The 72089-nt window shown below is 40.6% G+C and overlaps 1 protein-coding gene across 1 annotated transcript; it reads right to left on the bottom strand.

The window, feature by feature from the left end:
• Window positions 1-26485: 26485 nt before the first annotated feature.
• LOC114265142 (glucan endo-1,3-beta-glucosidase 4) lies at window positions 26486-30368 on the bottom strand. Its single transcript, XM_028205875.2, has 3 exons — window positions 30112-30368; window positions 28672-28920; window positions 26486-26797 (listed from the first exon to the last, which is right to left on the bottom strand). Exons 1-3 carry the CDS (start codon window positions 30176-30178, stop codon window positions 26763-26765), a joined length of 351 nt encoding a protein of 116 aa, XP_028061676.2. The 5' UTR covers window positions 30179-30368; the 3' UTR covers window positions 26486-26762.
• Between the last annotated feature and the right edge of the window lie 41721 nt (window positions 30369-72089).

Genomic DNA, 72089 nt, shown 5'->3' with positions numbered 1-72089 from the left:
GTTTCACAACCCGTCCAAAATGGATACGGGTGTTGTTTCACAACCCGTCCCAAGCCCAATCTCAAACACATGCAAAACTAAGCCCAACACAGCTTAACCCAAAGCTCAAGACTAGGTCGAAGTCCAAGTCTAAGACTAAACCCAGCACATGCACAAGTACAAGTCTAGGCCCAATCCAAACCAATACTAAGTCCAAATCTAAACCCAACTTTATTAATGTCCACTTTATGAGACAATTCTCATTCACAACTCAATGGTTTCGGCTCATTATTTTTGTATTGCAATCTTCTTACTTGAGAGAATACAAAACCACTTAGATCCACCTCAACCGACGGTTGGGTCCCACTTTAATTTTGAATTAAAGTTGCTGAAAACTCATTATTTTCCAACATTCACAACCTAAGAATTGTTTAAATGAATGTTTAGAATTAGTTCTACCACACACAAACACTTGTAAAAGTAGAGAGATGCTATATATATATATATATTTAATATTAATAAGATTTTTGAATATTTACGATAGTTGATAAATTATATATATTTAAACGGTTTGGTTTGGTTCCAAATAGATTTCTAATTTTAAAATTATGGACCGAACTATGAAGTACGATTTGCCTATTTTAATAACCAAGATCAAACTATGTTATGAGAAAACCACATTGAATTGAACGATTTAGTCTAGATCGAATCGGTTTGCGGTTATTTTGATTTTTTTGCTCAGCCCTAATTTCTATGATAAGTCTAAGTAAATCCATTTCTATGATAAGTCTTAAGCCACTTTTTTAGGATTATTTACATGGAGACCCCTTAAACTGTTGAAAAATATCACTTTAATTTCCTAAATTATAAAAGCGTACATGGATCTCTTAACTATTGAAAAGCATCACGTTGCCCTCTAAACTATGTAAGCGTACAAATAGACCCCCTTTCACTTTGATCCCTTCCGTTAGAGGGTCAAATTTGTATATTTTTGTAGTTGAGGAAATCCATTTGTATACTTTCATAGCTTAGTGGATAAAATGATATTTCTCAATAGTTTATGGGGTTTTCGTGTAAATAACTCTTTTTTAAGGTAAAATTATACTCACGTTTCTTGAAGATTGGAAAAATACAATTAATTTCACTTTTTTTTTTATATAATTACAATGATTTTTTTTTTACTAAGGTTAAAGTGACTGAAACTAATGCAAGTGATGGATAAATACTGAATTAAACAATGAAAAATGTATATTTAATTATAAAGAGATGGCAATAATATTTTATTATTTATACTACTAACGAATTATTGATGAAAATTTGCCTACTTGTTATGTAAATTAAAATAATTTATGAAAAAATTATAATTTTTTCAAAAGTGTGGCACTAATTATATTTTTTCAAATTTAAAAACAGATGAGTGTTATTTTTATTTTTAAAATGGCAATACATTAGTTTAGTTGATGAGTGAAGGATTGATCACGTTGATAAAACTGCCATTATCCAACCTGTGAAAAACGTGAGGAATATCTACTGCCCTTTTGTTTCTTATGCAATCTAATTTGATGATAAATAATGATGAAGACGATCATGATCCTTATCTTGTATTAATGCTCCATGCTCTCTCCATTTTTTTTTTTTTTTTTTTTTTGGATAAATTACACTTTTTACACTTATTATTTAATTCAAATTTTATCGTAGTTTTTATTATTTTAATTTGAACAACATGACTCGTACATTTTAAGTTTAATTTCAATTTTGTCATTTTGTCTTCGTTAATTTTTTTCTATACACACATCTTAAGAGACTGGTATGTTCTAAAATCATTACCTTTCACCTCCATCTTGAATGGAAGTAGGGCTGTTAAACCAAACAACCTACTCAAGCTCAACTCGTATTCAACCTCAGTTAAGACTGATTGTTGTGCAAACAAACCAAACTTAAATACATTTTGAAACTTATCAAGTTATCTAACTAAGTTTGAACAACATTTTAGAACAACATTACTCTGCTCAATAAGTTTATATGTACTACAAAAAATTAAGCTACTCAAGCTTAACTCGTGTTCAGTTCGTTAAAAATTCATTTGAGATCAGCTTATTATGTGAACAAGTTAAACTTAAATATATTTTGAAACTCGTTAACTTTTCAAATCAAGGTTGATGAACTTATTACTCAGCTTGACTCACTCTTTTACATAACTAAATGGAAGGATCAAATTAAAACTAAACTCAAAGTATAAGAGCCAAATTATTCAATTTAAATAGTAAGGACCAGGTGAAATTTGAGTTAAATTATAGGGGTGAAAAGCGTAATTTAACTTTTCTGTGCGCGTGCGCGTTCTATATTTAGAAGGAGTGATTATTGGTAATATTAAAGTTTTTGTTTATATCATTTATCACTTGACACTTGTTATCTTCTAAAATTTTAATAAAAATTAATGAATTTCACAATGATAATCTCAATGTAGGTATATATATAAAATGCCTAAAATATATTTTTTTATTGAGTTTAATGATTAAAATACCTATTTTTCCTTCAATATTGCAAATGGTTTAGTTTGAAAATACCTATTTATTCTTACATGACTCAAACTTTAAGCCTTTTTTTTTTTAATCTTTTTATTTTATAAATTAGAATAATTTAATAATTGTAATTAAATAATTTTATCATAATTATTTTATAATATAAATTCTCATAATCATACCTATTATATTTTTATTTGATGACAAAATAGATGGTTATGAACAGGGGCAAAGCCGAAGAAGGCCCAGGGGGTCATGCCCTTCCCCCCCTCAATTTTGATTTTTTTTTTCTTTTTTTGTGGTCATATACAAAATGTTTTTTTTTTTTTTGTTTTTTAGCATTTGTTTTTGGTTAATGATTTATTGTATTATTCACAATAAGTAATTATTTGATACTTTGGGAGCACTATATGGTATTATTTATGTAGTAGTCTAAACCAATAGTGTAGTGGGAAATCTTATATAAGATTTCCAGGTAGTTGAAAAACTATTTAGTGTGATTTATGATTTTTCATACTTTGAGTATCACATAGACAACGCCATATGGTACTCTAAGACTATGTAATAATTCCATTCAAAACACATCATTTATAAACGATATCATCTCTTTAATATTTTCTATCAAATAAAATTTAAATAGATTTTATAATAATTTGTGCTACAAATGATATGTTTTTATTTTCTAAAATTAGGATTTTTGATCCATAATTTTTTGTGCTAAAATTACAAACTTACATCACCATCCCACACCGAGTTATTATACACTATTTTAGAATTTTGATTTGTTCCTATTAATAATAATTTTTAATTTCTTATGTTTAAATTTAGCTCATCAAATTATTATTATCTTAATGTTGATCATGATTTTTTTTTTAAATAAGAAATTATAATTATGTTGGTTTTTTTTACTTTCAAAGGTTAATTATGTAATTTAAAGCGTGCCAGTAAGGATCAATAAGTCCTTCCAGAATTTTAATTGCCAACCAATTATCAGACGATTGTGTTGAAGTTCTTTCAGCCTCAATAAAGAGGACTCTTACTGGTGGCTTGTTTAGGAAAAACTTATAAATGATCACAAGTACAAAATAGTTCAAAAAATGAATTCCATTAAGTAAATAAGAACTTACAATGAAATGACCCAACATTGAAAAGGTTTATAGCAACGACTACTTGGAACTACTCCTAGGAAATGAAGTATAATACAAGAATTAAAGAACTGGAAATATAAAGAACTGGAAATGTAATGAATGGAAAGAAAAATATGAAGTAAACAACTGGTTTTTAGATCTAAGTCTGGGTCCTCTTCTTGTGGCCTTCTCTACTATTTATACTTTCTAAAGGTAATCGTCGAAGTGGGCTTCTAACCGTTGAAATGCCCTTCCACGACCATTGGTTATGGCCTTGAACAATCTGATCCCACGACACCTTCCTTGCAGTTGGGCTTCCCTCTTGAATTTGAATTCGAATTGTGAGTACATGTCACCTCGCGCCTTCTAACTGCTTCCATGCTGCGCAAATCTATTATTACCAATATGAACTACCACATGTATGTTGTTAATTGGAGACTCGCCTTAACTCCCCAAATTACCCTTTACGAGCCACGTGTTAAGCTGCGATTGGCCTGTATAAAATATACAGCTAACATTACCCCCCGTACTAATATACCCAATACTTGGTGATATTAGTGGATCAGTGCACTTTGTACACGTCCTAGGACATGCATGGACTTGGTTTATCTTAGAAGTATAACCATCTTCTTAGAAATAAAGCACTGAACTTCATTAAATTCTTCCTTACGCTTTGAACATTTCCTCCACTATCTATCAATACGAAGGGACTAATACATCTTCAATGGCCAATCAAGCCCTCTCCTACATTGATTGAGCAAACGATGAGGTATTTGACAATGATGACCGACCTCGAAGGAATCTTCATGCATTTATTGGCCACACTTATCCGCCCTTATTTATACAAGTTATGCAAGCTTTTGCACCATACGAACCTCTAGACCAAGCATTTGCACAAATGGATCTTGAAAGCTCTTCATCTGCTCCAAAACTTTCCGCCTGGGATGAAGCTACTTCATCTTCTTCTGGAAATATTGGCTGGGATACTTGGCCCACACCAACTCAACCTCAAACAAGGGAACGAATCTACCATCGATTTCCTGAGTTTGATGACCTCATTGCAATCGATTCCTCTATGCACAGCTCTGTAGTGTATCCTTATGTCCCTTTCAATCGTCTTTGCTGCCTTGAAGACAACTTGCTTTCAGCACGGTATACCTCTACCTTGCCCACCAGAATGGTGCGAAGGACCCTACATCCCATTGAAGCTTTAGGAATTAGACCCTCACTCTTAGCCAAAAAAGCAAAACTTTGTTCCTCTAATTGGCTAGAGTGTATAAATGAACCCTAGTTTCCACCTTCATTTGGAAGGGATCCAACTGCTCCTTTTCTGCCTCCCAATCCTATTTGGATTTGGGAATTGAAGCTGACCCTCTTCGAGAGCCAACATTTTGCTCCCTACCAGGCTTCAATTCCTCCAACTGCTTATCAACAGTACAGAGCCCAAAACTTGCTTACTGCTTTCTTTCACTTATTCTTTGAAGTCCTTCGAGATGACATTCCTCACAAAAGTCTTTTATGGGTTTGTGACATTATCTCTCGAAGCCACATCCTCAACCCTGTAGCCTAAGTAGAGCTTCACATTTTCCTGGATCAACTCCCTCTCCTACTCAACTGGCACAAAAATGCTTCTGCCAGTAGTGAGTCCCTGGAGGAGTTCTCTGTTGCTCGCATTCAAACTCAGTATAAGGCAAAGAATCTTCTTGAAGAGTATGAGAACTTCAAGAATCATGACTCAGAGTATAGAGAAGATGCCAATGGAAAAGATACCAATATGGGTGATATGCACGAGAGAGAGAAAATAGATGAGGTGGAGAGAGCTCTCAAGCAAATAGAATTCAAAATGAAGGCCCAACAACTCTTCTTCCAAATAAGGGCTCATCAATTAGATAAACCAAATTTAGATAGCATAGAAGAAAGGCTAGAAAAGGAATATGTATTCATTGAATTTTGCTAGACAAAGTTTCGTGATCTTATGACTTTGTCCATCCCATACTTTCATGAAATTGAAAATGTAACCAAGTAGGTTTTCCCAATGTAAATATTTATTTAATAAAACTAGGTTTTCCTTATTTCAATTTACATGATCTGGCTTTATATTCTAATTGTATGATCGATTGTATAGTTAATATGATTTTATTCCTTACTATGCCTATGTAATCTGTGAATAACAGCTTCGAAGCAACCAATTTGCCTTGATGCCTGGTTTTAAAGGTTTCAAAGCATGGAGTTTCTTTTTTAGACAACATTTTTCTTGGGTTGTCATATCCCAAATATATGGTCAATCCAATCTGTGCAAACAATGAGTTTTGACTTAACCAATCTTGCCTCGAAGCCTGGTTTAAATGTTTCGAAGCATATAATGTTTTTGCAAAATGATAACATTGTCTTCGAAGGGACTCACTTTAGTAAATAGGTGTATGGGTAAGTCTTCAGGTCTTTGAAATTTCCACATTACCTGACCAAGTACTGGCTTTGCAATGCTTACTCATTCTGAAGTCCAAAAAGTTAAGCAAGAACCATATTCTATTCACAGAATACTATAAAAACTCCTTCGAAGGAAATTGCCTTTTATGGAAAGCCTAAAAGCATATCCTCAAGATTTTTGAAGTAAACAAATCACAGCTATGTTTGAGTTTGAGGTATAAGACTAGCTTCGAAGCCAACTACCTATTTTCGGAGCCAAGCCAAGTATTTGAAGACTGGCTTCGAAGCCAACTACCTATTTTCGAAGCCAAGCCGAGTATTTGAATACTGGCTTCGAAGCCAACTCCTTGTTTTCGAAGTCAAGCTAAGCATTTTTGAAATGTGTTTCCCTCCTTCATGATGTATCTACATCTTGTTTTAAAAGTGACTCTCTTTCTTGTGTTTTCAAGAATTTTAAAATAAAAACCTTAATCACACACATGGGTCAAATCCAGGTTTATTTGACCCATTATACTAAATAGGTAATTTTGGACAGAAAGGTTTAAAACTCCATCTTCTCGCGCTTTATCTACACCCTTGTCCAAAATTTCCCTTCCACTCCTATTACTCCCGACTGCAACTTCTTACCCTTCTCATACTTACTCTTCTCATTCGCCTTTCAACCGTTCATTGATGGCTTCTTCTTCTTCAAAAGTGCCAGTCGTCGAGCGTGTAAGCCTGTCTGTGGCATTGAGGAGGTGTATCAACGAAGAGTGTGACAAATACAAAGTTGGTGAATGAAGTGCCACCGATGGACTTATCTTCGTCTCTCGTCACCATGCTCAAGGGGAGTTCATCCTTGGACCTATCTTCAGGGAAGTCCCTGCTCAGCTTCCTACTTTGTATCCTCATTTAGAGGATCACTTCCTCCTTTATAAGGATAGACTTGGCCGGGACAACTGGAGGATGAAACGACCTCATCGCGGCTGGCCCACACTGAGGCCAGAATGGGAGGATTAGTATGACCGAGTTTTTCCTGCCAGAACATGGAACCTCCAAGAACTCTGCCTTCTCGATGATCTTCAACTATCCAAGTTCCCTATTCCTAAAGACCCTTTCCTAATACCTAATGCACTTTGTTTTTGGAATCCTGCTTTTAATTTTTTCCAATTTCGTGTGGCAAGATGGCCCGTACTGTCCTTGATATGTGCCATCTCTTAGGGATACCACCCATTGGCACCCCTTTTGGTTCAAATTATCCTGACCTTAAGGTTCCTTTCTCTATTCCCCCTTTGAACTCTTCATTTAATGATTTTGTGAGCTCTGAAAATAAGAAGGATGGCCCTGTAATAGACTGAGAGTTTTTTCTTTTCTTCTATACTGGCTTTGTAAATTCCTTTTCCGTACCTCATCTTAGAGGATTATGCCAGAGTTTGCTCCTCTTGCCAAGGCTTTTGCTTTGAAGAGTAAGATAGCCTTGGCTCCTTATATTTTGGGGCATGTTTATAGAGTTTGCTCTTAATTCTGTGAGAAACCCATGGATGTTAACCAATGAGGCCTATTCCGTGTACTCTAACTATGGCTTTTTCCATACTTCCCAGCCTTTCACTCCAAATGTTTAAAATTCTGGGTGCAAGACCCTACCACTTATGGGGTGAAGTTTGCCAGAACCTCCCTCTATCCATCTAGTTTTGCCTTCTATTTTCCTTTTTTTTCACCAAATCCGAGCTTCCCCTCTTTCCATATTCTTTTGTCCCTTTGAAGCTAACACGGGGCAAGCATAGCTGAGAACCTTTCTAGCTGACAAGATATGCTCCAGACCCCAACAAAAAGATATGTGGGCCCCCATTCTAACCTTAAGGGAGCTTTTTGTAGGCACCTTGAATCCTCGAGCATACAAATGCATATCTGAAGCCTACTGCCCTGCCCAATTTGCTAGACAATTTGGGCTTACTTAGGGGATTCTTGTCCCTCTCTGCAGCCATTCTAATCCAAATCTGGCAACCAGAGAGCTGAAAGTACAAAAAACCAAGTTGGATGAAGCAATCTCCAAGCTGATACAAGATTTGATTGAATTTGAATTTTCTCCCTTCATCCCACAAGGCCATACACTAATGAGATATCAAAATTGGTAGACAACCAACATGGAAGTGCACTTGGTCATCTCCCCGATTTGATATGCTGGTAGGGCTAGATAAGCCTTCTCAAGCCAAGCCCAAGGAGACTAGGGTCACTATCACCCCCTCCACTGCTCCTACTATCCCAATTCCTACTCCTGCTGCTCCATCTCCTCCTCCTAGAGTCATTAGGGCTACTACGAAGAAAGGTACGCACCCTGTCCCCTTCACTCTTTTCCTTTTATGATGTCTTGTCTGTTTGCTCATAACTTCAATATTTGATACAGGAGCTTCACAGGAGGCTTCTCCTCAAAGGACTCATGCCTTGAACATTCTCAAGGGTAAGCAGCAAGAACAGAAGAAAAGAAAACTTTCGCTTGACCCTGAAGAAGAGGTATTTAAGGGTCATTTAGAGGAGGAAGAGGAAGAAACAAAAAAAGAAACACCATCAAAAAGGTAGAAGAAGAGGACATTCGCTCCTATTGAGCTTATTGTGGACTCCACTCATAAGGCAGCTGCTAAAACAGTGGAGAAGGCACAATCCAAGGAGATTATTGTCTTTCATAGGTCAAAGAAGATGAGGCAACAACAACTGTTAAAGGAAGAAGCTGCTACCGTTGATGCACTACAAAAGGAAGCTGCGAGAAAAAGTAAGATTGCTGAGCATTATACCCTTCGCAGCTCTCCAATCATTACCTTTGTAACCACTAAGGCTGGTAATTACCCTTAGTCCCTTTTAACTACTCTCTTTTCCAAGACTCAGCATATATTTAACATCTTTCTGATTTTTGGAATGCAGTAGCAGCCAGCCTACACCTTCCCATCTCATCACTACCTTCTTCTACTTCGTCTGGGAATGAGGGGCCTTTTTTTACTTTTACAGAGCTGAGGGCAGCTTTAAAAGAAAAAGGGAAAGTCAATCTTGAAGTGTCAATGAGTGCAGAGCCTATCCAGTCAATATTTCCACTTTCTAGCTCTTCACTCCTTATGCCTTCTACCATTTTTTCCTTGAGGCCATGCATCCCATCTTCCCTTTCTCCTGGCCTTTCTAATTCCTTGAACCTGCCCCTGATCTCCATTATCTTACCTTCGCAGCCCTCTTCTAGAGTCCTAGCTACCCTTTTATCACCTGCGAGAGCCCTAGTTATCACTTTATCTCTAGTGGTGGCTGGTACTTCCAGAGAAAATACTGGCAACTCACCAATTCCCTCTCCACCATCCAGCTCTAGTCGCTCTTCTCTAGACTTGTTGGTAGCCAGGACCATGGATACTGTTGGGGAATCCTCCACTCCTTCTATTTCCATGCTTTCCTCTCTTCATTCAACCAGTGACTCATTTGTTCTGCCAATGTCAGAGGAAAAGATGGACATCTTCGAGGCTTAGCTGGCTAGTTTATTTGACATTTCTTCACCAGCTCAAGCAACAGACAATGAGGATGAGCCATTGATTCTTGCTGACTCCCTTTTGGAGATTGTTGAGAGCTCTTCCATTGCTACTGAAGCCTCTTTGCCTCAGGTGGACTTGGGTACCTGCTTGGATTTGCTGAAATCATTCTTTAGGATTCCATTTGAAGCCTTACAAAAGCCTATTATAAAAAATGGTTTCCTCAAATGCTACAAAATCTTCGAGCAATCCAACATGGCCTTTCCAAGCCACTTATCCCAAGCAGCAGCTACCAGAGATTTCTATATCAATATATGCCACATGGCGAAGGCTGCAAAAGAGAAATTGTTGCAGGACAAAGAATTTGTCTCCCAAATACATGCTGAGGTGTTTGACTTGAAGGAACAACACTTCTATGTCTCTCAACTTCGAAACCAACTCTTACAAAGGAAGGCCCAATTGGAAGAGAAGCTAGCAACAGTCAATCTAGCCTTGGATTAAAATGTTGAAAGATTGTAGACCACCAACCAGGGGCTAGCTGACAGAAAACAGGAAATGGCTACGGCTATACAGTTGTTCCCATCCCTTAAGAGTAGAGAGTCAATTATAAGGGAAGAATTAAAACATTGTATTGATTTTTGGTCCAATTTATGACTTCATGTACTTAAATCCTTGTGAAATGAAAATTCTTATTGTACATGCTCCCAAGTGTTCAATGCTTCTTTATTATTTTTGCTTAGCACTTACAACACTCATTGTGTTTCCCACATAATTGGATAATAAAGCTTCAAATATCTACCATTGATCTTCTTGGAGTGCACATAACCACTTAGATTTCTCAGATGGTAGGCTCCCCCAGGCAGGACTCTATGAATTTCGCATGGTCCTTCCCAATTAGGTGACCATTTGCCAAATTTATGGCTTTTAATTCCTATTGGCAGTATTGTCTTCCATACCAAATCTCCTTCATCAAAGCTAATGTGCTTGACTTTCTTATTATAGCTTCTGGCTACCCTTTTCTTTTGGAAAATAATATTATTTAATGCCAAAACTTTAGCTTCATCTACATTCTCTAACTCTAAGAATATGCTTTGATGATATTGCTCAGTAGTTAGCTGGTCTTGGCATTTTACTCTCAAGGATTTGATATTAATTTCTACAAGCAACATTGCATCATGTCCATATACTAAGGCATAAGGAGTGATTCCTATACTTGACCTTGGAGAAGTCTTATAAGGCCATAACACATCTAACAACAATTTATGCCAATCCCTAGGATTGTCTTCCACAACTCTTTGTATTAATTTTTCCAAGGATTTGTTAGATGATTCAGCTTGACCATTTGATTGTGCATAACAAGGGGTAGAATTAATAAGACTAATTTCAAATTCTGCTACAAAAAATCTTACCATCTTCCCATCAAACACAGTCCCATTATCCACAGTTATGGTCTATGGGATACCAAACATATGGATTAACTCTTTGATAAATCCAATAACTTCAGTCTAATCCACAGTCTTATAAGGCTTAGTTTCGACCCATATAGTGAAGTATTCTGTGGCCACTAGAATGAAACAATGATGCTTCGAAGAGAGTGGATATATTTTTCCTATCATATCCATTGTCCATCTTCTAAATGGCCATGGCTTCACAACTGCATACAATTCAGTTATTGGCACATGTCCTATCATGCCATGCTTTTGGCATGCTTGACATCCTTTGCATACTGTATGCAATCCTTAAGAGTGGTTGGCCAATAATAGGAATGTCTTCGAAGCAACCATCTCATCTTCACACCAAGTTGAGGGGCACCACAAATGCCTTCATGTACCTCAGTTATAACAGTCAATGCCTCTTTTGGCCCAAGACATTTCAATAACAACCCATCTGCTCCCTTTTTGTAAAGAGCATTCTCATAAACTATAAATCACATTGACTGCAATTTAATCTTTTTGTTGGCCTTCGAAGAAGGACCCGTCAAATATTGGATGATTAGATATCTCCAATCATGCTCTTTTAAGTTATTTTGGTTAACTTCTACCACGATACCCCTTTTAGCCAATGGTGGTATTAACTTTTGATATGTTGCTTGACTTATGTCTACTTGGGTGTCATCCCTTCTTTTGAAGTTCGAAGCCCTCTGAGCTACATCATTGGCTTTGTGATTCATGAATCTTGAGATATAAGTCACATTGGCTATCTGAAACTAAGAAAGTAAACACAATGTAGCAACATAATACGGTAACATGCTAGCACTTTGACATTTAAAAATTTATTTTACTTGGTTGATTACCAATTGAAGATCTCCCAATATATTAACAACATGAGCATGTAATCCAATAAGTATCTCAAGTCCCATCACCAAAGCTTCATACTCAACTTGGTTGTTTAAGCAAGTAGCTTCATCAATTCTGAAACCATGTGTGGTTTCTATCCCTTATGGTGACTTAATCACAACACCAATCCCGACTAGACCATTCGCTTTTGATCCATCGAACCACATTTGCCATGGCTCAACATTGACCATACCAAGATCCATTATTTCTTAGCTTTCTGTTTGACATGGATGATCTCCCAAAAAGTTAGCCAAAATCTGTCCTTTTACTGCTTTTTGGGAAACATATTCTAGATGAAACTCTAATAAAGCTAATATCCATTTGTCAATTCTTCCTCTTAGCATAGGTCTAGATAATATATATTTAACAAAGTCTGTGGTTGCAATTACCAAGACAACAGTAGGCAAAAGATAATATCTTAATTTCATTACTACAAAGTACAATGCTAGGCATAGCTTTTCTACAGCTAAGTATTTACATTCACAAGAATTTAAAAACCTACTAAGGTAATAAACTGTTTGTTCCTTGCCTTCTTCATTGTCCTGAGCTAGAAAAACTCCTAATGAATCTTCTGTTGCAACAATGTATAGCTTCAAGGGTTTATTTTTCCTTGGTGGTATCAACACAAGAGGCTTGGCCAAGTAGGCTTTGATTCCTTTGAATGCAGCTTGATGCTCAACTGTCCATACAAATTCTTCTTTACTTTTTAGCTTTAACAAAAAAGAAAATACTTTAGTTTTCTTTGCAGTGTTAGAAATAAACCTTCGAAGGAAATTAACCCAACCAAGGAATTTTTGTGATTCTTTCTTACTTGATGGAGGTTTGGCCTCAATAATAGCTTTGGCTTTATTCTGATCAATCTGTATTCCCTTCTTGTGTACTATATGCCCCAGGAAGTTTCCAGTTGATACACCAAAAGAACATTTGAGAGGGTTAAGTTTCAACTTGAACTCTCTTATTCTGTCGAAGGCTGCTGTAAAATGAACCAGGTGCTTCTCCATGAACTGGGATTTCAAAACAATATCATCAATGTAACACTCTAAGTATCCTCCAATGAGATCATGGAAGATAGTGTTCATTGCCCTCTGATATGCTGCTCTAGGACTTTTCAATCCAAATGGCATCTTGACCCATTCAAAGGTGCCAATGTTTCCAGGACACCTGAAAGCTGTCTTGTGGACATCCTCCTCTGCTATGCAGATCTGGTTATAACCAAAATGCCCATCCATCATGGACAACACCTTGTGTCCTGCTGAACTATCCACCAATAAATCAATTATAGGTATGGGGTACTCATCTTTTGGAGTTGCTAAATTTAAGTTTCTAAAAATCAATGCATACCCTTATTTTGCCATTCTTTTTTACCACATGCACAATATTAGACAACCATTCAACATACATGGCTGTTCTAATGAAGCCTGTTTTAAGGAGCCTAGCAATCTCCTCTTTTACCTTTTGAACCACTTCAGGGCTCATTCGTCTTGGTTTCTGCTTGTGTGGCTTGAAATTAGGCTTTATTGGGAGCCTATGTTCCATTAATGATTTGTCCAACCCAGGTAGTTCATTATAAGACCAAGCAAAATAATCCCTGTATTATTTCAAGACAACCAATAACTGGTTCCTGTCAATAGGATCTAACTAAGCACTAACATAGATAGGTTGTTGTGCTGAACCTTCATCAATGTTGACTTCTTCCAAGGGATCTTGCACTTGGGCACTCACTGATGTTTCTCCTTTGATTTCTTCTATCTTCGAAGCTACCCTTTCATCTAGCTCTACTTTTATCCTTTCTGGTTCAACATCCCTACGCTCTTCCTCATAGACAAAATCTGTCTATAAAACCTCTTCTTCCTGTATCTCCTGAACTTTTATTTCAATGTCCAATGCACAGCACCTTCCAAGAGCCAAAAGTTTGGACTTTTGTTACTCCTGATTACAACCAATCATTATGTCTTCTCTCTCTTTTTCCTACACCTTCTGGACTACTGACTCTACATCCAATGTTGAAAATTTGATTAAAGCCAATGGTCTGGCTTCTTAGTCTTGACCTTTTTGCCTACAACTAGGCATCATTGTTATCTTTGGTGATGAACTCTTCATCAGTGCTCTCCTATACTAGATGCTTCAGGTGTGCTACTTCCTCATCAGCCGTCACTTCGGCTATTCCATAAGATTTCCTCAGCACATTGAGTGGTACCACCCATTTAATGTATAGCTTGGCCTCTGCAAATTCTCCATAAGCAATAAAGGGCTATGGGTCTGCATTGATATCCTCTGTTTCTCTATTGCACAATGCTATCATTATCTTCTAATGTAGAGAGGAAGGCACACATTTGTTTGTGTGGATCCAGTCCTTGCCAAGCAAAGCATTATACTTGGCATTGTTGTCTATAACAAAGAATGCTGTTATGCAATCTTTGTTTCCTACAGTTAGAATGGTAGGTTGAATTCCTTGAGCCATCTACATATGCCCCGCAAAACAAGCAATGGTTGTGCTTGTTGGGATCAACCTGGGATTTTTTTCCCCCAACTTCTTCAAAGAAGACCTCAAAAGCAGGTTCACTGTTACCCCATTGTCCACTAACACTTTATTCATTTGTATCCCATCAAAGTAAGCCTTGATGTACAGGGGCTTAACATGCTGGATCATGGATATCGTAGGGTATTCAAAGGGATATGAGAGGTTGATGCTTACCTCCTTACTTTCTTCATCAGTTTCCATGGGCTTGGCTACCTCAGATTCATCTTGAACCATGCGGGCTTATGAATACCCACTAAAAACTGGAATAGGGTCATTCTCCTAGCCTTCTTGGTTCTCCTCCTCAGCTTGGAATTCCTGAGGTAGCACATAAACCATATTAACTGGTATTGGTGGAAATGAGCCAAATTGTACCGCTGGTTGTGATTGTTCTTCTTCCATATTGGTTTGCTTTAATGCTTGGCAGGCATCTTCCATATTGTATTCTGGCACCTCAGTGCTAGTAGGTTCCTTCGAAGCAGTTTGTTTATGATCTGTTTCTGTTGGCCTTTCAACCAAGAAGGTCTATTCTGCCATGAAAGCTTTGAACATTTCATCTTTAGCCAATTCCTTCTCTTGGCCTAGTTTAACCTCTCCATCTGTCTCATCATCATTCTCCATCAAGTCCTTTTCAAGACCTGCTAGGCTGGATCTTTCTTTGGCTTTTAGTTCAGCATGAACCTTGCCCAATTGTTCTCTACTAGCACCCTCTTTGATCTTAGGACCAGGTCTTGAACCTTCTCCTTCTTCTATCTGGCCTTTTAACTATGCCAAAGAAGTACTTTCGCCACTTTCTTTCAGGTCCCTTTGATACTGGGTGTACCTTCACTGGATCTTCCTCCTTTGGGACTTGGAAATTACAGGAACCATATCTGGTTTCCTTATTTTTGGGTTTTTGAGCAAAACCCAATTATTTGGAGCCACCAAAGGAGGCTTGATCATCCTTCCTTTGCCCCCGAATGTCCTGCTTTGGGCAAGTATTACTTTAGGATTGTTCTACATGACAAACTAATCTAGAACCCCAGGGACCCATGAACCCACTGCTCTAGCTGCTGGGCTTGCTACTCCTGTCTTCAAAATCGGCTTCGAAGCAGTTCTTGGAGGCCAATCACTAGGCTTGGTTCCCTGTCTTGAGCAAAGTTCAGGCTTTCCTTCAAGCTGATTGCCTACCCTGTAATAGTCAGGTAGCCTGATTTCATGCAGGGGTCTCTTTCCCTTTGATTGCATCCCGGTGTCTAGCGGGCCAACCAATGATGAATGCTATCTAGGACCAGTTGGATATTGTATTCTGGTGTAGGTGCTGGCTGGTTTTTGATCTTTCTACATATTCTTGTAATACTGTTTCCCATCAATTGGAAGCCCCTTCAACCATTTGTAACTCATCATGCGCCTGGGACACATCCTCTGCACTATAGCTACTTTGAGGGAGTCATTATCAAACGCGTCTTCATTGGAGCCACCCATTTGGCTTGCAGAGCTTTACCCACCAGCTGGTGAGCTTCTTGTGTCCTTCTTAAAGGCAGCCTGGTTAGCAACATGCATCTGCACATTAACTTCCTCCAATTCCTTCAAAGAGAGATTTTGGAAATCTGGGATGCCAACATTGGTTGCTGCCTCTCTAATTTATGGAAATGGATTGGTATCAATTCCCATGGCTTTCTTAGTCTTGGTTGGAAACTTTAGCCTTTCCTTCCTAATTTTCTTTTGGATCCTGTCTCAAAAAATAATGTAGTTTTTAGTTGAGTGTGACCAAAAATTATGTCATTTGCAGTATAATTTCCCTTTAAGTTCTTTAGGAGTAGGTATCTTAATTCCTTTTGATTAACTTCAAGAAATGTGTTGCAAGCAAATGATCAAAAATATCATTTGCTTTTGTTATGTCAAAAGAATACTTCCTATGAAGGTCTTTCTTTTTAAACTGTTGGTCGATTGTAATGTCTTTCTAAATCAATGCCTCACAGGTCATAGGTTTTTTCCTATGATCTCTACTACATTGATTTCATAGTTAGGGTCCCTATAATAGGTCTTATAGGATGCATTGTTTCAATCATATTCTTCTTCAAGCAAGGTTTCATATTTGGAAACTGTATAGGTTAATTTTACTAAGTCTCGAAACTCAGTTGCATCAAACTTCTTTCGAAGCCTAAATTCCAGCCCATTTTGAGCCAATCTTACAAATTCAGGCTTAGGTAGTATGACCCTACATTGGTTTCGTGCCCTTTTAAATCTGGTAATAAATTGAGCGGCCTTCTCATTAGGCCTTTGGCTCAATCTTGCCAAGTCTACCATAGAAACCTCAGGCTCTATTTGGAAAAATTGGGAATAAAATACCTCCTCCATTTGTTGCGAAGTTTGGATAGAGCCAGGTGTAAGGTTTATATAACAGACGAAGACAGCCCCAATTAGAGAGTTTGGAAAAAGTCTCAGTTTCATGTAATCATTATTAACGAACTCACCACATTAGCCTGTAAACCTAGCAATGTGTTCCACCGTTGACTAGTTTCCATTCCCATAAAAAATGGCAAAATCTGGTATTCTAAACCCCCTTGGATATTCATGTACCCTATCCACCCATTCTGGGTAAGCCTTTCTATACACCGGAGTTTGGACCCCCCGAGCCATAGGTCCACACATCTCTCTAACAATATCAGTAATTCGGTTCTAGGGAACCATATTTTGTGCTGGTTAGACCACTACTGGCAGAAAAAACATAGGATTTGGAGGAACTCCATGTGCCTGAGGGCCTTTTGGTCCATACATAGGTATATTCAGGACTAGCTGTCCTTGTTGTACTGGTTGTTGTTGAAGGTATGCTTGACCTCTTGGAATCTGTCCTGGGAAAGGCCCTACGAAAGATGTTACAGGAGGAGGAACAAGTGTTATTTCTCTTCCAACTACAGGAAATCCTTCCAACCCCCCAGGTGCAAATTCAAACACAAGATTAGTGAAACTCTGTGTGCCAGGTATGGCTTCAAACGTAGGATTTTAAAACATCCTCATGTCATTCCCTTGTACTGGCCCAGATCTACCAATTTGTATGGTTTTGCTGGTTGGCAATGGTACATTTTGATTTGCTAGTGGTCTCGAAGGAGCTACATACCATGACTGAGGCACAAGTGATGGCCTCTCATAATTTTGATTGCTAGTCTGACCATTAGTTTGTCCATTATTTTACATAGGCTGTTTATTTCGAGTCAATCTATGCTGAAGGGAATTCACGTTTTCTTCAGCCTATCTTATGACAGTTAGTTGATGAGAGTTCATTCGATCTAAAAAAGATGTTTCCCATCTTTCCATTGTATACATTAGTTGCTGCTCCATAACGTCTACTAAACCTTCCCATAGATTCATTAGTTGTATAAAAGGAACAACTAAAGGTCCAGTTTCATGGCCCTGTCCAGTATGTTGGACATGTGTTGCATATTCTGAAGTGCTAGTCTGTACGACCATTTGTGAAGGATCTGATGGGATAGGTGCATATATAGGATGTAATATTACATTATCCTCTAGGTTAGGTACTTCTACCTCTCCTTCCACACCATTTTCCAAGCATTCATTTTCTCATCTTGCTCTACGTCTAACCATTTTTAATAGTCCCACTAGGTGTGCCAAAAATACATGTTAGCTTTTTTAGTTTTTGAAGGTTAATTATGTAATTTAAAGCGTGCCAACAAGGATTAATAAGGTCTTATAGAATTTTAATTGTTAACTAATTATCAGACGATTGTGTTGAAATTCTTTCAGCCTCAATAAAGAGGACTCTTACTGGTGGCTTGTTTAGGAGAAACGTATAAATGATCACAAGTACAAAATAGTTCAGAAACTAAATTTCATTAAATAAATAAGAACTTACTATGAAATGACCCAGCCTTGAAAAGGTTTACAGCAAAGACTACTTGGAGCTACTACTAGGAAATAAAGTGCAGTACAGGAATTAAAGAACTGGAAATGGAACGACTGGAGAGAAAAATATAAATCTGTTTGGTAACGTTTACGTTTTCAGTTTATATTTACAAAATTTTTATAAACTGGTTTTTGTTCATTTTTTGTTTATTTTTAGAAAAACATAAACTACAAACGTGTTTGGTAATTGACAAAATGTTTAAAAAAAATTAAAATATAAAAAAGAGTGAAAAATGGCAAGTGGCGGCAGAAGACGGTGATGGAAAGTGGTGACGGTGGGTGGTGGGTAGCGGGAGGGTGGTGGTGGTGGATAGGGTGGGTGACGGTGGCGGGTGGTGGGTGGTAGCAAGTGGGTGGTGGCGGTGGTGGCGGCAAGTGGGTGGTGGATAGTGAGTGGTGGCGGATGGGTAGTGGTGGTGGTGGTGGTGGTGGGTGGGTGACGGTGGCGGGTGGTGGGTGGTAGCAAGTGGGTGGTGGTGGTGGTGGCGGGTGGTGGTGGCAGGTGGGTGGCAGATGGCGGATGGTGGCGGGTGGTGATGGTGGGTGGGTGGGTGACGGTGGTCGGTGGTAGTGAGTGGGTGGTGGTGGTGGTGGTGGTGGTGGTGGCCGGTGGTGGATGGCGGATGGCGGGGGGTGGTAGGTTGTGGCGGGTAGGTGGCGGGTAGTGGTGGTAGCGGGTGAGTGGGTGACGGTGGCGGGTAGCGGGTGGTAACGAGTGGGTGGTGGTGGTGGTTGCAGGTGGGTGGCGGATGGTGAGTGGTGACGGGTAGGTGGTGGGTGGTGGTGGTGGTGGTGGTGGCGGCGGGTAGGTGGCAGGTGGTGGTGGGTGGGTGACGATGGTGGGTAGTGGGTGGTGGTGGCGGGTGGGTGACAGGTGGCTGGTGGCAGGTGGTGATGGGTGGCTGGTGGTGGCGGGTAGTGGATGGTGGTAAGCGGTGGTGGTGGGCGGTGGATGGTAGTGGCGCGTGGTGGGTAGTCGGTGGTGGCGGGTGGATGGCAGGTGGGTGGTGGTGGTGCTTGGTGGTGGCGGCAAAGGGTGGGTGGTGGCGGCAAGTGGGTGGCAGGTGGGTGTTGGGTGGTGGTGACTGGTGGGTGGCAGGTGGGTGGTGATGGTTGTGGTGGGTGGTGGTGGCAGGTGGGTGGTGAGTGGTGGGTGGTGGGTGGTGGTAGTGGTAGAAGACGGTGGTGGAAAATGGTGGCGAGTGGTGGCTAGTTTTGGGTGGTAAAAAAAAAAAAAAAAAACTGAAAACTGAAAACGAAAACACATTTTTTTAGTTTACATTTTTTGGCCAAATTTATAAACTGAGACCACTGATTTATAAATCAAAAATATTACCAAACAAGTTTTTATTTGAGTTTTTAAAATTTTTGTAAATATAAACAGAAAACTGAAAACGTAAGTGTTACCAAACGGCACGTAAACAACTGGTTTATGAATCTGAGTCTGGGTCCTCTTCTTGTGGCCGTTTTTGCTATTTATACTTTCTGAATGTAATCGTCGAAGTGGGCTTCTAATCATCGAAATGCCTTTCCACGATCATTGGTTATGGCCCTGAACAATCTGCTCTCATGACGCCTTCCTTGCAGTTAGGATTCCCTCTTGAATTTGAATTCGAATTCGAATTATGAGTACACGTCATCTTGCACCTTCTAACTGCTTCCATGTTGTGCAGATCCATTATTACCAATATGAACTGTCACGTGTACGCTGCTGATTGAAGACTTGCCTTAACTCCCCAAATTACTCTTTACAAGCCACGTGTTAAACTACGATTGGTCTATACAAAATATATAGCCAATAAATTAAGTATCCCCTCTAATTTAATTTCCTGACTCCGCCAATGGTTATGAATATAAAATTAATCCACTTTTTTCATGATATATATATATATATATATATATGGATCTAAAATTTATTATTATTATTATATTATTTTATTAAGGTGTTAAGTGCCTTTCTGTTGTGTAATTGACCATTTGGCCCTTTTCAGTCGTACTTCCGGAGTTTAGTCCTACTTCGGGAATCGAAGAGAATGAAGGAAGCAAGTAATTTTATATATGGTCATGATATTAGTGTTTTTAAGATTTGATTTATATAAAATATTATAATAAAATTTAATGAATTGCAATTATAATAATAATAATTAAATAAAAACTTTATAGAGAAACTTTTAAAGTGGAAAAAAAATATTTCAATTAATACACAGGGAATAAGACTTATAAGTAGGTAGAGAAATTCAAACCACCGACTTCTTAGTAATGTAGATGAGATCTGAGTAATCGAGTTAACCTTGTTAATTGTCAAGATATTAGTTTAAAAATTACAGTAATATTTAAGTAAATTTTCAATAGAATATTTTTTTGCTCCTAATCATTTTTCTAAAATCATTTTTCTTTTCAAATAAGTTGAAATAAATTTAAATTATTTTCCATAAGTTACATTTTTTTTTTTTTTTTTTTGGGGGCCATAAGTTACTTCAAATATGGTAAAAGTCACCGCTTTTAAAAGGTTATTTGAGGAGTGTTTGATATTAAGTCATAATCAATTAAATCTGTTTGATAATTATATTTGATATTACTTAAAAATATAAATGCCTCTTAAAATGTAGGTAAAAAACTTAAGAAAATTTTCAATTCTATAAAACTTTCTTAATTCTAAATGAATTTATAAATATTAAATATAAATATCGATATACACTATTACAACTTACTATCACCACCGCCGCCGCCGCTACTACTACTAGCACAACCACCACCATCGCTACTGCTACTATACTACCACCACTATCATGTCACCGTCATCACTACCACCATTGCTACCACCATCACCACCACCACCACCACTACTACCATCTTCATCATCATTATCATTGTTGTCATAAGCACTACCATCATTTTATTGTCTCTATCATCGCTACCACCAACACCATGCCGTCACCACCAACAACAACAATGCTACCACTACCAACACCACCATCATATCATCACCACTACTACTACTATTACCACCATCGCAATATAAAAATTAAAATATACAATTTAAAAATAATAAATTTTAAATTTGATCTTATGCATATCAAATAATTTATTTTTAATTCAGTTTTTAAATTTTTGTCAAATAATTTTCCAATTTAAAAAATTTAACATTCAATTTTTAATACTTAATTTTCAATATTTAATTTTCAATTTTGAGCTTTAACAAAAACGGCCTAAGAAACAGTCTCAGTGCATTGACCGCAACAGATTACTTCTTAGGCCAACAGAATTTGTGTCCGTGGGCCACAGCCAGCCAAACTTGACCTTAACACAAAATCGGACAATGGCCCTACCGTTGAGATTCATTTGAAAAAAAATCGGTTATTTACGCACAGGTCTTTTTATGGACTGGTGCGCTATTTAATTTTACAAATATTTGTATATATTAAAAAGTATGACAAGTGTTAGTGATAATTTTCTAAAGAGAGATTTATTTATACATTCTTTTTAGCGGTGTTTTATTCTAGTAAGTCTACAAACTATTCTTGTAGCCTAATTAATCTCATATATTTATAGTTTTATTTCATGAGGTCCTTTTTTTCCTAATTTAGATTTTTTGTTGGACTATCATACCATTGTTTTACTTTATTCATATGTATTACACACAAAATAAGATATACATGTTTTTCATATTTTGCTCGTTTGATATATACGTTTCCATTTTTTGCTCTTTTTGTTTTAACAATTTTGCATCATCACCGTGTGCTGGGGATTCAGTGGGATACGATTCTGAGATCGTATTCATCTCTTCATCGGATGTCGAATCAAATTTGATCCAGTCGAAATCGATGGTGGCGCGACAGTCACAATCGGCGAAGGTAGAGACGGTGATGAATGGGATACGATTATGAGATCGTATTCATCTTTTCATCGAATGTCAAATCAAGTTTGATCCAGTTGAAATCGATGGTGGTGCAACAATCACAGTCGGTGATAAGCTTCAGCGATATTGTTTTGTTTCCATTTCTATTTCTATTTATGTTTCTAGTTTTAGTCTGTGTGGACTTCTATGAAAGTTTGAGAGATGGATGTTGGAATTATGAGGAGTAAGGTCTTTGGCATAGTAATGGGGCTTTCTTTGTAGGGAGGGGAGGTGGGTTTGGTTTGATTTGAATTGATAGAATTCTAGGAATTGTTGAAGATGGAGATAAAGATGAAGATGATGAAGAAGAAGATGTGGGTGATGATTTTTTATTTTTTGATATGTTGAGATTTTTTGGTTTTCTGATTTTGTTGCTGCTATTGGTTTTGATTTTTTATTGTTGGATTTCAATTTAGTAATAATTTTTTGAGATTTGTAATGTGTCTCATATACAAATGATATGAATGTTCATATCATTAATTAGTGTTAATATTCATATTAATTTGAAATAGAAAATTGTTATTGTGTTTTCGAACGATGTTGATATTTACACACCTTTATAATCTTGAATGGTGAATATGTTTTCACTGTGTTCATTACCACTGTGACAAGGTGATGTTAAGATTTACATCAGTATTGGCGCGACAATCACAATCGGTGACGAGCTTTAGCGATGTTGTTTTGTTGCCATTTATATTTCTATTCATGTTTCTAGTTTTACTTTGTGTGGACTTTTTTGAAAGTTTGAGAGATGAGTGTTGGAATTATGAGGAGTAAAGTCTCTGATATAGTAATCGGGCTTTCTTTATAGAGAGGGGAGGTGGGTTTGGTTTGATTTGGATTGGTAGAATTCTAGGAATTGTTGAAGATGAAGATAAAGATAAAGATGATGAAGATGGAGATGAAAATGTGTGCGATGATTTTTTATTTTTTGAGATATTGAGATATTGAGATTTTTTAGATTTCTGATTTTGTTGCTGCTATTGATTTTGATTTTTTATTGTTGGATTTCAATTTAGTAATAATTTTTTGAGATTGGTAATGTGTCTCATATACAAATGATGTGAATGTTCATATTATTAATTAGTGTTAATATTCACATTAATTTGAAATAGAAAATTGTCATTGTGTTGTCGATCGGTATTCATATTTACACACCTACATAATCTTGAATGGTGAATATGCTTTCACTGTGTTCATTACCATTGTGACAATGTGATGTTAAGGTTCACATCAATATTGCATTAAATCACACAATCACAAGTCTCAATTTTTATTTTGGATACAAACATAATGTAAATGTTTGCACTGGAACATACAAATTTGAAGGTTCGCATGAATTTTGGAATATAAATAAAACCATGGTTTCAATATGTTAATTACCATCATGGAATGGTGATATTAAAAATCACATCAAAATTGCATTGCCCAAAAATCACATTAAGCCAATGATTATGTGTACACAATTGTAAACCAGCTGAAGTAATGTGAATGTTCACATTGATTTTATAATCTCCAAAAATATGACAATATCAACATTGCAATAACCACAAACCATCATTTCTATGTGTGCACAAGCATGAAGTATACGTTTATGCACAATCAAATTATTAATGTGAGTGTTAACATCACGAATAAAATATCAAACAAATTAGTTTAGTCACATGAAACTAATAGTCATGTGTAGATAATTATAAAGCAACAGAAACCAATGTGAATATTAGCATTGGCATTGTAATTGCAAATATTATGATAACATACCAGTGTACCTTATTAGGCACAACCAAAATAACTAATTCTGGTTCTTTTGTTTAATCAATATACATTCCAATATTTTTACAAAATTGTAAAGGATGTAAAGTTCACATCCATTGGTAGTGGATACATTGATTTTGTACGTAAATCATGGATTTTGTATCAGAGAAAACTTTAATATTCACATCAATAATAGTTTTTGGCATGCTTGTATGCTTTCAACCCGCGTACGATGACATCATCAAACTTTATACATTTGGCATGGTCGATCTTAGCGTTCATCAATAGATCAAATAATATTCAAAATGGAGTTTGCCTCAAGCAGTTCAACTGAGCCTCTGAGAACTTGGTGCTCATCATCAGTTTAATTAAGCCTATAATATTTGATCGGTGGTAGTTAACACAACGCATGTCGATGTGGGTGCTCCTCTCTATCGGCACGTTATCGTCTTTGACATGGTAATCCTCTCTATTCCTCTTTGTGCGGAATTTAAGACAATATCTGCTACATAGATATGCACATTAGTAAGTGTCTATATGAACATTCAAATTGTTAACATCACAAAACAATTAAACTTAAACCAGTAATTAAGGTTCACATCAAAATCGAACTACAATTAGTAGACACTTTATTAGTTAAAGGTTAGCTTGATGTGAATGTTCACAATATATCATACAAATGGGTAGATCCACAACAATCATGTAACAAATTTATTCACAGCATGGGCCACTAAGACATCACCAACATATCATTAATTTCAAAGTACATCATATTGATAAGAACATAATTTCTCAACACAAAGGAAACATTTGCATACTATCTCAACGGTAACATTCACATAACCATATTGACCAAACCCATGTAAGAATTATTTTAGCAATAAGAATAATTTGAATGTTCACACTGATATTCACATGAGCCATATTGTGAATAATGTTAAACTTTAGAAAAATCTAATTAAGCCATAATTATAGCAACACAAAACCATTATGTTTAAAATAAAAATGGCTTGTATAGTGTCAACATGCACAGAAATACATTGAACAATATGAATATTCACACAAATTACTGAGAGTATAAAAATGAGAATAAACCTCATAATCAAATAAAATACCATATATGATATGAATGTTCACATCCATTAACAAGGGGGTGGTCAATTTAAGCCGATTGTGAATGTTCACATCAGAATAACATACGACAACAATAATAACAACAACAACAACTAAAACAAGTGAGTTGGTCCACAATAGTATTTTCCATTGTATGTTTACTACCATTAATAACAACAACAATTGTTACTATAATTTTTTTCATGAAAAAAAATCATATAATTGGGGGTGAGGGGTTCACATTCAATCATGAATAGTATTAATAACAATAATTGTAAGATTACGGGGATAACAACAATAATATGAGCTTCCACACATTATATGAATAGAATCAAGGGATGTGTAAAAATCCACATCGGTGCAAATTCAAGAAGAGTTTTAGGGTTTGTATAGAAAATAGGTGATGATTACTTACGTTTAGTGACCATTTCGATGGTTTGGTTACTACAGATGGTCGGCAATGGTGATTCCGGCGAAGATGGAGACGACAATGGTGATTTCGACGAAGAACGGCGCAAAGACAATGAACATCACGATGAGACAATGAGAGGGAAAATAGGGGATTGATGACTAGGGTTTAGGGTTTTGAAAGGTTGAGAGATCTTCTCCACGATTTTCTGAAAGAAAGAAAGAGAGATTGTTATTTGGTTCAAAGATGATGAATGTGGGTTTTGGCTTAAGGGGTTTTTGGTCTTTATATAATGAGTAGGACCTAATGGAATAATCTAAAACATTTTGGGTTGTATAGAATAGAACTCTTAGAAATGGGATTTACTAAAAAAGCTCCCTTTTCTAAATCTATCGCTAAAATTAATTTTTAATGATTTTTTATGATATTTTTTTAGTTTGTCACTAAAAATGATAATTTGTGACATTTTTTTAATGAGACTTTTGCAATTTGTTGCTAAAAGTGAACAATTAGTGACACTTTTTTGTGGTAACAATTAAAAGTGAACAGGTCTTCTTGACGCACAAAAAATTTAGGAAGACTTATTGGTGCACCCATATCTTCCTAATAGGACTTTTCAATCAATTCCCCATAAAAATAAAAGGGCAGTAACAAACCAATCCAGACTGAACTTATTCATGAGAAGATCTCATTCAACTATCAATAATAAATTTATTATTTTTTTAAAACAATAAATAAATAAATAAATAAGTAAACTACTCATATTTCAATATAAACTAATACAAACAATAATAAAAAAATGTCTCAATCATTAATATGAATCATTATCAATAACAAATGGTCATTTCACAAACTTAATGTACATTTAAAAAGTTTCAATTTCTTTTCATTCTCAAAATGAGTAGAAAATACAGGAAAAAAAATACAAAAAAATAAAAAATTACTCAAGACTTATGAGTAAATAAGTGCAACCAATCGGACCTGTTAGTAATTATCTAAAAATAAACAGCCCTAAAAAATTCAAGTAATTGAAGCAGGGTCCTGGCCTTACCGGCCCCATTGGACGTGTTTCATATCATACCATACCCAAGCAAAATATACATATACATATAAAATAAAATTACACACATGTACCACTGAACTGAATCAAGACGTCATCACACTATTGTTAGGAATTTTTTTAGTACAATCATCAAGAAAATAATCCGGAAATTTCTGTAGAGAAAAGAGAGTTATATTGAAAATCCTCACTCGACCTTTGAGGGAAGAAACTCAAAAAGGCCATTGATTATAGGTTTAAGGAAGAAGCTCATATTTGCATGAACCATGACCTGTCAAAACAGAGATAACAAAGAGAGATGTTATGTTAGCCATAATCTGTATTGTATACATTAATTATCAAACCATACTGGACAAATCAGTACTGTACCTACTTGGTCATGATTAAATACTCCGTATACATAAAATAGTACCAATTAGACCGGTAGTTCTTATATTTTGATTCTTATTAATTTTGATTATGAATTTATAATTTTATTCAATTTTGATTATAATTGTTAGTGTTTTTTGAGAGAAAATGCAGACATGTGTTGTATGTGTTATGCTTTTATAGATAAAATTATAAATTTGTTTAACTTAGTAAGTTAATCTCAACTAGCTCAATAATTATTATTTTTAAATAAAAATTTCTAATCAACGCTATCCATTAGACCAAATTGACACAAAATTTAAAGTTAAGAGTCAAAATCAAGTTAATTGAAATTACAAAAACCAAAATGACACAAGATACCAAATGCAAAGACTACCGATATAATTTATCCTATAAAATATAATGACCATAAGTTACCGCCTTGAAAATACATTCAGTTCATGCTTTATTTATATATTAATTTTTTTAAAGATGAAATTATCCCTGGCTATATTTTTCGACAAGGTACTATTGATCAATCCTTGAGTTAATCCCACGTTGGTTGAACTATAAAGAAAGGACTCAGATTTGACTTGCATATAGTCCCAACAATTTTCCCAACAAAAACGTAATATAATATAATAAAATGATTGAGATTCACCATATTAGAGGTAATATTTTCTTTTGAGAGTCTTGCAATGTTAAGCAAAAGGAAAATGTTTGAGGGTCACAATTTTTGTGGTCACAATGGCTCAAAACTGTCAAAACCACGATAGTTTTGAGCCATTGTGGCCACAAAAATTGTGGCCCTCTAGCATTGTTGTAAACAAAATGTATAAGTTTTTATAAATGTTGAAAATCTTGTTAAAATGTTTTATTTTTGGATATTTGACTTGTGCCAACAAAAAAAATTTCTCTTCCTTAGCCTAAGCTTGGCTAGAGAAGAGATCCCATCTGAAAGCAGACTCTTCAAAAGCAAGAAATCACACATGGGCTTACACTTTTTAAGCACATGGACTGCCCTCCCCATAAAATCCCCTGCGCGACTCACAAGCAACCTCACCATGCATAATTAAAAAAGAAAAAAAGTGAGATCTGAAAAACAAAAAAAAAACAAAAGCAAGAAGTTGTTTGGTGGCCCGAGAGTTTTCCCCAATGCTCTTGGATGCCGCAAGTAAATGTTAAGGAATCACATGATTATGTGGTTTCTGAGACAGTTGAAGGCAACGTTTCAAAATTACTAAATAAATTTTTTTTTTTGTCAAAAACACATATCAGTGCAGTTATTTGTTAATCATAAAATTATGAGTAATACTACAAATTTAGAAATTTTATCTTACTCAGAAACGTCAATCTATGACTCAAATTTATTTAAATCTCACACTATGCTAATTCAATCTCTATTACATGAACACACTACCTAGAAATTTTCCTGGGAAAGTAGAATTAGGGGTTGTTTGGGATGCAAGTTTGGGACTAAATTAGCCAATAAAGACTATAAGACAAAATGTTACATTCAAACTATAATTATTTTATTTTTTCCCTCGGAACCATCAAATCAACTATAAGAAAAAGCCCATTATCATTCCAAACAAAACTTTTTTAGTCAAGTTAAAATAGTCAAATAGTTAAAAAGTCAAGTTAAAAAAGTTCATCCGAAACGAAGGGTTATGTTAAAAAAATTTATTATCAAACAGGACATGTACTTTTCTTACTTTTGGTTTGAGCAATTATGTTATTATTGATTTGGCTTAAAAGAGTGGATGGAGTGACATTGTTCTAGTTTGGTATTCTTACTTGGATCAAGATCAGTGATGATAGCAGCAGCATTGAAGTAGCAACTGCCACCTTTGTTCTTCATCTTCTGATAATAGCTGTTGAATGCAAAAGAGGCATGGTCCTTGAGAGTGTTTGGCAAATAACAATGCTGTTTTTCTTGTATCTTACTGCAATCTGCACCATTCCTACATGCCCAATCAAGTGCCTTTTGCAACTCATCATCTGGGGTCTGCTCATCAGCTATGCACCAATCTTCAAACTGCCCATCTAATAACACACAACAACCACTTAAATCATAAATAAAAAATTAAATTATTGAACCCCATCTTGTATTGTTGTTTCATAACTTGCCCTTTTCTTTTTCTAATTATAACCATATAATTTTCTGAAATCGATCTAATGGATACTATGAGCATAAGAAGAGATTGATACAAAGAGCAAAAAGAAATACATTATTATAACTAGTTTTTTTAGAATAAATATAATATAAATTTTGAAGTTTCATGGAATCATCCAAATCATGTTTTCAACCACAAATTTCACCGAAAATGAATCTAAAACATAGTTTACTATTAGAGGAAATAATAGTAAGGCCTCGTTTGGGAAGTAATGGTTTTAGCTTAAAAGTAAAATAGTTACTAAAAAAATCAAAAAGCCTATAACTTATACGAAAAAGTCAAATATTTCTTTTTCTTTCTACTTTTTACATTTCTTTTCGTAAAAAATCAAAAATTCATTCCAAACATACAAATTTTTTTACCTCATATTTTGTCAAAAAGTTAAAAAGTTACTAAAATAGCATATTCCCAAACGAGGTCTAAGTCTATCTGTTGTGGTTTATGTGGAAACCCTTTCTTCGATTGTTGCACATAACTCTCCAATCTCACACTTCACAATACTATCCAAAATACCCAATCATACCGTTAAAGTATAACCACCGTGCACAAAATACACAAAATCATTACATCGTTGGTACTAACTCTACTGAGATCACAATCATTGATTTGGGTTTTATTAGTGAACAAAAATATGAGCTATAATGCAAAGTACAAAAATTCCAACACTGTTTTCCTTTTGTTCTGGCCTTGCCTCGCGGGTTTGTAATTGGTTATGTTTAAGGCTAAGGCCTTTGATTTGCTTGGCCGTGTTTTTGTGTATCCTTTGGATTATGTAATGTATTTCTCATTTGGGGTAATAAAACAAAAAGCTAAAAAGAAGGAAGGATGAAAAATGAAAGAAAATGGATTCTGTTTTGGGCCTCAGGTGGTGTGGTAAAATAGTGAGTGAACTACCCTTTTCAAATATATATGCTCGTGAAACACAATTAATCAGAGAATTACATGTACAACTATATAATATGTGATCTTTCCCAAGATATATAGATAACCTGAGGATGACATTGGAGATTGATGGAAAACCAAAAAAAAAAAAAAAAGAGAGACAAAACTGAAAGTTTACCAGATTTTTGAGGAATTGATGAGAAAAATAGGAGAACAAGTAGAATCCTCAGCAAAGCAGATGACATATTGTTCTTGTTTGTGGAGCAGTTTCAGCAGAATCTCTATCAGAATTCAGAACTAGAACTAGAACTGCACATTTGTGTTTATTATCACCACAAATAGGTCTAGTTTTATTATGGTATGATGTTAGTTTGAGAAGCTAAAGAAGCTTCTTGGCTTTATAAAAAGTAGTGATTCCACCAAAATCTTTGAATTGCTTTCGTCTTAGGATGGATAGTGATTTTTATGTATTTTACTTAGAATGTCCAAACTGCCCTCCTTTTACTTTTGTGATTTCCAGTTTAGTTGTTGTATATTGTAGTAAAACTAGAGAAGAACCCTTTCTATTCACACTGGTCAGAGGATAATAATTAACTGAATAATGGTTACATTTTTGTAGACCTTTATCATCTCATATTGTACACTCACAATCGCTAGTGTAATGAGACCGACATGAATGTTATTAATATTAGTCACTATTATCACATTAAGTAATAATTTGATAGGTATTTAAATAGAGTTTGGCTTGTATCAAGTTGTCATATCAACTTGAAAAAATATCCACTTAAGCAAATAGATATGAATTTTATTTAATTTATTTATTTATTTTTATCGTAAAGGGTTATTAAATTATTTAAACCATTTTAATAATTATTTGAAATTGGAACATCAACTAAATTTAATTGTAAAATAAATATGTTTATTTCACAAATATTTTAATTTAAGCTCTAGAAAAAAAAAGTATATATATACTTTTGTTTTCTTTTTAAATATTTTTCGAGTTTATTTTGTATGTAAATAATATAAAATTTTAAATTAATGTTTTATAAATAGTCGGTCCGTTCCGGGCCGAGTTACGTTAACTTTTTTTTATCTCAAGTCCAATTCAAAAACTAAATAGGTTTAAAATCACTGCCTAACCCAATCTTATGGACTAAATATTTTTCTTAAGTTATAAGAATATCAGGTTAGGTTGAACGGGTTGAGCCAATTGAGCGAGTCATCAGGCCCATAGCCACACCTGGGGATTTTGGGTCCAAAGACGACTGAAATAATTAGGGATGAGCATGGTTTAAATTGGTTCAGTTTGGATAAATCAAGACCAATCTATTGTTTACGGTTCCATAAAATTTGGAACCAAATCAATCTATTTAAATCATGGAACTAATTCGAACTAAACCATTTAAACATAGTTCGGTTCATTTTGGAACAACAGTTTTACATAATATGTTCACAAGAAAATTCATATAACATTCATCAAACAAACTAGTATTAAGCAAATATTGTTCAATATTAATCTAACCATGATTTTTTTGAAACATAAACATATTGTTCTACTATTAACTTAAATAAATATAATATCTAGCAAATAAATACATTATTCAACATGTAATAAATATAAACCTCTAATCAAATAAACATTGCCGTTGCAACAAAAATTACAAAACTAAAATTATGTTAAATAATTAAAAAAATTAGCAACATAGAAAAGAGAAGAGAAAACTGAAATGATATGAATTTCAATTTGGTTTTATATATAAGAAGGTAGGATTGTATGTAGTGTATGGTAGGTATATGGCTTAAGTTATAAACGGTCGGTTCAATTCCAATCTGGAACTGTAGACTTGTTGGCTTTTTTGGCTTTCGAGAGTTAATGGTGTGAATTTAAGCGTGCCAGTAAGGATCAATCAGTCCTTACATAATTTTTATTGCCAACCAATTATCAGACGATTGTGTTGAAATTCTTCTAACCTCAATGCAGAAGACTTTTACTGGTGACTTGTTTAGGAGAAACTTACAAATAATAACAAGTACAAAGTACAGTTCAAAAACTGAATTTCATTTAAGCAAATAAGAACTTACAATGAAATGACTCAGCCTTGAAAAGGTTTACAGCGACGACTACTTGAAACTACTCCTAGGAAATGAAGTGCAATGCAGGAATTGAAGTACTGGAAATGTAAAAAATTGAAAATGTAAAACTGGAAAGAAATATGAAGTAAACAAACTGGTTTATGGATCTAAGTCTGGGTGCTTCATTCTGGAGCCTTCTCTTCTATTTATACTTTCCAATGGTAACCGTCGAAGTGGACCTCCAACTGTCGAAAGGTCCTCCCATGACCCCTGATCATGTTCTCTCACAATTAGCCTCCACTACGCCATTCTTGCAGTTAGGCTTCCCTCATGAAATTGAATTTGAATTTGAATTTGTGAGTAACCGTTGAGCTACATCATCTTGCGCCTTCTAGCTGCTCTAATGCTGTACAGATCCATTATTACCAATATGAACTGCCACGTGGTCATTGCTAATTGGAAACTTACACTAAATCCCCAAATTACCCTTTATATGCCACCTGTTAAGCTGTGATTGGCTTATGCAAAATATGTAGCCAACATTACCCTCCGCACTAATATACCCAATACTTTGTGATGTTAGTAGATCAATGCACTCTATCCACATCCTAGGACGTGCATGGACTTTGTTTATCTTAGAAGTGTAACTGTCTTCTTAGAAATGAAGCACTGAACTTCATTAAATTCTCCTATGCTGATCGAGCATATGAAGAGTCGAAAGAACCTTCATCCATTTATTGGCCACACTTATCCGCCCCCATTTATACAAGTTATGAAAGCTTTTGCACCATACGAACCTCTGGGCCAAGCATTTGCACAAATAGATCTTGGAAGCTCTTCATCTACTCCAAAACTCTTTGCATATGATGAAACTACTTCCTCTTCTTCTGGAAATACTGACTGGGCAACACTGGTTCAACCTTAAATAAGTGTGCAGATCCACTACAGAATTGTTGAATTTGATGATCCTCTTCTGGTGCCTCCTTCTTTCTGAAGCTCAGTAGTATATCCTTACGAACCCATTAATCACCGTCACTGTTTGGAGGACAACCTACTTTCGACGTGGTACACCTCTTCCCTGCTAATGAGAATAGTACAAAAAAAACTCCCAACCCAACTGAAGCATTAGGATTCAGTCCCTCATTCTTGGCTAAGAAGGCAAAATATTGCTCTTCTGACTGGCTGGAGTATGCGAATGATCCCCAATTTCCTCCTTCTTTTGGGATGGATCCTTCTGCACCATATCTTCCTCATAATCCTAATTGGATGGAGGAATTGAAACTTACTCTCTTCGAGGGTCAACATTTTTCCTCCTATCAACCTCCAGTTCCTCCAACTTCATTTCAACAGTATAAAGCTCAACTTCTGCTTGTCGCCTTCTCACATTTGCCTTTCAAAGTCCGTACAGATGATGTTCCTTTCAGGAACTTCTTATCTTGAGGTCATGTCCTTAACCCCATAGCCCAAACAGAACTCCATACCTTCCTAGACCAGCTTCCTCTCCTACTCAACTAACATAAAGTCTCCCGAGCCACTAGTGACTCTTTAGATGAAATTGACGCCATTCGAATTCATACTTAGTACGAAGTAGAGAACCTCCTTGAAGAATATGGCACCTTCAAGAACAAGGACTCAGCATACTGGGATGATGTAGATATGGACGAGATGGATTAGAGTTTGAAGGAGATTGAGTTTAAAGTGAAGGCTGAACAGCTTTTCCACCAAATAAGAGCGCATTAGCTGCAAAAACCCAGTTTAGACAAAACTGGAGATAGGATAAAGAATAAACACAAGTTTATAGAACACTGCTCGATTAAATTCAATGAACTTATTACTCTCTCTATCCCTTATTATTATGAAATTGAATTTGTAGCCAAATAGGCCCTCCAATGTAAATATTTTACATATCAATACAACTAGGTTCTTCAAATTTCATTTGCATGATTTGGTTTTGTATTCCAATTGCATGATAAATTGTATGGTTAATATAACCTTTTTTCTTACTTTGTTCACAGTCTATGAATAGCAGCTTCGAAACAACCAATCTTGCTTTGAAACCTGGTTTTAAATGCTTCGAAGCATGGAATTTCTCATAGGAGTGATAGTATTTGTCTTAGGTTTTTACATTCCAATTGTATGGTTAATATAATCTGTGTAAATAAGAGCTTCGAACTAACCAATCTTACTTTGAGGCCTGGTATAGGTGCTTTGAAGCATGAAATTTCTCTTCAGAACGACGACATTTGCCTTCGAAGGGTCCTATCTAGGCAAAAAGTGCAAGAAAGTGCTTTTATGCATAGATAAGTCCCTTGGTCTTCGAACTTTCCATATTGCTTCACCAAGAACTGGTTCCATAGGGCTTATTTATGTTGAAAGACCAGGCAAGAACCCTTTCTAATCACAAAACACTACAAAGACCCCTTTAAAGGAAATTCCTTTGATGAAAAGTCTAAAAGCATACCTCCAAGACTTTGAAGTGAACAAATCACAGCTATGCTTGAATTTAAGCTATAAGACTGGCTTCGAAGCCATCTACCTGTTTTCGAAACTAAGCTAAGATTTGAAAACTGGCTTCGAAGCAAACTAACCATTTTCGAAGCCAAGCTAAGTGTTTGAAATGTGTTTCCTTCCTTCATAAGGTATCCACATACTGGTTCGAAGATAGTTTTCTTTCTTGTGTTCTCATGGATTTTAAAATAAAAGCCTTAATCACACATGGGTTAAAACTTGGGTCTATTTGACCTGTTATATTAAATGGGTAATTTTGGATAGAAAGGTTTAAAACCCTATATTCTCGTGCTTTATCTACACGCTTGTCTAAAATTTCCCTTTCACTCCTATTGCTCCCAACTGTAACTTTTTACCCTTCTCATACTTACTCTCCTCATTCTACATTCAACTGTTCATTGATGGTTTCTTCTTCTAAAAAAGTGCCAGTCGTCGAGCGTATAAGCCGGTCCGTGGCTTTAAGGAGATGTATTAACGAAGAATGCGACAAATACAAAGCTGGTGAATGAAGTGCCATTGATGGACTTATCTTCATTCCCTGTCACCATGCTCAAGGGGAGTTCATCCTTGGACCTATCTTCAGGGAAGCCCTTGCTCAGCTTCCTGCTCTGTACCCTCGTTTAGAGGATCACTGCCTCCTTTACGAGGGTGGTCTCGACTGGAGTAACTGGAAGATAAACCGACCTCATCGCTGTTGGCCCACATTGAGGACAAAATGGAAGGAATGGTATGACCGAGTTGTTCCTGCCAAGATGTTGGACCTCCAAGAACTCTGTCTCCTACACGCCCTTCAATCAGCCAGGTTTACCATTCCTGAAGACCCTTTTATTATACCTGCTACACTTTGTTTTTGGAATTTATCTTTCAATTTTTTGCAATTTCGGTGTGGTATGATGGCCCCTACTATCCTTGATATGTGCCATCTTCTAGGGTTATCACCCATTGGCACTCCTTTTGGTCCAAATTACCTTGACCTTAAGGTCCTTTTCCCTATTCCCCCTCTGAACTCTTCCTTTAGTGATTTTGTTAAATTTGAGAATAAAAAGGAAGGTTCTGTGACCGATCAGGAATTTTTTTTCTTTCCTTCTATATTGGCTTTACAAATTCCTTTTTTTGTAGCTCTTCTCAGAGGATCATACCTGAGTTTGCCTCTCTTGCCAAGGCTCTTGCTTCGAATAAAAGGATAGCTTTGTTCTATATGTTTCGGGTCATGTCTATAGAGCCTACTCTCAATTCTGCGAAGAACCTATGGATGCTAATCAAGGAGGCCCATTCTGGGTACTCCAACACTGGCATTTTACCTACTTCACAAACGTACACTCTAAGTGTTTAAGATTCCTGCTGCAAGACCCTACCACTTATGGAATGAAATTTGCTAGAATCTCCCTCTACCCTTCTAATTTTGCCTTCTATTTTACATTTTTTTATCAACTCCCAACTTTCCCTTCATCTCGCCCTTTCTTCTACCCCTTCGAAGCCAACAAAGGGCCAACTTGGCTGAAAACCTTTCTAGCTGATAGGACCTGCTCCAAACCTCAACACAAAGATATGTGGGCCTCCATCCTAATCCCAAGGGAGCTTTTTGTTGGCACTTTGAACCTTCGAGCCTACAAATGCATATCTGAAGCCTACTGCCCTGCTCAATTTGCTAGGCAATTTGGGCTGACTCAGGGGATTCCTGCCCCTCTCTGCAGCCAAACTAATCCAAATCTTGCAATCAGAGAGCTGAAAGTGCCAAAAATCAGGTTGGATGAAGCAACCTCCAAGCTGATTCAAGACTTAATTGAGTTTGAATTCTCTCTTCTCATTCCCCAAGGCACTGCATTGAAGAGATATCAGAATTGGTGGACGGCTAATATGGAGGTACACTTGGCAATTTTCCCCCAGGATTTGCTGGTAGGGCTAGATGCGCCTTCTCAAGCCAAGCCTACGGAGACTGGGGTCACCATCATTTCTTCTATTGCTCCTATTATCCCAGCTTCTACTCTTGCTTCCTCATCTCCTCCTCCTAGAGTTACTAGAGCCACTTCGAAGAAAGGTGTGCATCTTGTCCCCTCTGCTCCTTTCCTTTTCTAATGTCTTGTTTATTTGCTCATAGCTTCAATATTTGATGCAAGAGTTTCACAAGAGACTTCACCTAGGAGGGCTCAAGCTTTGACCATCCTCAAGGGCAAGCAGCAACAGAAGAAAAGAAAACTCATACTGCAGCCTGACCCTGTGGAAAGAGTATCTGAGGAGGAGGAAAGAAAAGAAAAAAATCACTCTAAAAAGAACAAAGAAGACATTCTCTCCTAGTGAGCTTGTCATAGACCTCACTCATGAGGCAGCTTCCAAAGCAATGGAAAAGGAGCAATCTAAAGAGATTATTGTCTTTCAAAGGTCTGAGAAAAGCGGCAACAACAAATATAGAGAGAAGAGGTTGCTGCTGCTAAAGCATTACAAAAGGATAATGCAAGGAAGAAACAAACTGCTAAGCATTATGTCCTTTGCAACTCTGCAACCATTACTATTGAAACCACTAAGGCTAGTAATTATTCTCAGTCCTTTTTGACAATTTCTTTTTTTAAGGCCTAGCATAGAGTCTGACATTTTTTTTCTATTTCGCAACAGCAGCCAGCCTTTACCCTCCTACTTCAAAACTGCCTTCTCCTACCTCATCTATGAACGAGGGGCCCTTCTTAACTTCTACAAAGCTAAAGGCAGCCTTCAAAGGAAAAGAGAAGGTTAATACTAAAATACCAATGAGTGTAGAGTCCATCCAGATGATACTTCCCGTTCCTAGCTCTACACTCTTTATGCCTTCTTCCCTTCTTTTCTTGAGGCCAAGCATTCCAGCTTCTCTTTCTCCTAGGCTTTTCAATTCTTTGAACTTGCCTCTGATTCCATTGCCTTACCTCTGCAGGTCTTTCCCAGACTCCTGGCTTCCCCACTATCACCTGAGAGAACCCTAGTTGTCACTTCTCCAGTGGCAGCTAGTACTTCCAAGGACGACACTGGCAGTTCATCAACTCCTTTCCCACCATCCAGCTCCTGTCCCTCTTCTCTTGACTTGCTGGTGGCCAGGACAATAAACACTGTTAGGGAATCCTCAACCCCTTCTCATGTCCCCATGTTTCTATCTCTTTCTTCAACCAGTGACTCCTCTGTACTGATAATGTCAAAGGAAGATATGGACATCTTCAAGGCTCAGCTGGCAAGCTTATTTGGCAAATCTTCACCAATTCGAGCACCAAATAGTGAAACTGAGCCATTGATCCTTGCTAACTCCCTCTTGGAGATTATTGAGAGCTCTTCGACTACTACTGAAGCCTTTTTGCCTAGGGTGGACTTGGGCACCTGCTTGAATCTATTGCAATCATTCTCAAGGATTCCATTTGAAGCCTTACAAAAGCCTATTATTAAAAATTGTTTCCTCAAGTACTGCAAAGTTTTCGAGCAATCCAACATGGCCTTTTCAAGTTGCTTATCCCAGGCAGCAGCCACTATAGATTTCTATATCAATATCTGTCATATGGCCAAGGCTGTAGAAGAGGAGCTGCTAAAGGACAAGGAGTTTGTCTCCCATATTCATGCTGAGGTGTTTGAATTAAAGGGACAACATTCCTATGCCTCCCAATTTCGAACCCAACTCTTGGAGAAGAAGGCTCAACTTGAAGAGGAGCTAGCAGCAGTCAACGTTGCCTTGGATCGAAATGCTAAAAAACTGCAGATTACTGATCAAGGGCTAGCTGACAAAAGGCAAGATATAGCTACAGCCATTCAATTGTTCCCATCCCTTTGGAGTAGAGAATCAATTGTAAGGGAACAACTGAAACATTCTACTAATTTTTGGGCCAATTTGTGGCTACATGTACTCAAATCTATATGAAATGAAAACTCTTGTTATCTATCCAAGTGTTCTATACTCTTTTACTATTCTTACTTTGCATTTCTTACACTTCGTGTGTTTCCCACACAGTTGGATAATAAGGTTTCAAATATCTGCCATTGATTTTCTTGGGATGCATAAAACCATTTAGATTTCTTAGATAATAGGCTCCCCCAGGCAAGACTCTGTGAATTTGGTATGGTCCCTCCCAGTTAGGTGACCATTTACCAAATTTATGGCTCTTAATTCCAATTGGAAGTATTGTCTTCCACACCAAATCACCTTCATCAAAGCTAATGTGCTTGACTTTTTTATTATAGCTTTTGACTGCCCTTTTCTTTTAGAAAAAGAATACTATTTAATGCCAAAATTCTAACTTCATCTACATTCTCTAATTCCAAGAACATGCTCTGATAGTATTGCTCAGTAGTTAACTGGTCTTAGCATTTTACCCTCAAGGACTTAATGTTAATTTCTACAAGCAACACTGCATCATATCCTTATACTAAGGCATAAGGAGTGATTCTTATACTTGACCTTGGAGAAGTCCTATAAGCCTATAATACATCTAACAACAAGCTATGCCAATCCCTAGGATTGTCTTCCACAACTTTTTGTATTCCTTTTTTCAAGGATTTGTTAGATGATTCAGTTTGACCACTTGCTCATGCATAATAAAGGGTGGAATTAATATGACTAATTCCAAATTCTGCTTCGAAAGGCTTCACAATCTTTCCATCAAACACAGTCCCATTATCTACAATTATGGTTTGTGGGATGCCAAACCTATGGACTAATTCTCTAATAAATCCAATAACCTCAGTCTGATCCACAGCCTTATAAGGCTTAACTTCGACCCATTTAGTGAAGTAATCTGTGGCCAATAAAATGAAACAATGATGTTTCAAAGAGGGTGGATATATTTTCCCTATATATCCACCTTCTAAATGGCCACAGATTAAGCCGTGGTTTCTATCCCCTATGGTGACTTAATCACAACACCAATTTCAACTAGACCATTGGCTTTTGATCCATCGTACCACTTTTGAAATGGCTCAACATTGACCATACCAAGATCCATTACCTCTTGGCTTTCTATTTGACATGGATGATCTGCCAAAAAGTTAGCCAAAACCTGTCCTTTTACTACTTTTTGGAGAACATATTCTAGATAAAACTCTGATAGAACTAATATTCATTTGCCAATTATTCCTCTTAGCATAGGTGTAGACACCCCATTTTTAACCGACCTTAAGACTCAGACGTCACTGATTGAGCGCTCGGTGACGTTGCATGTTGTGCTCGTTCAGAAATTTCAAAGTCTCGACTACGAGCCTTGCCTCCAGACTTCAGGGCTCTTTTTTTGTGTCTTGCCTCGTTTTGCGAACCAGGTCCTGTTTTCTCTGTTTTCTCTTCTCGAAGGGAGGGAGAGGTCTCGTAGATCATCTCTCAATGGCCGTAAGCTACATTTCGTGGTCGTAGGCCATTTTTTCCGTTTGGAGCCCGGTTTCCGATTTTCGGAGCCGTTGGTCGTGTGCCTCGGTTCGGGACCGCCTAACCACCTCCGTTTGCTCCAGTTTTTGGTATACACCTTATTTCTTCCCTTTTGAGGAACACTATGGCCCGAGAGACCAACTCCATGGTCGAATGCCACCTCCGGTGCTTAACAGCCCATTTTCGGGGCCCCGGGCCGCGCATTTCAGTCCCCGAACCTCTGTTTTGCATCCGTTTTGGCTCATTTTTTGGTGGAGACCTTATTTTCATTGTTAGAAATCTTGTAGGAGGGTGGGAGGCCAGCAATTGTTCTGAAAAGCCAGCTTTATTTCTTCATCGCTCCCTGTCGCCCGTTTTCCTCACTAGAAAGCTAATATTGACCACCCCGGGGCCACTTTCTTTAGCCCTAAACCCCATATTTGTGTTGTACACACCTGGGAGGCCACCAATATGTATAGCCCGGCCAGTAATTGTCCTTGACCCTTTTGAATCCCTCTAAAAAGTTGGCTTTTCTCTCTCCTGGTTCACATTTTCTGGGTTTTGACCACATATTTGTGTTGTGCACACATGGGAGGCCACCTTTTTGGGGTGGCCGGCCAGCAATTTGCATTGACCCTTTTGACCCCTGGCCGGCCGGCCATGGGGGGTGGCCGGCCGACCACCTGAACCTTTTGAACCTGGCTGGCCAGAATCCCCTCTCCAAATGTCTTCCAACTGTACCCTCTGTTTCACCCCAGATTTTGTATCCTGGGGGGCTGCCTTTGGGAGGGAAATTTGAATTGGTTTTTTCCCCCCCCCCCCTTTTCCTCCACTCCTCCCTCTATATAACCAGACCCCCCAGCTCCATTTTTGAAGGTTACAAATTCTTGTTTAGAGCCTTGCTTACATCTCTCCCTCTCCCTCTCTTCCAAGCCTCAAAACCCTAAAAGCCTTACACCATTTATACACCAACCCATAGCTCCACACATCCACACTCCATTCCAGCCTTTTGAAGCTGATTTCCAAAGGCTAGGAGCTCCTCTTCTTGGTCCAAAGGTTGCTGGTTCATTGCTCTTCAAGGGTAAGCACACTTTTCCCCTAAACTAGTCTTTTCTTGCTTCATTTATAAGCCTTACTTGCAAGCATTTTTGGGCTCCAACCCGAACTGTAAATAGTCATATTTTGTGCTCATCTCCATGTTTGATTAAGGGTCTTTCTCTGTTTGAGGTCTCCTCCTCACCCTTTGTGTTTAAACTCTCTTTTAGGCCTTTTTTTGCATGATATTTTAGGCGTATTTGTGAGTTGTTTCGCACTTGGTCATAAAATATGAAATGTCTTGTTTTGAGCCCCTCTTCAACTTTGTTGAAGGGCTCTCCTCTGCTTGAGGCCAGAAGCTATCACTTGTCTCTTTATCCCTCTTTTAGGCCTTTTTCTTGCATGATATTTTAGGCCTACTTGTGATTATTTTCGAAGCTTGACATAAACTGTAAAGTGCCTTTTTTTGAGCCCCTCTTCAAGTTTGTTGAAGGGTTCTTCACTGTTTGAAGCCAGCTGCTGTCCCATGTCTCTATTCTCTCTTTTAGGGCCATTTTTGCATGATAGATTAGCCCTACTTGTGTTTATTTTTGAGAGTTGTCATAAACTGAAAAATATATTTTTTTAATCTCATCTTCAAGTTTGTTTAAGGTTCAATTTTTTTTTTGAGGTCATATGCTTCCTTGTATGCTTGATTGTCTCTTATTTTGAGCCTTACACCTAAGCCCTTGTTGCATGCTTTGTTTGGCCTTCTAGCCACTAAAATCCAGTGGATTTTCAGTGGCTAAGACACTGTTTTGAGCCTCAAAACCAGAGGGGGGTGACCCCCTCTCTCCTTGACTTGTTTGGTGGTCATTTTGGCCTTCCAAAGAGACCCTATCTTGCATGCTTTGGAGTCACTTTCCAGGGTCAATTTGGTGAGTTTTGGGACTACCATATTTGATTTTCATAGTTGTTTATGCCATGCCAAATGTCTATCTTGCATGTGCTTAATGACTCCTTGCATGGCCCTCTAAAGTAACTCATCATTTTTGCATGCCATGGTTGCATATCAGTGGTTATTTGGGCCTATTTTCACATGTTTTATTCACTGATTTTTGCTGGTTTGGTGAGATTCCATGTGCATCCTATACTTGCCATGTAAACCATGTTTGCTAGTCAAAATTGCATGCTATTTTAGTCCATCTTGCTAGCATCTTCTGGCCATGCTTTGAACTAGAAATGTTCATGTTTTGGGACTGCCTTGGTTCTGTCTTCATGCTTCATGACCAAATAATGCATGCTTTGTATAGCTATAAGTCATTCCATGTGCCTAGTTTCGAGTTTCGGGTTTCATCTCATGCATCGGGTGCCATCTTTCCATGTTTCGGGGCTGTTTAGCATCATATTTCAGTGCGGGAATTACATGCTTGTATGCTATATTTCATGCCTTGCCATGCCTTGTTAAAGTTGCATACTATGCCTTATGTTCGGTCTTCGGTTTGCGTGCATGCGTGCACGCATTTTGAGAGTCTCATTTTCATCTACTGGCTACTGATGTGAGTGTGGCTGAGGTCCACTCATGTTAGTGTAAGTCCATTATGCATTGTGTATGTCATTTCATTTCATAGCATTGTGTATGCTAGGTTGTATGTTAGAGCATTGTGTATGCCTCGTTACATCATGCATTGTGTATGCCATTTCATAGCATTGCGTATGCTAGGTTGCATATTAGGATTGCATTCATGCATGTCATGCATATTGCATTGTGTTTGGGATAGGAGTTAGCCCAAGCACGGGAAACGAAGGACGTTTCGTACTCTGAGTGACGGAACGTGTCTCAATTCTCGGTCGCCGACACTTCGAATTATCCATGATAGAGTCTAGGCCTTGTTGTGTCCATATGTGCATTCATTTCATATTGAGTCATGCAATTCGATTTCTCGGCCATCATGCATCGAGATGCGTGATTGGTGGCACGAGGATCGAGGACTACACTCCCTGAAGAGTAGTCATGCATACATATGTGAAAATACTTTGCCATGCCCCTTTGTTGCTCTCTATTGCAGCAAATCAAAAATCAGCAACCTTTCGGAGCCTGGCACGCATCCCAAGAATAATTGCAAACAGAGGCAAACCGGGGCATCGCAAGGGATTCTCCGCGCAAGGCAACCCGAGCATGCATCATTCATCATTTGGAACAAAGCCGAGGCGGTCCATGGATTTGCATGCCAATTTACTGCTTTCCTAGATTAATTTGTTAATTAATTAGGATTTTGTATTTATTCGGGACTGTATTATTTATTCATTTGGGACTGTATTATTTATTCGGACCCTCTGCGCAAGGGCAATGTTGTAATAAGTGTGTGTGTGTGTGATTTATGTCTTCCATCCCCACGTCTTTCTCCCTTTTATTTATCAGCTTATGATGGTTAGATTAGGGCATGTTTCAATTAGCATACAGTATGATAGCATGTTTGCATTCATTCATCTGTCTTGCATGCACCGGGCTCGGCACATCATACTAACTGCATTTGTATCTCAATTCCAAGTTGAATACATGTTAATTGTAGCATTTCACATGCCATCTTTAGAATAGCCGAGCCTATCTTAGTTGCATTTTGCATGTGTTGCATTAGGCATTTCTGTATAGTTAGGATCATGCATGGATTTCTAACATAGCTTCTGTGTTGGCTTGGAGTACTCAGTAAGTTTTATGCTTTAGCATCCTTGCATGCGTGTGAGTGACTGCCATGATAGCATGCTTACCATGAGGCTATATGCTTATGTGATATAACTGCCTGAATGCCTGTGGGTGGAGGTTGGGTTACTTGGATTGGAACAAATCATCAACTGTGAGTTTTAAGCCCACTAGATAGTGGCAAAATCATGTTTTCTTAAGCCCACCCGAGGGTGGCAAATCCACGTCTTAGCCTACTTGCGGGTAGTACCATCAAACCACTTTAAAAAATAAACATGAAATGTTTTTGGTCCAATTCAGACGATCCAGTCTATACTTGTATGCCGTACGCATCACATAGTAAATTTAGGCCAATAACCGGAATAAGAACGCATAATGTTTTCAAAATTAGATATCATGGTTAGTAGAGGCCGATCTTTGATCGGGCGAGAGGGGGTGCTCACGAAGTGACCTTCCCTAATCGTACCCAAGTTCCCGAGCCAAGGCAACTTTGGAGATGACGGACACGTGGCCTTAGGCAAACGAGTCAGGGTTTCCTAAATTTTCCCAAAATAAAACATTTAGGTGGCGACTCTGTATCTGGAAAAGCAGTCCATGTTTGGCACTTCTTTCAAAAAATTTGTTTTCTCAAAACGATTTGCCGGATTTGGACTCTTTGGTTCAGATTAAGAACCGTGACAATTTGAGAGTCCTGAACTTGTAGTGAGCCCAATACGAACAGAACGGGGACTCATCCTCCCGGGACGTTCGGGGACGTCTACAGTTTCTGGCGACTCTGCTGGGGAACTTAGAGAACTTGACTCGAACTCATGATATCTATTTTTGACTACACTTATGTGTTTCTTTGCATTGCATTTGCATTGGTGCGCCTAGGACACTGTATTTGCCATCTGCTATTCCTGAACGGTTTGCCGGAGGCTTGCCTTGTCAAGGCATGACCATAAGGCTGACCGGTTATGGGCTCTGCCAGTATGGGAACACAAACCCCGGTTTTACCGGGGCATCCTTTTCGACCATTCGACCTAGTGCATATTCGGATCCATAGTGACTATTCCAAACTAGGACAGGTTGCTTACCCGATATAGGTTGTTTGAAACCGCTGCATGCGTAGTGAAACCCTAGCTCCAGACAAAATAGGACAGGGAAACCCTCCCCCAACATAGGGGTGTTTTGGCTCTCAATTATCTGTTATGTGCTGTCAGAGTGTGTCTCTACAGGGGTTGCATGTATCAGTTTGCGAGTTTGGGGCATCAGGCCTGCGGGCATCAGTCAGTGTTTGAGAATCAGTTATCTGCGGGTATCATATTCGGTCTTTGGGGACAATGATTCAGGGATAATGATCAGTGATTGAGGACGGTGTGTGTTCAGCTTATCGACCGTGCGTTGATTATGCCCAGCTGTGTGTTGTGCATTTACTTTAAGTTGATATGCTGTCTGTTTATCTGTTTATTTATTTCCTTATTACTTTATTTATCTTTTTACTAAGGCAATTTTAGCACAATTGCTTCCGACCAAGTAGATATTGCCCAAGCACCCTGGACAAGAGGTCGCCGACTCAATCGATTCGAGGATCTAGTTGACGGACAACCAGTGTTCCACTCTCTACCCCCGGTTATCAGGCAAAGACCAAGGAAACGCAGTGTATCCGAGCAGAGGTTGCCAGAGCAATGGACTACCCCATCAGTGAACAGTCAGATTGAGATCCCAATTGTTGCTATAGAAATAGACCTGCCAATAGTTCAGACAAATCAAGGCAGTATGGCGGCACCAACAGGAGTTAAGGAAATGATGCGTCAGATGCAAGAGACCATGAGAGCCATGCAGTTGGATACTGTTCGCCGGGATGAGTTTGCCAAACAACAAGCCGAGATCATAGCCCAACAAGCAGAATTAATCGCCAGACTGCAACAACAAACCGAAGCATCTGTTTCACACCCGGTTCCTCCCCCACCGGAAATCCCAGCACCCGAGGAGGCACCAAATGTCCAGGAAGATACGGACGTACCAACGGGGCCAGCTCCCGTCCCAATTCTGCCCCAGCTATCTAAGGCACCTACGCCTGTCAATCAACCAGACTCTCCATTCGAGTTCGAGGTAGACCATACAGTACTGAAATTGAGCAAGCTTGAGAAGCTATTCAAAAAATCCCAGGGGGTAAAGGCTATCCCGGATATCGAGGACGGATATACCGATGTGGCTGTGACGCTACCAGATAGGTTCAAAATGCCGCAAATTGATCGCTTTGACGAATCTGGGGATCCCATGGTCCACCTCCGTTTATTCTCAGATATACTACGGTCGATGGGCCTTACCAGACCGCAGAAGCTTTCGCTATTTGGCCGGACCCTGTCAGGCATGGCCGCTATCTGGTATGCGAAGTTGGAAGATGATGTCAAGCGAAGTTGGGATGAAATGGCTGGGCCTTTGTTGCGCAATACTCTTACAACACCCAAATTGAGATTACAACTCGTGATCTCGAAACAACAAGACAGGAGCACAAAGAGAGTTTCTCGGATTTCGAGACTCGGTGGAGGGCAAAGGCCTCGATGATGACTTTAAGGCCCACTGATAAGGACCAGATCAGGATGATTGTGCGCAATCTCCAACCAAAACTGATGCAAAAAATGATTGTGCTCCCCTTCCCCACCTTTTTGGATCTGCACGAGACGGGAGTACAAATTGAAGATGCAATGAAACAGGGTCTGATTGACCAAGACAGAGAGCAACCCCGAAGAACCTTTAACCGCAACAATAATGCAGGCCCGAGTGGCACTGCAACTACTAAGACTTCGGAAGTCAGCATGGTCACCACCATTCCCCCTCCCCTTCCAAGACCCATGGCAGCCACACCTTTCTCCGGTGCATCCGGAAGTAACACCCAAACCACCAAGTACCCACCCAGAGGCCAAAGGAACTTCACCCCATTGAATATGCCCCTGTCCAAGGCTCTAGGGGTATTAATCAGGAAAGGGCATCTAAAACCCCTGGAGCCGAGGCCACTACCAAGCCCACTTCCCCCCTCTCACAACCCAGCCAAATACTGCGCGTATCACTAACAACATGGTCACGACACTGACCAATGTTTCCGACTGCATCATGAGATTCAAGATCTCATTGACAAACAAGTGATCCTACCTCCAGAAAAACCCAATGTCACAACTAACCCACTCCCTACACACAACCAAGCTCCACCTCCCAAAAGAGTCAATTTTATCCAAACTGGGGTCGTGTCTTACGATCCTAGTATCTATATCACTCCTTCCCATCTGCCTAAGCCGGAGGTGCTCCTTCCTGACTGCACTGACTTTTTGTGCATGTTAGACACCTCCACAACCCAACCTGAGCCAATGGTGGCGACTGTTGAAGACGGTACGGGAGAGATTGCAGAGGGGGATGGAGCTGTTGAATCAGGGTTTAAGCAGTCTGGGAACTTTGCTGGGGAAGCCTATGACCAGAGTGATTACATCCTGTCAGCAGGCCAGTCTAAGCCAAGTGTAGAATTGCCAAAGAAAGTAGAACTGTGTGTGATCCAGGGGGATAGATTTGAGCAGGGAACAGATGACGTGGCGGCTGTAGAAGAGGACTTTGCCAACCTACAGTTTTTCAATGACCAAGAATCAGGGGGCGCGGCAGTCAACTGGTTTGATTATGACGAATCGGCAGAGGTTACCGGATGGCTAGATGATCAACCGGATATTATGGAAGAGTTCCAACCAGAACCGGGCCCGGCAGGGGCGAGAGTATCAATTGTGGCCGGAAAGGCCGGAAGTCAGAATACGTTGCCGGAGAGCGTCGGTATGAAGAATTTCGCTCGGGACTTGAACATTGTGGATGCAGAGAAAGTTGAACCACAAACTGCACTGATGCAGTCAGAACAAGAAAAGTTTTGGGATTCTGAGAGAATCAGGAAGGCAAAAGCCTGTGAAGGGGCCGAAAGTGCTGTGGGCACAGGAACAAAAGACGCTGTGGGCATGTGGGCTGAAGGTACTGCGAATACGATCATACCGGGGCCGGACAGGTGTCTGTCGGCTGCCGACGAAATGTGGTGGGAAGACGATGATTTATGTCTTGCCCACGCAGATGAAGATTGGGGGAGTAACCAGCCAGATGATACCTAGTATATCGGCGAGGTCGATCATATGACAAGAAGTGGGCGGTATTTCAAGCCCCCGCACCTAGACCAGCCAGAAGCATCTGGAAAGGATAAGGAAGTTGAGAGACAGAAAGAAAAGCAAATCGAAGAAGAGGCTATACTGAAGCAGTTAAAGAAGATACAAGCAAACATCTCCATCTGGGGACTACTTATGGCATCACGAGTACATAGGCAGGCTGTCCTTTCAGCCATGGACAAGGCCAAGCTTTCTATAGACACCACACCAAAGCAGCTAGTTGGATTGGTTTTTCTGGGAGGAGGTTCCCCGATGTTGACCTTTTCTGACAAAGAACTACCGCCTGAAGGCGCAAATCACAATAAACCTCTCTACATCTCGGTGGAATGTAGAGGCAAATGGATACCGGTGGTTCTTGTCGATACGGGATTCGCTATTAATGTGTGCCCGTCAAGGACGGCATATGCAATCGGGTTGAAGCCCGCGGACTTCGTACCAACTACTCAAGTGATCAGAGCCTATGATAATACAAGCAGGGAGGTGATGGGGACTGTTAAAATTCAGACCCAAGTTGGTCCAGGACAACACAACATTGAATTCCATGTCTTGGACGTTCCCGCAACCTTTAACCTACTTTTGGGGCGACCGTGGTTACACCAGGTCAAGGAAGTCTCTTCCACCTTGCATCAGATGTTGAAGTACCCTCACAGGAAAGGGGTAGCTATTGTTTTTGGGAATTCGTCAATCCATCCGCCGCCGGAAGTGTCTACACCAGTCTTGGAAATCGAACATGGCACGGAGGATTTGTTCTTATCAGGGTTTACTTTGGCTGAGGCCCGAATTGTGCAGAACATCATGGCTATTAATGAGGAAGTGTATGTCAGTGCTCAATCTGTATACCTCATGAACAAGCTTCAACACATCCCCAAGATGGGATTGGGAAAGAGCGGCCGGAAGGGCGTCGTAGCATTGGCCGAAGTGCCACACAATCCGCATACCTTTGGCTTGAGTTATCTTCCCACCAAAGAGGACTGGGTGAGGAAGGGTAAAAAGATGGCTGGGAGACCCAAAGCAAAGAAGGCAGGGAAGCCTTTCGAGTTGATGCATAGGCCCATTCAGGGTACCCTAAACGGACGCTTCGCCCGGGAGGGGGAGGATTTTCCATTTTGTGGCTTCCCAAAGCCATGGCTGAACGCGGAGAGGAAGCGCGTGCCTAGTTTCAAGATCTTCTTCGACCTGCAACTATCCGGAGATGACGTTGCCAAAGAGCAAACAGACCCATCAGCTGAGGTTGAGCAGTGTAAGAAAGTGCAGTCTGAGGACACCGAACTTGAAATGGGGGTAGCGCTAGCGTGTCTACTTTCAGATCCTCCGATCAGCCAAGAGTGCTTGGGGGATAGCTTCTCAGTACGCGTGATCGGGAATGGAACGGCTGCGGGCCCGCCAGCAACTATTTTGGATGCATCTATCGCACCCTCTCTCATTTGGCAGTATGAAGAGGGATTTTTGTCCAGCAGCACCGAGTCAGGTAGTGAGCCGGAATCTGATTGCACCGAGTCTTGTGAGTCGGAATCAGGTTCCAGCTCGACTGAGTCTGAGTCTGGTAATCCTGGGGATGATAACCCGGATGCCACAGTCTTGTCCAGGTCGTCTTTTTCTTTCTCTTTTGAGTCTGTTGTAACCGAAGAATCGGACGACTTGGATGTGCTTAATGAGAATCAAGTAGCTGTGGTTTCTGAGTACTTTTTTGTGCCCTTGATTTATTGCATTAACTCAGACTTTCAAAATTTTGATGAAAACGACGAGGACGAAATTCCTCCGATTTTGCAACGCTTAATTGAACAAGAGCAGGAAAGATTTGTTAAACCCCTAGTTGATGAAATCACTACGGTAAATATTGGTACTGAGGAGGACCCGCGGCTGGTCCAGATCGGGTCCACGTTGTCTTCGAAGGAACGCGAGCGCTTAGTCGCTTTATTAAAAGATTTCAAAGATGTTTTCACGTGGTCCTACGAAGACATGCCTGGAATCGATCCTGAGATAGTACAGCACCGGATCCCTCTTGACCCCGAGGCTCGACCCGTTAAATAGAAACTCAGGAGGATCCGTCCCGACTGGGCTCTCAAGATTAAGGAAGAGGTCACCAAGCAAATCGACGCAGGCTTCCTGCTGGTATCCGAATACCCGACTTGGTTGGCCAACATCGTCCCAGTGCCAAAGAAAGATGGCAGGATCAGGGTATGCATGGATTTCAGGGATTTGAACAGAGCCAGTCCGGAAGATGACTTTCCCTTGCCGCATATTGACGAGTTAGTGGACTTCACAGCGGGCATGCTTTGCTCTCGTTCATGGATGGCTTCTCAGGCTATAATCAGATAGTGATGGCACCCGAAGACCGGGAGAAAACTGCTTTCACCACCCCGTGGGGGACTTACTGCTACAGAGTGATGCCGTTTGGGTTAAAGAATGCTGGAGCTACATATCAACGGACCGCGACTACAATATTACATGATATGATCCACAAAGAGGTTGAGGTGTACGTGGACGACATGATTGTCAAGTCCAAAGAAAGAGAGGGCCACTACACCGCCTTGCAAAAGTTCTTTCAAAGGATTAGAGAATTTCGGTTGCGGCTAAATCCTCAGAAGTGTACGTTCGGTGTTACAGTGGGAAAAATGCGGGGGTTTCTGATTACACAAAGGGGCATCGAGGTCGACCCTTCAAAAATCAAGGCCATCTTAGAAATGCCACCACCAAGGACTGAAAAGGAGGTGCGAGGCTTTCTGGGTAAAGTGCAATTCATAAAACGATTTATCTCAAAATTAACCTTGACTTGTGAACCACTTTTTGGTCTCCTGAAGCAAGGAAAGAAATTCCACTGGGACGGCCGATGCCAAGCTGCTTTTGAACAGATCAAAGAATACTTGCAGAACCCACCCGTGTTGTCACTGCCAGAGCCGGGGAGACCATTGATATTGTACCTTTCAGTGACCGAGACCACAATGGGCTGCATGCTCGCGCAAGAATCAGAGGACAAAATGGAGAGAGCCATCTACTACCTGAGCAAGAAGATGCTATAGTATGAGACTCGCTACACACCATTAGAGAAGGCTTGCTTAGCTTTGGTATGGGCTACTAGGAAACTGCGGCACTACCTGTTAGCTCACTCCGTAATGTTGGTTTCATGACTCGATCCCATCAAATATCTTTTTGAGAAACCAGCACTTACGGGTAGGCTAGCTCGTTGGCTGCTGTTGCTCTCCGAATTCGATCTGAAGTATGTAACACGCAAGTCAGTCAAGGGAAGAGTAGTGGCAGAGTTCTTAGCCGATCATCCAGTCGAAAGAGGTGAAGCAGTTGGGTACTTATTCCCAGATGAAGCCATTTTGCACATCGGCGACGAATATTGGACGATGTACTTTGACGGAGCGTCAAATCAATACGGGTATGGGATAGGAGTGTTGCTGATAGCACCCGACAATTCCCGTATCCCTCTAGCCTTCAAACTCTGGTTCAAAGTCTCGAACAACGAAGCAGAATATGAGGCATGCATTGCCGGCCTAGAAGTAGCCCTGGAATTAGGGGCAAGACGGTTGGACGTCATCGGGGATTCAAACCTTGTTGTGTCTCAAGCAAAAGGAGACTGGAAGGTCAAAGAAGAAAAGATGATGATGTATCACCAGACCTTGGACTTGTTAATTCCTCGGTTTGAAAAGCTAAACTTTGCTCATCTTCCAAGAGAGAATAACAAGTTCGCGGATTCTTTAGCAACTCTATCTTCCATGATAGACATCCCGTTTGGAATCCGGATGCGTCCAGTCATCATTGACCAGAAATTTGTGCCAGCCTACGAGTCAATTGCTGCTATAGATGAGGTTCAAGACGAAAACCCCTGGTACTACGACATTTGGAATTTCTTGGAGAAGGAAGCATACCCGCCAGGGGTAAATGCCAAGGATAAAAGGGCAATCAGAAGAATGGCCGTTCAGTTCATCATCTGTGAGGGTAAGCTGTATAAGAGAGGTCATCTGGGAATGCATAAGCTGTGTGTTGAAGCCGAGGAATCGAAGCGCCTGATGGAGGCCATCCATGGAGGAGAATGCGGTGCGTATATGAACGGAGTAATGCTAGCACAGAAAATCCTCAGACAGGGTTACTACTGGTCCACCATGGAGGAGGATTGTATCGGTTTTGTTCAGCGATGCCATAAGTGTCAGATCCATGGAAACCGCATGAACATCCCGCCGTCGAAGCTGTACAACATGACTTCGCCATGGCCATTTTCAGTTTGGGGAATCGATGTGATCGGGGCTGTCACTCCAAAAGGGTCAAATGGGCATGAGTTCATCCTGGTCGCGACAGATTACTTTACAAAGTGGGTCGAGGCCCAATCATATGCGGTGTTGAAGGTGTCGCACGTTGCAAAATTTATTAGAAATAACATCATCTGTCGCTACGGGGTCCCAAACGAGATTATTTCGGATAACGGTTCCCACTTCAAGAAGGAAGTGATTGACTTGTTGGAGAAATACAACGTGGCTTTTCATAAGTCATCCACATACCGGCCGCAAACCAACGGAGCGGTCGAGGCCGCCAACAAGAATATCAAACACATACTGCAGAAGATGGTGGAAACCTATCAGGATTGGCCAGATAAGCTGCCATTTGCTCTGTGGGGCTACAGGACTTCAATTAGAACTTCTACCGGAGCAACTCCGTATTCATTAGTTTATGGGATGGAGGCCGTTCTACCTATCGAGATTGAGGTTCCGTCATTGTGAGTATTGGCTGAGTGTCAAATAGCCGAAGCAGATTGGCAGCAGAGCAGGTTTGAGGAACTCATGCTCTTTGATGAGAGAAGACTGAAGGCACTGTACCATGTTCAAGGCTATCAGTGCAGAATTGCCGGGCTTTCAACAAGAAAGTTAAGTCCGGGTATCTAAAGGAAGGAGATTTGGTGCTCAAGGACAACCGAGCTCCCATCCATGACCTAAGGGGCAAGTTCAGACCCAATTGGACTGGTCCCTACATCATCAAAGCTATCTGGTCAGGTGGAGCTGTGGTTCTAATGGATCTAGATGGCCTAGAGTTTTCACAACCGATCAACATGGACAAGTTGAAGAAATATTATCCCTGAGAGGCTCGCTAGGCCGAAAACCCGAAAGGGCGACCTAGGCAAAAGTTAGAGCATAAAAAATTGGAAAAATATAAAAACTGAGCTTGCAAGGTTGAAAACCCGCAAAGGGCGGCCTCAGCAAAAGTTAGAGCGAAAAATGAGAGTGAAAATACTCGAGTGAACCTAAGCCTGAACTACGTAAGGCTTGATTCCCATCTTCGGGATACGTAGGCAACTTCATCTTGAAGTTCAGCTATAAACTTTTTCCCGATCAACTTTGTCCATTTGATCATCTTAGTCATCTTTGTCTACCAGCATCCATTGGAATCTCCGGTGCAGTGCTATTCAGACTAGGGGCAACTTTCCGTTGCCGTGCAGTGCCGCGGTACTCTTCAGACTAGGGGCAACTTTCCAATTGCAGGGATCTGGGGTTGTGCATCTCAGTGACAGATCTCAGGCTTGTCCGGTTCTGATCCATATCGAAAATGGTTTTGAAAAGTTTTAATAAAAGTTGACTTTGTTCAAATTAATCTTCTTACAACTAAGACCATTTTTGGACCAAAGCGGAAAATTTTCAGTACCACAACCTTCAATTTCATTGATTTCAAAACAGAGTTCTCCTGCTCTTGCATACAATCGAAGTTGCTTTTTATTACATTCATAAAGAAAAACTTGAAAGTACTAATAAAGCGATAAATCCGGGGCATAGTCAAGTCAGGTGTCCCTGCGCCCCCTCCCAGAGCTGGTCGAAGCCTCTGATGCCAAGCTGGGCCCAATCTGTGCCTCTTCATTGAGCCAATCCAAGCACTCATCAGACAAAGTATGACTAAAAGTGGGAGCGGGGGCCAGGAGTTCTCTCGTCCTCCATACTGTGGCATATCGGGCAAGCTGTGCACCTCGAACTGGGAAGGCAACCGGATACTCTATCCCCTCTGGCGGGCAAGCCTGGTCATGACCGAACTGGCATTGGAACCGGAACGGAAAGTAGAATACACAGTGAGTCAGACCAACCAACTGGATCCCGGTCTGCCGGAACATGCTATAGCTCATTGCCGGAAGATTGAGCCAAGGGCAGCGCCAGGAAATGCGGTCTGCAGACAAATTGCACATCCAGTTGAACCACCATCCCTCATCAAGGGCATGAACTAGGCGTTGTCAGAAGAAGTAGCCGCGAGCTGAGTAAGCTGGGCAAGAGTCCACAACCTGCAATTTATCCGTCAACCATACCTGGGGAGGGATGAAAAATGAGAGAATGAAGAATAGAGAGATGTACGATGAGAGAAAAGTAAGACAAGGGTTTTGTGAGAAAAATCGAGCCTGAGGGCCGAGTGATGTGAGCAATACATATGAGAGATTGGGTGGGAAACATTACCAGCAGCAGTAGTGGACTCCCCGCAAATCTGGTCGTCTCCCGGCGATGGAAAGCATCCAAGCCCATTAGCGTCTCAGCCAGTGTTATCGCAATGCAACTCTTTCCATCCTTCAAGCCTTGAGCAACTTCAATCAGGCGAATGCTAGATCCACCAAAGCCCGACGCAAGCAGAAAGTGAGATAGCATACACAAGCAAAGGGCATGTTGTCGGAAACCTTGCCAATGATGGTCGCCACGGTCACCGGCGTCAGAAAAGTGATAAATCAATCCGAGGATGTCCAGTTCCCCATTACAGATCAGGGACCGAGCGTCATGCGTGGTGAGTCCACACATCCGCCCTAAAGCTTGGACGTGACCAAAGCGAAACCGAGGCAAGATCTCTTCATAACTTTCAGATTCCATCAAATCTTGAAAATCTTCGAAAGTCGGACATACCTCTTGCCCGCCGAAGCTAAAGACATGTGTTACCGAGTTCCAAAACCTTGCCGCGGCATGAAGGAAGGGAAGGTGTAGCGGAGTATGGCTCAGCGTGAATAGTGCATTCAAGCCAAAGCCCTAGAAGTTCAACTTTTCTGAGCCGTCTAAAGAAGCAATCCAAGCTCTGAGATTTTCGACGAGAAACGCTTCCATTTTGGTGCAAAACTGAGATGAAATGAATGAGCCACGGAGCTAGGACCTTTAAAAGGGATAAGGCACTGTTCGGGGGGACACGTGTCGAAAAACTGGTGGTCGCTGAGCTAAGTGGCCGGCCGGCCACCCTTTCTGGTAGGCCGGCCACCCCTCTCCCCTCAAATGCAAAAAGTTGGTCGGCCAGCTCCCAAAGGTGGCCGGCCATGCTGCAATCTGTGTCTTTGGTCCTGTTCTACCCTCTAGAAGGAAGTTCCTAGCATTTCCATGCATCGGGAGTGTTGAAGGCGCGAGTTTTCCTCAGTTTTGGATGCGTTCTGTCGCCCAGATCGTCCGAAATACACCTTGTTTATCGAGTTGTTGTTAAATCTTGCTTATCGAGTCATTGTTTTGATTATCAAGTTATTGTTTTGCTTATCGAGTTGTTGTTTTGTTTGTTGAATCGTCTTGTTTATCGAGTTTTTTTAAGTTTTGTCGAGCTGTCGAGTTTTGTTTGTCAAGGTTGTTACTCCTTGTTTAATCAGTTTTGTTGTGTTTTGCTTATCGAGTTGTAAATTTGCTGAGGTTTTGTTGTTTCTTAGTAAGTTAGGTTGTTTAGTTTGTCGTGTCGGTTCGCTGCCTGACTTGGCAAATACACAATGCACATTTACCATTTAACCTCATTTTTGTGCAAAATGACGCGATGCGATGCTGAGAATATAAAGTATGACACTTTTTCGAAAAGCTGTTTCATTCCATCATTCTTCCTTTGTTACAACATTTTACAACAAAAGTACAAGTTTTACAGAAAATAAAACTGCCTAATAATGTATAATGTGCTACAACTACTAGTAAAAAGGTGAATAAAGTAGGAAACAGCTGCACTAATGCTCTCAAGAACAAGAATAAGAGGCCCTCTTCGTCCTCTTCTGCGGAACAGGCTCTGCACCACCGGCACCATCTGAGTCGGAACTGTCATCCTCGGGATCCTCCTCAGCCTCCCCTCCACTCCCGGAACCAGGGTCGGAACCCTCCTCTCTGTCAGCGGATGTCTCTGACTGACGATCTGCAGCCTCCCCCTCCTCGTCCTCATCGGGCTCCTCCTCTACGACATGTGCTCTGCGTCTGCGGGACGACTCCCCTCTCCCAGCCCTACGAGAAGGCCGAGATGGCCCAGCTCCCCGAGAAGGTCGAGATAGCCCAGCTCCCCGAGAAGGCCTGGATGGCCCGGTCTGTGGCTGATATACCGGAGGCATCTGAAAATAAAAAGTACAGTTGAATACATCAGCTCAAATGTGTGTATCAGATACAGATGCAAGCAGACTATATGAAATGAGGGTGCATGCAGATACAATATATGAATGTGGTGTGTGTCAGATGTGCTCTACACAAGCAACCTACCAATGCAGTGAAATGATCAAGTTCAGCATGTCATCGGAAGTATGATAAATGCGAGAAAATTAAAGAGTACCTAGGCGCCCATGATGGACAACTATGCCTCTCTCCGTAAGACCATGCCCTCGAGTGCGGCCATCATCCCGAGCATCTTATCCATATACTCGACTGGAGGCTGCAGATACAAATGCAAAATATCAGTAAAGGAATGAATGTCCAAGTATCTGAGTGATAAATCAAAGCTATAAAGCATACCAGCGGCGAATCAGGATCTCTGACATATCTATGGTCAGACATGGGAGGCTCTATCGGAATCGAGTAGGGAGTCTCGAATCACCATCCCGTCAGCTCGGTCGGCATGTCTGGCCACCAAGGATGATGATGAGTTAGAGGAATCGGGGGAACCAATCCACCCCCACCTCTGGATGCACCAGCCCCGCTAGTGGAAAGGACGTCCGCGGCCCGAGCCCGGCCCGATGAGGGCATACCAGCGGATCTCCTCGTTAGGGTACGGACTCCCGTCAACGAAGGCATCAAGTATGTGTGACAATAAGTCGCATACTCTCCCTACTCCAGATGAAGAAATGCATCAGTACCCAACCTGGCATCGATAACACCCTGGGGAGGGAGCTTATCAGCGGTCCGCATGTCGTCTGGGGGTGCTAAGGGAACGTCCTGAACGGGGTAGCCCCATGTCTGGCACAGGAAGCGCTCCTCTAAAAACCAGGCCCTGCCGACCGGCCCCTCTAACAGGATCATGTACCGAGAGGAACCCTAGGCTCCGGCAAACTGGAATCGGAGGTCACTACCCAAAGGCGCCCAAGGCTGCCATGCGATCTGCGGGTAACCAACGCATAAGCTGATCAGAAATCGTAAATGCGCAAGATAAATCAAAGATTGGAAACATGAAGAACTGAGAGTTCTGCAATACCTCTGATGGTCGTACTGTGTCAAAGTACTGCCGTAGATAGAGAAAAGACTCCCGAGGTCTCGGCCGGTATGGGCCCTCAAATACCAGCGAGTAAGGGGTCACGGGAGGCATCGCCACCTCGAGCTCCGGGGCTAGTGTCGGGAAGTACGCATAGATCCATAGCTGTGGAAAACAGGGCAGTAGCCATCAGAATACAGAATGCTGAGTGTAAATTGTAAATACAGAATGTTGAGGGCAGAGTATAGAGATACAAAATGTAAAGTGTACCGTGTGTGCAGTGTACAGAGAATGAAAGAAGAAATGTAAATCAAAGGGGGCAGAAAGTACCTCCCAAGCTCTCCAATAACCGCCAAGTATGTTCCCCCATCCGCGGGAGGTCGCGCTCATATATCAATAAAGAGTGGCCAGGCTGGCGCCACCCCAATCATACCGCCGGACTTGTGATAGATCCACTAGGGCACTCAAGAGATAAAGTCCGACAGTGTTCCCCCTATCGGCAAACAGAGTGGTCCCGAAGAGGAACATCAGAAATCCGCGGGTATACTGGGCTACCTCCTCAGGAGTCTCAGGCTCCATCTCCACCCTCCGGAAATGAGAGGAAAACCAAGTATATCGGACCCTGCCTGAAGATCTGTCAACTGGCGGGCGAGCTCCCAACAAGTAGATCCAGGTGGCCTCCCACTGGCCCATGTCCTCATCATATGGGATCGCCCAGCCTCCCATATCAAGGCCGGTCAATACGGCGAAGTCAAATGGGGTCATAGTCATGTCCCCAGTGGCAGAGAAATGAAAGGAGTTGGTGGTGTCCCACCATCTCTCCACTAAAGCACCCATCAGTGTCCTGCTAGCCGGACAACGAGATATCCCGGAACAGAAGGGCCCAAACCCTGCCAAGTCAACCAAATCCCGGACAGCCTCCGGAAGCTCAGCATACCACTCTCTAGCCGCAACAGAGCCATATCCTCGTGCTGTACGGGAGGTCACCTGTATTCAAAATGAATACATACATTCAGTCTCAAAATGAAATATACATTCAGTCTCAAAATGAAATAAATGAGCTGTGTGCAAATGAAATGTATGAGCTGTGTGCAAACTAAAACAGATACAATACAATGAGCTGCGTGCAAAATCGAATATTTGGGCTGTGTGCTCAGATTTCAAAATTAGTGGGCTGCGTGTTCATCTCAAAGATCGAGCTGTGTGTTCAACATCAAGTGTTTGGGCTGTGTGCTCAGATTTCAAAAACAGTGGGCTGTGTGTTCACCTTAATCTGGGCTGTGTGTTCAGAAATTCAAAGTTTGGGCTGCGTGTTCACCCTCAATCTGGGCTGTGTGTTCAGAAAGTCAAGTGTTTGGGCTGTGTGTTCAAATTTTAAAATTATTGGGCTGCGTGCTCACCCTCAATCTGGGCTGTGTGTTCAGAAAGTCAAGTGTTTGGGCCGCGTGTTCACCCTCAATCTGGGCTGTGTGTTCAGAAAGTCAAGTGTTTGGGCTGTGTGTTCAAATTTTAAAATTAGTGGGCTGCGTGTTCACCCTCAATCTGGGCTGTGTGTTCAGAAAGTCAAGTGTTTGGGCTGTGTGTTCAAATTTCAAAAACAGTGGGCTGTGTGTTCACCTTAATCTAGGCTGTGTGTTCAGAAATTCAAAGTTTGGGCTGCGTGTTCACCCTCAATATGGGCTGTGTGTTCAGAAAGTCAAGTGTTTGGGCTGTGTGTTCAAATTTTAAAATCAGTGGGCTGTGTGTTCAACCTCAATCTGGGCTATGTGTTCAAAAAGTCAAGTGTTTGGGCTGTGTGTTCAAATTTTAAAATCAGTGGGCTGCGTGTTCACCCTCAATCTGGGTTGTGTGTTCAGAAAGTCAAGTGTTTGGGCTGTGTGTTCAAATTTCAAAAACAGTGGGCTGCGTGTTCACCTTAATCTGGGCTGTGTGTTCAGAAATTCAAAGTTTGGGCTACATGTTCACCCTCAATCTGGGCTGTGTGTTCAGAAAGTCAAGTGTTTGGGCTGTGTGTTCAAATTTTAAAATTAGTGGGCTGCGTGTTCACCCTCAATCTAGGCTGTGTGTTCAGAAAGTCAAGTGTTTGGGCTGTGTGTTCAAATTTCAAAAACAGTGGGCTGCGTGTTCACCTTAATCTGGGCTGTGTGTTCAGAAATTCAAAGTTTGGGCTGCGTGTTCACCCTCAATCTGGGCTGTATGTTCAGAAAGTCAAGTGTTTGGGCTGTGTGCTCAAATTTTAAAATCAGTGGGCTGCGTGTTCACCCTCAATCTAGGCTGTGTGTTCAGAAAGTCAAGTGTTTGGGCTGTGTGTTCAAATTTCAAAAACAGCGGGCTGCGTGTTCACCTTAATCTGGGCTGTGTGTTCAGAAATTCAAAGTTTGGGCTACGTGTTCAACCTTCCGTCAAATTTGTGCTGTGTGTGCACCCTTCACTCAGGTTGTGTGTTCAGAAATTCAAAGTTTGGGCTACGTGTTCAACCTTCCGTCAAGTGTGTGCTGTGTGTGCACCCTCCATTCAGGTTGTGTGTTCGGAAATTCAAAGTTTGGGCTGCGTGTTCAACTTTCTAACAAGTGTGTGTGCTGTGTGTTCACCTTCAACTCATGGACTGTATGTTTAGAAATTCAAGTGATTGAACTATGTGTTCAAGATGCAAACAGAATACTGTATCATGGGCTAAGCATCAGAACAAGCCACGTGCTAAAAAGAGCAGATATGCATAGCAAGGGGCATGAAACGTACAAAAATGCAGAATACATTGCAGAAATGTAAAAAAGGCGAAGCAAATACCTCTCGTGCCTGATGGGAGAGGTGGGACTCCAGCTCCCGCAATAAAAGATCCCCGGGTGCTCGATCATCGAAATCGGTAAACTAGTAGAAAACTGCCTGGGGAAGCACATGTGTCGGAGGGTCGCACCTCTCAGGTATGAAGGGTCGAACCCTCGGAGGTAGAGCCATGATATCGGGATCATCCCCGGTGCCCGAAGGACCTCCACCATGAGGGAAATGACCAGCCATTTCAGAAAATCTGCAAAAAGGAGCAAAAATGAGCAAAATGAGCCAAAATTGGAAAAAGTCAACAAAAGTCAACTCTCGGGAAATGAAAAAGTCAACAAAAGTCAACCCCTGAGGAAATCTTCCAAATGTTGAGAAAAACTTACCTCAAGTGGTGAAAATGAGAAAAGAAGCACCGAAATCAAAATTTAATCGGTCCAAAGTGACAAAAACTGAAAGATTTCGCGAAAACAACTTGCGTGGGGCGTTGGAAAACGCGTATAGAGCACAGATCTGAGAGGGAAAATGCTCTAGAAAGGTAGAGGAGGCAATTTCGGAGCTGGAGTTGTGAGAAAAAAGTGTTTGGCCGAATGGATTTAAAGAAATGAGGGCAAAAAGACCAAACTGCCCACGATTTTGGAAAAGTGGCCGGCCAGCCACCTTTTTGGGCAGGCCAGCCACCCCTCTACCTCAACCCTGGCCGGTGGCCTCCCCTTGGAAATAAAGCTGGCCAGTGGTGTTCCCCAGGTGCCCACCAAGCTCTCTACAAATTTTGGGGAGGATTGGAGTCCCCGGGACCTGAAAAAGTACAAGAGAAGTGCACTTTCCGTCGCGAAACCGCTCTACCGGAACTTCAACTTCAACTTTCGATGCGTTTCCCATCGTTACTCGTCAAAAGTGAGATGTATCTTTTTGAACATGTTGCGACCCCTCCGGGAGGTAAACCGGAGGTCGCGATTGAGTCACCCTCATCAAAATCTTGCATTTCTTTGCTCGTCGTTTTACGACAAATTCGCATTCGAGTTCACACTTGTTCTGCATTGATATGCACATCACTTGCATTCTCATGCACACCACCCATACTATTGTGCACGTTTCATGGGTGTTGTCATACCCTCATGCTTAACCCACGTTGTCACGCGCGTTACTCCTTGCATTGCGATGCACTGTTCTATCGACGCCGCGATTGTCTGCATTCAATATCATTTTGAAAACATGTTATTAACAATGTTGTGCTTGTTGAGTCTCTCTCTTTTCAGGGCACGATATTGTATGTACGGTTCATTTGAGGCTGGTACGACCAGACGAACCGCGCAGGTATTGTATCTTCTCCGTGTGAGACGTAGCGAGAATTGAATAATTCTCCGCATTCTTAACTGCATGAAATGTAGTTGTTGCTTTGCATTCTTGCTTAAAACTGTTGCATCTATTGTGAATATGTGCTTCATTACAGCTTGCTGCATTTGCATGATCATTGAGTTACCTTCGGCTTCTTGCATTGTCGGTTGCATTTTGCCCCTACCTGCGGGCATGCCTGTGGGCACATCTCTGTTTGTCTTGTCTATTTGTCAAAGTCTTCGGCCTTGTCAAAAATGGGTCGTCTCTGGGCTTTGACATTCACTCCCGTCACTTATGACTTCCGAGTTCTGTCAAAGAGGGGCAACTGTAGATACCCCATTTTTGACTGACCTTAAGACTCAGACATCACTGATTGAGCACTCGGTGATGTTGCATGTTGTGCTCGTTCAGAAATTTCAGAGTCTCGGCTGCGAGCCTTGCCTCCGGACTTCAGGGCTCTTTTTTTTGTGCCTTGCCTCGTTTTGTGAACCAGGTCCTGTTTTCTCTGTTTTCTCTTCCCGAAGGGAGGGAGAGGTCTTGTAGATCATCTCTCAGTGGCCGTAGGCTACGTTTCATGGTCGTAGGCCATTTTTCCCGTTTGGAGCCCGGTTTCCGATTTTCGGAGCCGTCGGCCGTGTGCCTCGGTTCGGGACCGCCTAACCACCTCCGTTTGCTCCATTTTTTGGTATACACCTTATTTCTTCCCTTTTGAGGAACACTGTGGCCCGAGAGACCAACTACGTGGTCGAATGCCACCTCCGGTGCTTAATAGCCCATTTTCGGGGCCCCAGGCCGCACGTTTTGGTCCCCGAATCTCCATTTTGCATCCATTTTGGCTCATTTTTGGTGGAGACCTTATTTTCAATGTTAGAAAGCTTGTCGGAGGGTGAGAGGCCAGCAATTGTTCTGAAAAGCCAGTTTTATTTCTTCATCGCTCCCCGTCGCCCGTTTTCCTCACTAGAAAGCTAATGTTGACCACCCCGGGGCCACTTTCTTTAGCCCTAAACCCCATATTTGTGTTGTACACACCTGGGAGGCCACCAATATGTATAGGTTGGCCAGTAATTGTCCTTGACCCTTTTGAACCCCTCTAAAAAGTTGGCTTTTCTCTCTCCTGGTTCACATTTTCTGGGTTTTGACCACATATTTGTGTTGTGCACACATAGGAGGCCACCTTTTTGGGGTGGCCGGCCAGCAATTTGCATTGACCCTTTTGACCCCTGGCCGGCCGGCCACCTGAACCTTTTGAACCTGGCCGGCTAGAATCCCCTCTCCAAATGCCTTCCAGCTGTGCCCTTTGTTTCTCCCCAGATTTTGTATCTGGGGGGGCTACCTATGGGGGGGAAATTTGAATTGGTTTCCCCCCCCCCCCCTTTTCCTCCACTCCTCTCTCTATAAAACCAGACCCCTCAGCTCCATTTTTGAAGGTTACAAATTCTTGTCTAGAGCCTTGCTTACATCTCTCCCTCTCCCTCTCTTCCAAGCCTCAAAACCCTAAAAGCCTTGCACCATTTACACACCAACCCATAGCTCCACACATCCACACTCCATTCCAGCCTTTTGAAACTGATTTCTAGAGGCTAGGAGCTCCTCTTCTTGGTCCAAAGGCTGCTGGTTCATTGCTCTTCAAGGGTAAGCACACTTTTCCCCTAAACTAGTCTTTTCTTGCTTCATTTATAAGCCTTGCTTGCAAGCATTTTTGGGCTCCGACCTGAACTTTAAATAGTCATATTTTGTGCTCATCTCCATGTTCGATTAAGGGTCTTTCTCTGTTTGAGGTCTCCTCCTCACCCTTTGTGTTTAAACTCTCTTTTAGGCCTTTTTTTGCATGATATTTTAGGCGTATTTGTGAGTTGTTTCGCACTTGGTCATAAACTATGAAATGTCTTGTTTTGAGCCCCTCTTCAACTTTGTTGAAGGGCTCTCCTCTGCTTGAGGCCAGCAGCTATCACTTGTCTCTTTATCCCTCTTTTGGGCCTTTTTCTTGCATGATATTTTAGGCCTACTTGTGATTATTTTCGAAGCTTGGCATAAACTTTAAAGTGCCTTGTTTTGAGCCCCTCTTCAACTTTGTTGAAGGGCTCTTCACTGTTTGAGGCCAGCTTCTGTCCCTTGTCTCTATTCTCTCTTTTAGGGCCATTTTTGCATGATAGATTAGCCCTACTTGTGTTTGTTTTTGAGAGTTGTCATAAATAGAAAAATATCTTTTTTTAATCTCATCTTCAAGTTTGTTTAAGGTTCAATTTTTTTTTGAGGTCATATGCTTCCTTGTATGCTTGATTGTCTCCTATTTTGAGCCTTACACCTAAGCCCTTGTTGCATGCTTTGTTTGGCCTTCTAGCCACTAAAATCCAGTGGATTTTTAGTGGCTAAGACACTGTTTTGAGCCTCCAAACCAGAGGGGGGTGACCCCCTCTCTCCTTGACTTGTTTGGTGGTCATTTTGGCCTTCCAAAGAGACCCTATCTTGCATGCTTTGGAGTCACTTTCCAGGGTCAATTTGGTGAGTTTTGGGACTACCATATTTGATTTTCATAGTTTTTTATGCCATGCCAAATGTCTATCTTGCATGTGCTTAATGACTCCTTGCATGGCCCTCTAAAGTAACTCATCATTTTTGCATGTCATGGTTGCATATCAGTGGTTATTTAGGCCTATTTTCACATGTTTTATTCACTGATTTTTGCTGGTTTGGTGAGATTCCATGTGCATCCTATACTTGCCATGTAAACCATGTTTGCTAGTCAAAATTGCATGCTATTTTAGTCCATCTTGCTAGCATCTTTTGGCCATGCTTTGAACTAGAAATGTTTATGTTTTGGGACTGCCTTGGTTCTGTCTTCATGCTTCATGACCAAATAATGCATGCTTTGTATAGCTATAAGTCATACCGTGTGCCTAGTTTCGAGTTTCGGGTTTCATCTCATGCATCGGGTGCCATCTTTCCATGTTTCGGGGCTGTTTAGCATCATATTTCAGTGTTGGAATTACATGCTTGTATGCCATATTTCATGTCTTGCCATGCCTTGTTAGAGTTGCATACTATGCCTTAGGTTCGGTCCTCGGTTTACGTGCATGCGTGCACGCATTTCGAGAGTCTCATTTTCATCTACTGGCTACTGATGTGAGTGTGGCTGAGGTCCACTCATGTTAGTGTAAGTCCATTATGCATTGTGTATGTCATTTCATTTCATAGCATTGTGTATGCTAGGTTGTATGTTAGAGCATTGTTATGCCTCGTTACATCATGCATTGTGTATGCCATTTCATAGCATTGCGTATGCTAGGTAGCATATTAGGATTGCATTCATGCATGTCATGCATATTGCATTGTGTTTGGGATAGGAGTTAGCCCAAGCACGGGAAACGAGGGACGTTTCGTACTCCGAGTGACGGAACGTGTCTCAATTCCCGGTCACCGACACTCCGGATTATCCATGATGGAGTCTAGGCCTTGTTGTGTCCATATGTGCATTCATTTCATATTGAGTCATGCAATTCGATTTCTCAGCCATCATGCATCGAGATGCGTAATTGGTGGCACGAGGATCGAGGACTACACTCCCTGAAGAGTAGTCATGCATACATATGTAAAAATACTTCGCCATGCCCCTTTGTTGCTCTCTGTTGCAGCAAATCAAAAATCAGCAACCTTCCGGAGCCTGGGACGCATCCCAAGAATAATTGCAAACAGAGGCAAATCGGGGCATCGCAAGGGATTCTCCGCGCAAGGCAACCCGAGCATGCATCATTCATCATTTGGAACAGAGCTGAGGCGGTCCATGGATTTGCGTGCCAATTTACTGCTTTCCTAGATTAATTTGTTAATTAATTAGGATTTTGTATTTATTCGGGACTGTATTATTTATTCATTTGGGACTATATTATTTATTCGGACCCTCTGCGCAAAGGGCAATGTTGTAATAAGTGTGCGTGTGTGTGATGTATGTCTTCCAACCCCACGTCTTTCTCCCTTTTATTTATCAGCTTATGATGGTTAGATTAGGGCATGTTTCAATTAGCATACAGTATGATAGCATGTTTGCATTCATTCATCTGTCTTGCATGCACCGGGCTCGGCGCATCATACTAACTACATTTGTATCTCAATTCCAAGTTGAATACATCTTAATTGTAGCATTTCACATGCCATCTTTAGAATAGCCGAGCCTATCTTAGTTGCATTTTGCATGTGTTGCATTAGGCATTTCTGTATAGTTAGGATCATGCATGGATTTCTAACATAGCTTCTGTTTTGGCTTAGAGTACTTGGTAAGTTTTATGCTTTAGCATCCTTGCATGCGTGTGAGTGACTGCCATGATAGCATGCTTACCATGAGGCTATATGCTTATGTGATATAACTGCCTGAATACCTGTGGGTGGAGGTTGGGTTACTTGAATTGGAACAAATCATCAACTGTGAGTTTTAAGCCCACTAGATAGTGGCAAAATCATGTTTTCTTAAGCCCACCCGAGGGTGGCAAATCCATGTCTTAGCCTACTTGCAGGTAGCACCATCAAACCACTTTCAAAAATAAACATGAAATGTTTTTGTTCCAATTCAGACGATCCAGTCTATACTTGTATGCCGTGCGCATCACATAGTAAATCTAGGCCAATAACCGGAATAAGAACGCATAATGTTTTCAAAACTAGATATCATGGTTAGTAGAAGCCGATCTTTGATTGGGCGAGCGGGGGTGCTCACGAAGTGACCTTCCCCAATCGTACCCAAGTTCCCGAGCCGAGGCAACTTTGGTGATGACGGACACGTGGCCTTAGGCAAACGAGTCAGGGTTTCCTAAATTTCCCCAAAATAAAACATTTAGGTGGCGACTCTGTATCTGGCAAAGCAGTCCATGTTTGTCACTTCTTTCAAAAAATCTGTTTTTTCAAAATGATTTGCCGGATTTGGACTCTTTGGTTCAGATTAAGAACCGTGACAATTTGAGAGTCCCGAACTTGTAGTGAGCCCAATACGAATAGAACGGGGACTCATCCTCCCGGGACGTTCGGGGATGTCTATAATAGGTCTAGATAACATGTATTTAACCAAGTCTATGGTTGCAATTATCAAGACAACAGTAGGCAAAAGATAATATCTTAATTTCATTGCTGCAAAGTACAATACTAGGCACAGCTTTTCTACAACTAAGTATTTACATTTACAAGAATTTAAAAACCTACTAAGATAATAAACTCTTTGTTCCTTGACTTCTTCATTGTCCTGAGCTAGAAAAACTCCCAATGAATCTTCTACTGCAGCAATGTATAGCTTCGAGGGTTTATCTCTCCTTGGTGACACCAACACTCGAGGCTTGACCAAGTAGGCTTTAATTCCTTTGAAAGCAGCTTGATGCTCAGCTGTCCACACAAACTCTTCTTCATTTTTTAGCTTTAACAAAGAAACGAATACTTTAGTTTTCCCTATAGTGTTAGAAATAAATCTTCGAAGGAAATTAACCTGACTAAGGAATTTTTATAATTCTTGCTTACTTGATGGGGGTTTGGCCTCAATGATGGCTTTGGATTTATTATGATCAATCTGTATTCCCTTCTTGTGCACTACATACCTCAAGAAATTTCCAGCTGATACACCAAAAGCACATTTGAGAGGGTTGAGTTTCAACTTGAACTTTCTCATTCTGTCGAAGGCTGCTGTCAAATGAACCAGGTACTCTTCCGTGAACTGAGATTTCACAACAATATTATCAATGTAACACTCTAAGTACCCTCTAATGAGATTATGGAAGATAGTGTTCATTGCCCTCTGATATGTTGCTCCAGCATTCTTCAACCCAAATGGCATTTTGACCCATTCGAATGTGCCAATGTTTCCAAGGCACCTAAAAGCAATCGTATGGACATTCTCCTCTACTATGTAGATCTGATTATAGCAAGAATGCCCATCTATCATGGACAAAATCTTGTGTCCTGCTGAGCTATCCACCAGTAAGTCAACTATAGGCATGGGATACTCATCTTTTGGAGTTGCCAAATTTAGGTTTCTAAAATCGATGCATACCATCATTTTTCCATTCTTCTTGACCACATGTATAATATTAGACAACCATTCAACATACCAAGCCATTCTAATGAAGCCTACTTTAAGGAGCCTAACAACCTCCTCTTTCACCTTTTGAACCACTTCAGGACTTATCCGTCTTGGCTTCTGCTTGTGTGGCTTGAAATTAGGCTTCATTAGGAGCCTATGTTCCACTAATGATCTGTCCAACCCAGGCAGTTCATTATAAAACCAAGCAAAACAATCCTTGTATTGTTTCAGGACAACCAACAATTGGTTCCTGTCATTAGGATCCAACCAAGCACTAATATAGGTGGGTTGTTGTGCTGAACCTTCACACAGGTTGACTTTTTCCAAGGGGTCTTGCACTTGGGCACTCACTAATGCCTCATTCTTGACTTTTCTATCTTCGAAGCAGTCTTTTCATCTGGTTCTATCTCTATCCTTTCTAGTTCGACATCCTTACTTTCTTCTTCATAGACAAAATCTGTCCACAAAGCTTCTTCTTCCTGTATTTCCTAGACTTTTATTTCAATGTCCAACATACAGTACTTTCCAAAAGCCAAAAGTTTGGCCTTTTGTTGCTCCTGATTACAACCAATCATCGTGGCTTCTCTTTCTTTTCCCTGCACTTTCTAGACTATTGACTCTATATCTAATGCTGGAAATTTGATTAAAGGCAATGGTTTGGCTTCTTGGTCTTGATCTTTTTGCCTACAAATAGGTATCATTGTCATCTTTGGTGATAAACTCTTCATCAGTACTCTCTTGTGCTAGATGCTTCAAGTGTGCTACTGCCTCATTAGACATCACTTCGGCTGTTCCATCAGACATCCTCAATATATTGAGTGGGATCACCCCTTTAGTGTATAGCTTGGCCTCTGCAAAATCAGCACAGCAATAAATGGTTGTGGATCTGCATTGATCTTCTCTGTCCCCCATTGCATAGTGTTATCATCATATTCTAATGTAGAGAGGAAGACACACATTTATTGGTGTGGATCCAATCTCTGCCAAGCAAAGCATTGTACTTGGCATTGCTGTCTATAACAAATAATGCCGTCATGCAATCTCTGGTTTCCACACTCAAGTTGATAGGCAGAATGCCCTGAGCCATCTGCTTATCCCTAGCAAAACCAGCAATGGTTGTGCTTGTTGGGATCAACCTAGAGTTTTTTTTCTCCAACTTCTTCAAAGAGGACCTCGGAAGCAGGTTCACTTTTGCCCCATTGTCCACTAACACCCTGTTCATTTGTATCCTATCGAAGTAAGCCTTGATATACAAAGGCTTAACATGCTGGGTCATAGATATTGTAGGGTACTTGAAGTGGTATGAGAGGTTAATACTCACCTCCTCACTTTCTTCATCAGTTTCCATTGGCTTGGGCACTTCTGACTCATCTTGAAACCATGCTAGCCTGTGAATCTTCACTAGAAACTGAAATGTGGTCATCTTCTTGACCTTCTTGGTTTCCCTCCTCAGCTTGGAATTCCTATGGCAGCACCTAAACCATATTTACTGGCACTAGAGGGAATGAGCCAAATTGTACCACTGGCTGCAATTGCTCTCCTTCCATATTAGTCTGCTCTGAAGCTTGGGAGGCATCCTCCATACTGTACTCTGGAACCTCAGTGCTGGTGGGTTCCTTCGAAATTTGTTTATAATCTGCTTCTGTTGGCTTTTCAACCATGAAGGTCTGCTCAGCTATGAAGGCTTCGAACATTTCATCTTTAGCTAATTCCTTCTCTTGGCCTCGTTCAACCTCTCCATTTGTCTCATCATCACTTTCCATTAAGGCCTTTCAAGGCCTACTAGGCTGGATCGTTCTTTGGCTTTTAGTTCAACATGAACTTTGGCCAACTGTTCTTTACTAGCATCCTCTTTGATCTTAGGAGCAGGCCTTGAACCTTCTCTTTCTTCTATCTGGCATTTTGACTGTGCCAAAGAAGTACTTTCTTCATTGTCTTTCAGGTCCCTCTGATACTGAGTGTACCTTCGTTGGATCTTTCTCCTTTGGGGCCTAGAAATTACTGGAACCATGTTTGGTTCCATTGTTTTGGGGTTTTTTAGCAGAACCCAATTATTTGGAGCCACCAAAGAAGGCTTGATCGTCCTTCCCTTCTCTCCGAAAGTCTTTCTTTGTGCCTATATGACTTTAGGTTTTCTTTGCGTGACAAACCAATCTGGAACCCTAAGGACCCTTGAACCCATTGTTCTAGCTGCTGAGCCTGCTACCCCTGTCTTCGTAACTGCCTTCGAAATAGTTCTTGGAGGCTGGCTAATCACTAGGCATGGTTCCCTGTCTTGAGCCAAATTTAGGCTTCCCTTCCAGCTGATTGCCCACCCTGTAGTAGTTAGGTGGCCTAATTTCATGCAGGGGCCTCTTTCCCTTTGATTGCATCCTAGTGTCTAGTGAGCCAACCAAGGATGAATGCTATCCAGGACCAGTTGGACATGGCCTTCTGTTGTAGGTGGTGGCTGGTTTTCGGTCTCTCTACACATCTTTATAATACTGCTTCCCATTAACCGGGAGCCCTTCCGCCATTTGTAACTCATCCTGCATCTAGGACACATCATTTGCACTACAGCTGTTTCGAGGGAGTCATCATCCAATATTTATTCACTAGAGCTATTCCTTTAGCCCGCAGAGTTTTGTCCACTAGCTGGTGAACTTTTGGTGTCCTTCTTAAAGGCCTGGCTAGCCATATGCATCTACATAGTGACTTCCTCCAATTTCTTCAGGGGGAGATTTTGGAAATCTGGGATGCCAACATTGGCTGCAGCCTCCCCAATCTCTAGAAACGGGTTGGTTTCAATTCCCATGGCTTTTTCGGTCTTGGTTGGAAACTTTAGCCTTCCCTTCCGAATCTGTTCTTGGATCCTGTCTCCAAAACAATGCAATTTTTAGTTGAGTGAGACTAAGAATTGTGCCACTTGTAGTACATTTTCCCTTTAAGTTCTTCAGGAGTGGGAATTTTCACTCTCTTTGGTAACTTTAGGAAATGGGTTGAAAGCAAATGATCAAAAATGTCATCTGCTTTTGTTATGTCAAAAGAGTACTTTATATGAAGGTCTTTTTTTCTAAACTGCTGGTCTATTGTAGTGTCTTGCTGAATCAATGCTTCTTCACAGGTTATAGGTTCTTTTTCTATGATATCTGCAGCATCGATTTCATAGTTACGGTCCCTATAATAGGTTTTATAGGATATATTGTTTCGATCTTGTTCTTTTTCCTGCAAGGTTTCATATCTGGAAGCTTTACAGGTTAATTCTACTAAGTCTCGAAATTCAGTTGCATCAAACTTCTTTTAAAGCCTAAATTCCAACCCATTTTGAGTCAATCTTACAAATTCAGGCTCAGGTAGCATGAACCTACATTTGTTTCGTGCATTTTTAAATCTGGCAATAAATTGAGCAGCCTTCTTATCAGGCCTTTGGCTCAACATTGCCAAGTCTGCCATAGAAACCTCAGGCACTGTTTGGAAAAATTGGGCATGAAATACTTCCTCCATTTGTTATCAGGTTCAGATAAAGCCAGGTGTATGGTTTATATACCATACGAAGGGTGCCACAGTTGGAAAGTTTGGAAACAATCTCAGTTTTATGTAATCATTATTAGCGAACTCACCACACTGGCCTGTAAACCTAGCAATGTCTTCCACTGTTGACTGGTTTCTATTTCCATAAAAAAGGGCAAAGTTTGGTATTCTAAACCCCCTTGGATATTCATGTATCCTATCTATTGATTCTAGGTAAGTTTTTCTGTACACCGGAGTCTGGACCCCTCGAGCCATAGGTCCACACATCTCTCTAACAATATCAGCAATTTGGTCCCTAGGAACCATATTTTGCGCTGGTTAGACCAATACTAAAGTAACAAATACAAGGTTTGGAGGAACACCATGTGCCTGAGGGCCTCTTGCTCCATATATAAGTACATTCAGGACTAGTTGTCCTTGTTGTACTAGTTGCTGTTAAAAGTATGGCTAACCTTTTGGAATCTGTCCTGGGAAAGGCCCTACGAAACGTGCTACAAGAGGAGGAAAATGTGTTGTTTCTCTTCCAATTGCAGGAAATCGTTCCAACCCCCTAGGTGCAAATTCAAACACAGGATTAGTGAAACCCTGTGTGCCAGGCATGGCTTCGAACATAAGATTTGAAAACATCCTCATGCCATTCCCTTGTGCTGGCCCAGATCCACCAATTTATATGGTTTCGCTATTTGGCAATCATACATTTTGATTTGCAAGTGGTCACGAAGGACCTTCATACCATGAATGAAGCACAGGTGATGATGTCATGACCCAAACCCGCCCCTATGGGTTAAGGACATAACCGGCCAGTAATCCTGAGATTACCTACGGCCTCAGACCAAAACAGACACAAGCTGCCAGAGTTAAGGGGCCAAACGGAAGCAATAAATAAAAACTTTGTCCATAGAGCCGTGCTTATATGCACATCAACAGACTATATTCAGTTACGTTAATAACCCACAGTTCAAAAGTACAGTTTCACAAAATTCAATACAGACAGGATCATCCAAAACAAGTCAACCTATGACAGACTATTTACATATTTACATAAAGTCCCTGTCGGCACGACAAAATATAATTACATAGCAAAAGGCAAGGGTAGGTCTCAAGAGTGAGACGCAAGGCTGACTTCCTCAAAACTCGGATTCTTCCTAGTAGACTTCACTGGGGCTGGGTTTGGACTTCTCTTGGCTCACCTACAAACACATGAATGAGCGTGAGCGATAGCCCAGTGAATAATATCAAACATGACAGTTACATAACAATATGTAGAACAACTTGCTCCAAACGGCCTTGGGCCCAATTCATACTTCTATTTAACGAA

The sequence above is a fragment of the Camellia sinensis genome, chromosome 9 (assembly GCF_055761805.1).
Source record: "Camellia sinensis isolate YWXY chromosome 9, ASM5576180v1, whole genome shotgun sequence".
Lineage (NCBI taxonomy): Eukaryota > Viridiplantae > Streptophyta > Magnoliopsida > Ericales > Theaceae > Camellia > Camellia sinensis.
Note: the sequence above shows the minus strand (reverse complement) of the source record. Positions and strands in the feature narration are given on the sequence as shown.

Excerpts from the sequence above, each read along its gene's own strand:
- LOC114265142 (XM_028205875.2), bottom strand. The coding sequence starts at position 30,178 with ATGTCATCTGCTTTGCTGAGGATTCTACTTGTTCTCCTATTTTTCTCA. Across the intron at positions 28,921-30,111 it reads ATCAATTCCTCAAAAATCTG|ATGGGCAGTTTGAAGATTGG; the intron begins GTAAACTTTCAG and ends GTGTGTTATTAG. Across the intron at positions 26,798-28,671 it reads CATCACTGATCTTGATCCAA|GTCATGGTTCATGCAAATAT; the intron begins GTAAGAATACCA and ends CTGTTTTGACAG.